At 41.5% G+C, this 69506-nt stretch overlaps 6 protein-coding genes and 1 long non-coding RNA gene across 9 annotated transcripts in view; 3 read left to right on the top strand and 4 right to left on the bottom strand.

The window, feature by feature from the left end:
• The window catches only part of LOC144992486 (uncharacterized), a 10360-nt gene extending 1395 nt beyond the window's left edge, over positions 1–8965 (bottom strand). Inside the window, exons 1-5 of one of the 2 annotated variants that reach the window (XM_078948960.1) lie at positions 8855–8965; positions 3849–3935; positions 2410–2482; positions 772–867; positions 1–63 (exon numbers count right to left, since the gene is read on the bottom strand). The exon at positions 1–63 is cut by the window's left edge and continues 1395 nt beyond it. In XM_078948960.1, coding sequence (XP_078805086.1) covers positions 1–63; positions 772–867; positions 2410–2482; positions 3849–3887 — 271 coding nt within the window. In that variant the 5' untranslated portion in view covers positions 3888–3935; positions 8855–8965. Of the gene's footprint in view, positions 64–771; positions 868–2409; positions 2483–3848; positions 3936–5543; positions 5749–8854 lie in introns of those variants that run through there. The other variant, XM_078948959.1, reaches the window with a different exon arrangement.
• Positions 8966–10348: 1383 nt separating this feature from the next.
• On the bottom strand, positions 10349–25033 carry LOC105354260 (uncharacterized). Of its 2 annotated transcripts, none has more exons than XM_023956003.2 (7): positions 24909–25033; positions 22421–22633; positions 21422–21513; positions 14805–14972; positions 11825–11866; positions 10791–10913; positions 10349–10666 (listed from the first exon to the last, which is right to left on the bottom strand). In XM_023956003.2, the coding sequence occupies exons 2-7, from the start codon at positions 22611–22613 to the stop codon at positions 10487–10489; spliced, it is 798 nt and encodes a 265-aa protein (XP_023811771.2). In that variant the 5' UTR covers positions 22614–22633; positions 24909–25033; the 3' UTR covers positions 10349–10486. The 2 variants fall into 2 exon arrangements, with proteins under 2 accessions (XP_023811771.2, XP_023811772.2); XM_023956004.2 differs by lacking the exon at positions 24909–25033 and adding an exon at positions 22767–22903.
• A 7894-nt stretch (positions 25034–32927) lies between these two features.
• On the top strand, positions 32928–40820 carry LOC101169695 (Iroquois homeobox protein 5a-like). Its single transcript, XM_011476392.4, has 3 exons — positions 32928–34355; positions 34789–35194; positions 37527–40820. Exons 1-3 carry the CDS (start codon positions 34128–34130, stop codon positions 38057–38059), a joined length of 1167 nt encoding a protein of 388 aa, XP_011474694.1. The 5' UTR covers positions 32928–34127; the 3' UTR covers positions 38060–40820.
• On the bottom strand, positions 38076–40958 carry LOC144992487 (uncharacterized). The gene is made up of 3 exons (XR_013656465.1): positions 40822–40958; positions 40511–40600; positions 38076–38213 (listed from the first exon to the last, which is right to left on the bottom strand). It is a non-coding gene; the product is annotated as an uncharacterized LOC144992487 (long non-coding RNA).
• A 7027-nt stretch (positions 40959–47985) lies between these two features.
• On the top strand, positions 47986–52703 carry LOC105354259 (uncharacterized). Its single transcript, XM_011476390.4, has 3 exons — positions 47986–51083; positions 51221–51338; positions 51427–52703. Exons 1-3 carry the CDS (start codon positions 50320–50322, stop codon positions 51871–51873), a joined length of 1329 nt encoding a protein of 442 aa, XP_011474692.1. The 5' UTR covers positions 47986–50319; the 3' UTR covers positions 51874–52703.
• A 1795-nt stretch (positions 52704–54498) lies between these two features.
• Positions 54499–63100, top strand: si:ch211-216l23.2 (nuclear receptor coactivator 5). The gene is made up of 9 exons (XM_023956002.2): positions 54499–54744; positions 54896–54982; positions 55943–56022; positions 56212–56335; positions 58895–59094; positions 60260–60538; positions 60612–60770; positions 62053–62286; positions 62384–63100. Exons 1-9 carry the CDS (start codon positions 54683–54685, stop codon positions 62413–62415), a joined length of 1257 nt encoding a protein of 418 aa, XP_023811770.1. The 5' UTR covers positions 54499–54682; the 3' UTR covers positions 62416–63100.
• A 3639-nt stretch (positions 63101–66739) lies between these two features.
• Positions 66740–68663, bottom strand: il17c (interleukin 17c). The gene is given in 4 exon segments (NM_001204794.1): positions 66740–67067; positions 68198–68424; positions 68521–68535; positions 68537–68663. Coding segments are annotated over 3 exon segments (498 nt in total). The 5' UTR covers positions 68537–68663; the 3' UTR covers positions 66740–66811.
• Positions 68664–69506: the final 843 nt, after the last annotated feature.

Genomic DNA, 69506 nt, shown 5'->3' with positions numbered 1-69506 from the left:
GCGACAGCCGAAAAGAGGGAAGAGCAAATCGCTGTAAGCGGCGAGCCTGGAAGAAACTCCCATCTGCAAGGAGAAATGCATCAAAACTATGCATCAACATCAGCAACAGAAGATGAAACTCTCTACACGTTTACATAAAAAAAAGCAAACATCCTGAGACTTAAAGTGACATGAAACTGTACTTAAATTCAGCTTGTGAAGTTGAAGAACTTCACGTTCGGACTGTTACTCTATCTAACTGCTTTCATTTACACTCTAAAAAGAGTATTTAGGCTGCAAAGATAAACCGTTTAACATTGATTTAACTTAATTATTTTCTTTGGTGAAGATAAATCACGTTTTTGGATTCAATCAAACAAAAAAATAAGCAGACTTCTGCTGCTATTGGGAGTTTCAATCAAGGACATTCATCAACTAGTGATGAGTTATAATCGTAATAGTAAGTAAGTAAGTAAATTGTATTCATATAACACCTTTCACAGATAGAAGTCACAAGGTGCTATATATAAATATATGTTTTAGAAGGTTTGAAAGTATTTGAACTTATCTACAAGCAACTTTTTACACTTGTGGTTACATATTTTCATTAAATAACATTATTTCAACAGAAGTTAGAATAAAAAAGAGACATCAGAATGGAAAAGGTGACTTTTAAGAGTTTTAGGAGTTAAAATAAAACGTTTACTACAATTTTTAGTTTTACTGCAGACAAATCTGTTATTAACAAGATCCTTAACTTTGAGGCGGGACTTTTAGAATAACAGCACTGACCTGGCTGAAGGTTGGGCTGGTTAAAGACGTCACTGGAACCCTTCCAGTAGTGAACGGCCATCTTGCCATGGTAATCTCGAATGTTAGTCTTAGCATCTAAAGCAGGGATAAATGATCTCATCAGGAGGACACTCACGTTTCACACTGATCATCACTTGAGTCTTTCCTGCGGAAAAAACTCCAAATTTTAGTTCAGGAAGTTCAGTGGGACTCATGCGGCTCACGCTGGCGTCCCAGCAGAGCAGGCAGGAGGCTAAGTGGAGGAGCTAATTGTTACAGCAAGTAACCAACCCGCATTACGGGTTGATTACCACCCCCCCCACCTACCCACCTGCCTCAAACCCGGTTTAAGCCGCCCGCTAGAGAAACCCAAACTGAGCTCCATGGCAGTGAGGAGACCTGCTGGCAGCCAAATCACCACTCAGGAAACCAAATCCTTCGCCTCCAGCTGCCAGCAGATCAGGAGGCGTTTGAGTTGGAGGAACTCCGCAGAGCAAAGCTAAGCTTCTCCTCCTGCATTTTTGTCACCCTTCAAACAGAACAGAGGATTTAGGACCGTTTCAAAGCCCACAAAGTCTCATTTGATATCGGGACGATGCTTTATGAAGCTCAGCAGGATCTGACTGCAAAAATTCAGTTTTTCTGACAACAGAGATGAATGTTGATGCATCCAGAAGTTAGATGAAACAAATAAAGTTTTGACTTGATTTGCATTTCAGTGATATTTTATTATAAATGTTTATGTTCGTTCATAATGGAAGAATTGGCAGCTGAGATGATGGGTCACCCAGCAGAAACATTTCAGATCAATCATTTTCCACGGGACAATTCAAAATGTAACACTCAAGAGAGCTCATCTTTATCTCCAGCATCCGTCTGTAGTGACCATTTTCTTCAGATCCGCAATCTGGATTTTTGGAGACTGAACTTGGCTGGTAGTCCAGAATGTTTTCAGAATCTCCTGCACAGATTTATGACATTTATCAAAATAATATTTAAATAAATCTGATTAGGGATTAACTCAAAACATTTTTGAGCTATGAAAAATAAATGATAACGTTAACAGTAATTTTATTTGTGATGCACTTTCCATTAACAACCAATCCCCTTCAAACACCAAATCTTAATAAAGCAAATAGACTTGTTTTTAATAAAAAGAATGTCTTACGAGAAAAAAGTACCAATTAAGCAAGTTTTTTTTGGCAAAAATAATCTTAGTTTTAGAAAAAAAAAGTCTTGATGACTAGAATTGTTTTCTTAAATAAGAATTCTGCATGATAAGACCATTTTTCTTATCCCCTTTGGCCGATTTGCTTACTTAAAGAAAATGATTCACATTTTAGTACATTTGACTAGTTTATAGGGGGGGCTGTTTTATGTCAAAATGCTGTCAAATGCATTTATTAAAGCAATATATAGCTGGCTGAAAATGAGTTTTCTTAGGCATAGGTATGTGTGTGATGTAGGACCTTCAGGTGGACTGGTATCGTTTCACAGGCAGGGCGTGACGAGTTTCATGGTGGGAATTTAAAGGCGGTCAAACAATCCCAGCTGCTGCTGAATTTGACCCATGTTTGCTGACTTCCCTTCCTTTGTGTCAAACATCTCAACAGTTAGACGTTTAGTGGCTCCACTCACTATAGCTGCTGATCAGGGTTCGAACCATGTCTTCGTGTCCATGAATGGAGGCCAAATGAAGAGCCGTGTAACCCTGAAATCACCAAAGACAGACGTATCTGCTCACTCAGCAGCATTCACTGACAGAGCGGGAGGGGCATCACAGCAAATACAGAGTTCAAAAAGTGGAAACAGACAGGTTAAAGTCTGATCTGGTGGCTTTGGGGACAAGACTGGAGGAGAGAACAACATTAGAGGAGAAAAGCTGGGAAAAGGAAGCAAAAAAACAGTTGTTTTAAGGATGACCTGTGCCCAAAACCGCTACTACTGCGCGCCCCCCCTGGCCTCGCATCGCCCCACTATTTGGGAAGCACTGGCCTAATCCATGGTATTCTCTAATGGCCAATCTATTGAGCAATCTTTGGACACTGGCTTTTCACAGAGACTTCTGGGTAATTTTCAGGACACTACATTTGGGAATTGTTGATTCAGACACCCCGACAAAATGGTGAACACTTTTGCTAGTGCACAAAGTAGTGAGGGAATTCAGAGACAGCCTTAGTCTAAACTAAGGTTTCTGATATCCTTATGCTGTGCAGAGTAGAAGAACATCCAACAGGTCTCACCCCCTTCAGTGAGGCATCGTGGGATTGAGGAGAAGAAAAAAGCAGGATGTGATTAGCAGTGGTGGAGGTCGAACTGAAGCTGAGATCACAGAAACAGCTCGGAAGGTGACTTACATGCTGCCATTGAGAAGTTAGGTGAGGAGGATGGAGAGGAGAAAAGAGGGAGAGGTCAGGGTTCACCGACCAGAACGAGGTGTTTTGCTCACGACGTTCTTGAACATTTTGGTCCGTGCTTTTGTTTCTGCCATATAGTTAAATGGTTTTACATTGCAGTGAGTTGGGGACTGAATTGGTGGTATCATAACCCCTCTAGTGCGGGGCTGCCAAACACCAGGCCTTGAGGCCCGCGCCTCATGCTAGTTTTCCGGAATCGCTGCCTTATCTGCTGTTGATTGCATGGAAGTTACTTGAAGTGCATTTCCACCAGGGTTATTTTTATTTATATTTATTAGGTGATGTATTGTGTTGTGATTCCAAATGAGATGAGTCAAGGTGGATTTCTGGATCCTGACTAGCGCACCGATTGCCTCAAAAAACAGCAGGAAATAGCTATGAATATTTGTTTAGCTTCTATTCAAATATTTTGAAAAAACAAATCCAAGCAGAATAATTATGTCAATATATACTTAATCAATAATTGAGTAAATCATTAACAGAAATTCAGCATAAGTAGACTGGACCTGGTTTATATTGTTTCAAACCAAGCTTCAATCCGGAAGTCAAAGGTAATACTTTGACTTCTGTTTTTGATTTTCTTACCAACAAAAGCTGAGATATTTTAAAAACTTTGTATTTTTGCGGAACATAGGTGTACACACACACACGCTCACCCACCGATCTGACGTTAACATCGGCGCCGGAGTGAAGCATCATGTCCACGGCGTCTTTGCGGCCCTGCTTGACTGCCCAGTGAAGTGCCGTCTGAAAAAATATCAATTCTTGGGTTTACAACAAACATTTGGCAAGGTAAGAATCAGAGAGCTGACACTTTAAATCGGACCACTTCTAATTAAGTCCCCCTATTCTATGTGAGAAAAAAATGAAATATTTCATATTAAATTACTTTTTATTAAATGTAACACAAATACATGAATAAAGAGGAAATGTGTCATATTTGTATTGGTTAAATGCCCATTTAAAAATATCACAAGTTCTCACAAAAAAACTTTAAAAAAGAGAATTGAAAAACAAAATAGGCAGATATGTTTTTTTTTTAATTCAACGTTCCCTGTTTTTGTCCACAGTTGTGCTAAAGTATTGTTTTGGAGGGAGAGGGCATCTCATTTGAATAAAGTCTTGCTTTGAAGCGAAGTCACACTCATTAGCTCGAGCCGATTTGCCTGCGAGCTACAGACAGACACACAAACTGAGTGTGAGCTTTAACTCAGCCCAGTGGGATTTCATGCCGAAGAGCCCCACTCAGGGATAACCCCTCTCAGGGCCTCCCAGTCGATGGAGAACAGATTGTTAATCGCGTTTGTTCATGTGCTGAAATGAGGGCGTGAGGTATTCAGTGTCCACAGAGCTGCAGGAAAACAGACATGTTTTTTTGTCAGGAAGCTGCTAAGTGACACAATATCTGAGGATGACCACAGAAGAGTTCTAGAGGAACACATTTCTCCTAATCCAGGTAATTGGAGCACCTTCGGCACTCTCTAATGTTCACAGAGGAAGACCTATTATAGCATGGAAGGACTGCGTCTTCTCCAGAGTCTGGTGTCTACATGAAGTCTTTCTGATGGACAGAGTTTGTAAAGTGGAACTCAGCTAAGGCTCAACTTAGAGTGGAACAGTCTCATAAAGATTGATAGGTTCCTGTCCATCAAACTGTCCATGAGCAAAATTATTGACATCTGCATCTCATTGTTGTTATGGTAATGTGGGATATTAAACCCCTTGACGGCTATTGGTGCAAATATGCACTTGGGCTCCAAAATTACCTCAATTTAGCTTCTACTTAAAAGCATAAACACAAGTGCTTTTTTTAATACCTGGAAATAAATGCAAGTGTCAAGGAGTTAAGTTCAATGGATAAACATAGAACTCTCACAGGAAAACCATGAAGAGCTGAGAATCAGACAAGACAGGATCCAGATCTTTGTTCACATTATTATATACATATGTGATACATCTTTTCTTCTTGAGTCTGGTAACGTTTTCCAGAATTTACAGACATCACTTTAATTGACATAATTTGTTGACAATCTGGATCCAGGAATTCAATGAAGGTTCCTCCTTCTTGTCTAGTTTGTTTTCTTTTTGCAGAGACGTCTGGGAATTTTCCAGAGCACAGGATTTTGGAATTTCAGGTTCGGACACTACAAGAAAATGTGGAACGCCCTATATAGTGCACTAACAGGGGAGTTCTTAGGGAATTTGACACAGTATGAATGTCTTCCTGTCAGCTGGAATGTGCAGTGCATTGTGGGATTGAAGCCTGCTCTAAACTGAATGGACCAGCACACCTTTACAGAACTACACAGAACCACAGCAGATTCTACAACACAGCGAGCGCACCACAGGACTTACAAACTAGATCCATCCAAAGAGGGCAAGATGAGGAGGAAACGCAACGTTAGAATTTATGAAAGCAAATCAAAACCAACACAGAGCGAAGTTTAAACTTTCTTTTTCCTGGCTTAAGTCAACCTATATAGGTTTTGAACTGAACTGAAGTGAAAGTGAAAAAAGTGAAAAAAAAAAGTAAATTTTCACCACCCTCCTATAGGTCAACCGCACCACTGGTGGTTGTTGTAACCGAGGCAACCACCGATCCGGTTCAAGATGTTCTGTTTGTGATTTTCATAATTAGTTTGGTTTTGTGTTGGATGCCATTCATGACACGACCCCCTCCATTTATCCGGACTTGAGACAAGCAAACAAAAGCACTAGATTATGCCCCTTTTTGGCCTTATTCAATAAAACCCAGTGACTTCTAAAAAAATATATAATAGTATTAATAATAAAGGTACATATCTAGTTATTGCTTTTGTTAAAAAACAAACAAGCATATAAATAAATATTGCTGTTGTTAAAGATAAATTCCAAATTTTCCCTGACATCACCTTGATGTTTTAGTTTAGTTTTTTTTTTCTTTCATCAGGAACCCATAAAACAGATGCTGCAAGCAGTAAAAACTCTGTTCCCAACTCAGAAGGATGTCATAATAGTAGTTAGACATATAAATGCTCGTTTCAGGTTGAGGGATGCACACATGTTTCTCTGAAGACAAATGCAAACTCTGTAAATTCATAAAACTCTGTGTCCTCTGAGGCAGAACTTGAACAACAACGACAGTGAGCGATCTCCCTTTTCTCCATCACCCCCACCTCCTCTGTTGTTTAGACCCCCCCCTACCCTCATGCTGGTGAAATAAAGTGGATCAAACAAGGTGAATATTGTTTTCTGCCCTCCTAATTCCCTCCAATGTTCCTCAAAAAGTAGCAAAAAGGTGGCATGTGGGGAGTCTGCCATCGCACATGGATGCTTAATGAGAGTTTATTCTGTCACTTCCACACTGACACGCACTGACGGCTGCAGGGGGGGCGCTGTTTTCATTAGAAGGTGCTAAGTGAAGATTGTCCTGCTGAGGTCCACCTGAGTCCACCAACACACAGACAGGCAAACACAAACAATTTAAACAGATGAAGAAAACAAATGTATCACACAGAAAACACACACCTTCACAAACACAATTACAGAAATCCACATGAAAAAACCATGGACTGTATCTGAGAACTGGACTGAGCGACTCTCTCCCAGGTGTTCCAAATAGGAAGAATCAGCTGGTTCCAAGAACCCAAAACCCTAAAGACTTCTACAGATAATCCTTTTTTTTTTTTTCTGTAGCGCAAGGTATTCAAGTTATGAACTGGCCAATCAGATGCCTCAAAGAAAGTAGGTGGTCCAACAGAGTCTCAAGAGCCTGCTTTCAAGTGGTAGGGGTGTGGACTTCCAACAAGGTGCATCCTGATTGGTGAGAGTGGTTACCATAAAAATGATGACTAGAAGCAATCACTGCTTACTGACAATTTTCAGCTCGTTTTGCCAAAAAATGCAAAACGAGCAATTGACTTTTGTTGGAGCAGGAAGTAAACCATTGTCCATTACATCAGTGTTTTTTCAACCTTTTTTGAGTCACGGCACACTTTAGTCTTGTCAAAAATCCCGCAGCACACCAACATCCAAAAAAAATCCTCCTGTGCTCTCATAGTCTGTATTGATCTACAGCCCAACCCCCCCCCCCTGCAATTTCACATGCATTTTTGTGATGATTGAGGCAGAAAAAGCTGGAAGCTGCAGCTGTTTTTTCTAAAAGATGTAATAAAAGTTAAGTTAGAAGATTTAAAAACTGTTTGATGTGTGTTCGTTGTGGTTTCAAGATGTCAAAGGAAGACTCATTGTGCGCTGAGACGCTGTCACTTTAACCCAATGCATCATGGGAGATGTAGCCGAACGCAAACAGACAGCCGCCGAACGCAAACAGACTAGCGCCTCTGAGCTTCATTATTTTGTTCATTTTTTCCACGGTCTGACACCGGATTCTGTGGAAAGCTACACCGTTGAATAAGAGCTTTAGCTGGTATTTTTGTTGGAACTGAGAGACTTTATGAGCAGAATCAGAAAAAGGAAGTGAGGACTTTAACCACTTCTGATTTGTCAGACTGATGACATGTGATTAAGCTTTCAAGAATGATTGGTGGAGACAGTTAAAGGGGCGGGACTTTTCCGAATACAGCCAACGCTATGGCTAAATCGCAGTCCCGTTATTCTTATCAAAATGTCTTTGATTTAATCAAATAAACACAAAGAAAAAAGTATTTTACGATCTTTCATATTCCTAACTACTCAGTGTTTTATCAGGGCCTGTTTGGATGAACAAAGAGCTGATATCCTGGAGATGGTAAATGTTTCTAGATCAGTTGATGAGGGCAATTTTTCACGGCACACTAGTGTGCCACGGCACACTGGTTGAAAAACACAGCATTACATCACACTCACTCGGTCCAGTTATCTGATACAGTCAATGGAAAAACACAAATTAGAACATTTTACATCAGAGTGAATGGAGACTGACTTGATTATAACAAACCACTTGGAGAATATTTGTGGTGATCTGATCCGACTTTAATTTGTCATTTCAACGTGATTCAAACAGGAAGTCCTGCGTTGCCCTTTTGGTGTAACAGAAATGAGAGTGGAGCTTCTTTGCGTTCCTCATGGTCGGAGAACATCCATAAAATCAGTTTAGAGAACAAAAAAACTATCATTGCTTGGCCTTCCCCAGGCTCAGCATGCTCTGCAAAATTAATTGCCATGTAATTACAATATCATTACTCGTCCCCGCTGTCTGAGCCCTGCAGGCCCCCCCAGCCGTCACATAACATGCATGCTTTATAATGTCCGGCAAATCAGAGACAAGGTGCAGAGGGGGGGGGTATCTTCATACACAAACACACATTTCTACACATGCACTTCCCTTCCAGTAAAACTCAGTTTTGGGACTTTTTTTTGTTCATTTGTGGTGTTACCCCCTCCCAGTATGTACACACTGTTAACAGTAACCTGAGATTCATAATGACAAGATGTTGTGTGTTTATAAGGGAAGGGGGGGGGCAGCATTGTATGGGGGCTGTCAGTGTGTTTGGAGTGAGGATGATTTACACAACAGTGTCGACTCCCCAGCAGCAGCAGCCGCCTACAGGAGTGTGTTGATGATGGAAGCCCGGGGGGGGGGGGGGGGGGGGGGGGGGAATCATAGCTCAGAACAGGGAGCTAAAAGCTTGCTGTTGAGTCCAGTTGTGTGACTCTGTTACGGCAATAACAGCAGAAAAACTTACCCCCTATGGTCGTCAGACGGTTTCCATGGCGACACATTCAGCAGCAGGCAAAAACAGAGGACGACTTAGCTGTCAGACAAGAATCAGCGCCTCCGTGTTACCTTCTCTTTGTGGGCGGAGAAATGGGTGGGACCAGATCTGTTTGTCCACCTTGGTTTACAAAGATATTTTTTTCCATATAAAAACCCACTACAATGAAAATTGTGTTTTTATCAGGCCCTTGTGGAATTTTTGAAGAAAATTTTGAAGAAATATGAAGAACATTAAGCTTGAAATTGGATTTCGGAGTATTTCTTTATTCAAATCATTGAGAGTCAGGAGCAGACGGAAAAAGATTTTAAAAAATCGTTTTTTTTTCCGCAGAAACTATGCTGGACGGACCACGCTCCCTGCTCTGCTTCATTCTGATGCATTCACTTGCAGACAAATAGATCCGTGTACGTCGTTCGTTTTCCTCGTCCGAGCTTGGATCTGACTCAAAGCTGTATGGCTGGATTGCTCCAGTATTGCTCGTACTTTTTAATGTGGCTAAAAACTGCATGATCATAATTAAAAGACCACTGTAACGTTTTAAAATGCATGTCAGTGGAACTTTAAATGGATTCTGGCATAACAGAGGTCCAACCAACAGATTTACAAACATGTTCAGGAAAAACTGAAATAATGTAAAAAACTGTTGAATTGCTCTTGATAATTTAAAACGCTGCCAGTAAGCTGTAACCAAAGTGGGGATCAAACCCTTGAACTGCCCAGCATAGTGCTCACTTCTCCACAGCCTTCAGGGCTGTATTGTAACTCTATGACCATTGTTTGGTGACATTATCACAATTTTGTTATCATTGCTGTAGAATATTGTCAAATCAAAGACTTTTAACCCTGGTGAACCCACAGGGTCAAATTTGGCCACAGGTTTTATTTTTTATTTTTTGGTCACTGATAATTGTTGCTACTAAATTGGAAGAAACAAACAAAAAAAAGCCCAGAAGATAATTCTCCTTGGGTTTTCCAGGGTAAAAAGTTTCTCATATACAGAGTGAGAGGTGAAGGCAGGATTAGATCAAAGAATGAGACCAAGCCCACCAAAGGGGGTGAAAACAGATTACTCATCGTTCTTTCTCTGTCACAAAGATCTGGATCTTCCTGCTGGACCGCAGATTCTTTTGAAAAAGAAATCGCAGAAGCATCTTCCTCACTGCAGCTCTAAATTCTAAAGCAGGGGTGTCAGAATCCAGGCCTGTAGGCCCAGTGTCCTACATGTTTTCCAACCAAGCTGCCGTTGAAGCTCCTTGTGGGCTAAACATGCCTGATCCAGGTAATCAGCAGAAGATAAGGCAAGATTTCTGGAAACCAGCAGGAGGCCGGCCCACGAAGCCTGGAGTTTGACATCCCTGAAGAAGATTGACGAAATGTTTTCTCTTTTGTGAATGTTTTGCTGTCACAGTTCAGCTGTTCTTCTAAAACACAGGAGGACCAGAAGGACAGCAGAGAAGTGTTTGGATGCTGCAGAGGTGAGCATCAGATTGATCATTCAGAGCGATAAACATCTGAAGTAGCAGTGAGATCTGACAGATGGACATGATGTGAGCCTCTGATCTGTGACCTTGAATCAGCTGCTGACCCTCTGACCTCTGATCAAACATCAGTGTGAATGGTAAGTGTTGTATACTTGAATAGAGATTTTCTACATTCCCCGAAGGCCCGAAGCGCTTTACAGTCACAGACCCGTTCACACACTGATGCCAAACACTGGCGCCAGCCTATAAGCACCAGAGTGAAGGTCGAACAAGCTGTGTTACTCACAGAGATGAAGTCCTGCAGCAAGAACACAACAACAAACTTAAATCACAAGCAGCCCAGCATTTAAAATCCAAAACTTTACCAGAGCCCAGAAAGTCTCAACCAGGTTCTGGTTCTGGTCAAGTGAGTTCACACGGACCTTTTTTAGAATGAGGCTGGGCTCCTGAGTGAGCAGGAGGCGCTGAGCAGCAGTGTTCCCCAGAGCTGAGCTCCTCAGCCAGTCCTTCTCCAGAGGGTCCAGCTGCACCCTGTGGAACAGAGACTGAGGGAGGGGGGACAGCCTGTCTGTTTCTGCAGACTCTTTTTACTCTGCTCTTCCTGTCCTCCAGAGAGATGGGGTCATGATTACATTAGTTGTGTTTACTGGCCAGCAGGGTTCTGTAGCCCCCCCCCCCTCAGGTCTATAATCAGAAGCCTGCAGGGCCGTTCTGCCTGTTTACCTGATACCTGCCTGTTAATTACACCGGCTGAACAAGCACAGAAGGGGGGCGTCCTTCAGCCTGACAGCACAGCGAGGCTTCCCGGGAACACAAAGACAAAATGTGCACACGACACACAAACAAGACGCACAATCTGTGAACACTGCATCAGTTTGTTTCTACGGCTGTAAAAAAAAAAAAAAAAAGACCACAAAAAGGCTTGATGTATTTTTTACGGTGCAGCTGAAGAAGTACCGTACATAACCTTCTGTTAGGATGAAGTCTCTGCAACAGTCTTCCTCACTTATCTGACTTACAAACCTGACCAGACCTGACCAAAGGAAACGTGATGAAGATAGAAGTGTAGTGAGGTTCAAAAAAGTACTTCCTTTAGACACTAGCATTCTAAAGTGGGGGTGTAACAATTATAGATTATTTGATAAATTTATGTTTGTTCCTAAAATCCAACCAGATTGAACTGTCTGAGGAAAGTTCTTAATCAAATTGACATAAACTATTAAGAAAAATTATTTCAAAATGAATATTATTGGAAGATACCATTTAGATTGAGGTACAGTAGGTTAATTTTACTATAACATAAAAACAAACATCACAGCAAAACACTAACATACAAAAAGAACACTTCCCTAAAAGTTGCACCAGTATAAATTAAAAATCCTCCTGGTTAAAGTGGGTTTTAGTCCACTTTGTTGTATAAGTTTCTGCTTGTGTTTCTGTGTGTGCTTGAACTCACCATGACAGATGAGGCCGCCACGCTGCTTGTGTCGTCTTCACTCTGCAGAAGAGCACAGCTCAGTTTTAGTCCTTTTTTTTTCTTTTTACTAAATGCAAATTTGTCATCTAATAAAAGAGATATTCTCAATGTGATTTACTGCAATTTTACTTTTGATGATCCTGATGATCCTGTTTATTTTCATATGCTGAAAAAATGAAGATTGCACAAGTTTAAACCTCACAATTGACAAGAAATTTATTACACATTTGGTGACAAACTTTAAAAATCAGGATTATTCTTATTTAAGATGTTGTTGAATTTTGAGCATCTTTATTTGTTTATTTGATTGTTGGTATTTCATGATTTGTGTTTCTGCTCTGAGCTACAGCTCTTCATGTCTCCAGATGTGATGGATGACATTTCCATGACGGTTCTTTTATCAAAGTTTGACAAAAACTGAGCCATTTTGGTGAGCATCATTCACCATCTCACCTATAATAAACCAAGGAATGCTTGATCATTGAACTCCAAATGGTTGCACATGTGCACAGATCCTCTGTGGGTCCAATCTTTAAAAAATCCCTATGAAGTAAGTTTCAATTTGAGCTCAGAACTTGGTTTATTAGTTTTTTATTTTGATTGTAACACTTTTTATGTTTCTTCTTTCCTTGTTAGTGTTTCTGTTTCACTTCTTGTTAGTTCTTGCCTGTTAATGAACACACATCAAGAGGAAAGTAAAGGAAGGATTGTGGGTAACGAGTGGCAGCTCATTCTAAAAGAAAAAAAACTGCGTCCATGTCCTTCATCTTCCTCAATTAGATTCAACATGGATTCAACAAGGTGACTGAGTGAGATCCAGAATCTGTGGGTTCCTGAGCACTCATTTTAAGGGGGAAAAAAGGGGTTCTCGACGCGTTCTCCCGTCCCCCCACGGTAGACCTCTGAGCTCCAGCTGGAGAAAGCTGTTATCGGGGCTGCAGCTCTTCTTCTCATTAACATATTAATTGATCTTTGCGACGACCCGGTTCTCATCAGCGGAAGCATTCAGAACCTCTTACACACAGATCTGCCTTTAATGACCTTCTTTGCGTTCAGGACAAGACAGCGGGCTGTCGGCGGCGAGCTCGGCCTCGTGTAATCTGCCACCTCATTTATTGCCGCCCCCGCCTCATTGTTCCATGTGAAAAAATAACATTTTGGAGCAGGCGGCGCCTTCTGTTCTGCAGCGTGGCCCTCGATAGTTGAGGCCCTCAGGGGTCAGCAGAGGTTGAGGGAAATATGATCACAGCATAGCCTCATTTAATAGCACCGTGTCCCCCCCCCCCCCCCCAACACACCACCACCACCACCTCTCCCTCCATACAGGGGGCATTTCTGTGTGATGATGGAGGTGAAGCATTGAGCTTAATCTGAACAAAGTGTAGCTCTTTTGTTCTGAAGTCTCAGCTTCACCCAGCCGGGCCAGGATTAATGAATCCCATAACAAAGTTGGTGAATGTCTGCATCCTCTGAGGTGATGAATTTCATCAGAACAGTGACCCGTTTGGACCAGCGTAAGCAGCCCAGCCATTTAAATTTTAGCTCATGTTCTGATAAAATCAGGAGCAGTCAGGAGCCACTTGGATCTTTTGTGTCCAAATGCTCTGAGAGTTCCAAAGAAGCTCTTTTTTCTACCTTTTAAAAATCTTCCCATCACTTTATTTCTTTCTCTATCACAAAAACTGTTAAATGAAAGACGGACAGAATTCACAGTTTTTTTTCAACACCCGAACGCCTCATGCCCAGATTCACTCTGATCTTTCTAAATTTTAGATGTCAATTTTAGATGCACGCTTGTCATTAACATTCAATGTGTCATTTTTTGTTCATAAGACTTATCTTTCAGATTTTTTTTGCCTCTTTATGTAAAATAAATTAAATAAAGCAGTCTAATAGAACATAAAAATGTAAAGAAAAAATCCTAAAAAAAAGAATCTTAAAAATCCCATAGTGGCATTTTTCATTATTACATAAACAAACAAGCAAATTTAAAATGAATTTAAAAATAATAAAACTTAATGGGAAAAAAACACATTTTTTGAAAAAGCATGTGTTGCCATTTTATTGTACAAACAACATTGAACCTGTACGCCTTTAAAGACAGCAGTTACTGCATTAGTGATGAAGAGTTGGTGACTCTTCATCACTAAATTCTCTGAAGGCCCACTCTGATGTGGCAATTTTTGGTGTTTTTTACATGTTCTTTAGACATTTTTCTGACGTTGGAGGACATATATTAAGGAAATTGAGTTCTTTCTTTAAATTGTTGTGAATCATTAGCAAACAAAAAATGCAGTTTGCAATGCCATTCAGTTCTGATGCATTCACTTGTAAACAATTAAATCGATATACCTCTTTGTTTTTGTCTGAGCTGGCATCTGGATCAGAACTTTTAGCTCCAACATAGTTCACTGTTTTTGTTTCACTGCTAACGTTAGGTGGGGGTGTGAGGGGCTGTAAGCCAGCAGGAGTGAGTGTAAACAGATGAATGATGGGAAATGGGGGCCGGCTTACTCCAAGCCAACAGTCTTGCTCACAACTCAGAGGCGGATTTCTTAATAAATTACTGCCGCTCTGCAGAAACTATGTCCTAGAAAATGACAGATTTTTACAATTTTGGCTAAAAATGGCGTAATCATCATAAAAAGACCACTGGGTTCGCTTTGAAAATAGATTAAAAGATGATTGGAGTGGGACTTTAAAGATCTCAACTCAGAAACTTTATAAAACGTAATTTTAGAAGCAGGTTTTGACCAAAGGCTGTGAGTTTTCTCTTCCCTGCAGGAACGTTCTCATCTGAGCAACTGGAAAAGAACCTGGCAGATTAAACATCATCTTTTGTTTGCAAGCTGGGAAGTGTGAGAGGAGGTGGAGTTCAAGCCTGAGGAGAGTTCACTTAGTCTGCACACTGTGATGTGGACAGGAGCACCAGCAGACGAGCCACTTTTCCTCTGCTCACCCTCCTGGAGTCGCTGGTCACAGAGAAGGAGTCGCTCCTGGGAGACAGCAGGTCAAAGCAGTTCATGTCGGCTCCATCACAGCCAAAGCTGGTGGAGCTGATGACCAGGTCTGCAGGTCTGTGAGTTTTCCGAGAAGCTGCTGCAGCAGCAGGCGCAGCTCCAAGGGACTGAAACACAAAGCAGGTGTTGACGTTTAAAGCTTCACGGGATTCTCCAAGAGACACAGGAAGTAGGGATGTAAAAGATGTGGATACGTATAAAAAATTGATTTAGTTATGAGAGGAACACAAGTATTAAATGAAAAACCCCAGATATGAACAGTCAGTTTGTCTTTTTGTTGCATCTCTACTGTCTTTGTCTTTTTATGTACATATGATGCAAACAAAAAGAGGTCCAATCACACGCTTGCTTCTAACAAGGCGGGTCAGTTCCAATTGGGTGAAGGTGAACCACAGTGAGGGATGCGTGTTGTGTGCACTACATTTATATTAAAACCTTTTTGTCACAACTCTGCAAACAATACCTGAATAAATTGAATCACCACACCCTCTTTTACCACAAAGAACAAACCAGTCTAAAAGGCCCAAAATGCCAGTTTTTTTATGTTTGAAGCAGGGATATCAAAGAGTTTTTGTTTTGTTGCTTAAAATAAAAGGTACGTTTAAGAAGAAAATGAGTTTCTGTGTTAAAAGGCATTTTCATTTATAGTTTTAAAAAATTGACAATAAATATCTAGATTGAATACATTTAGGTTAAAGAATTGGACTGTATTGTAAGGCCACAACGTTTTAAAAATCTTTCATGTATCGATCTGTGGACCATGTATGGAGATGTGTGTCAAATCATGGGACGGGAAAAGACACACAACCTTAACAGGAAGTAATATCGGGTGCAGCTGTGATGCAAACTGACTTTTAACAAAGTGCTTGTCTTTTTCTGAGGTGCACCTGAGATTGTGGATGACTTAATGTACATGAGCAGTTTTGTCCTCTTCAAGGGGTTTCAAGAACGCGGATCTGTTACCAAGGATCTACTCGTGGCCTCAAACTTTTATTTTAGAATTCAGCGCTGTTGATTTTTTAATACAAAAGACTGAAATTTAGCATTGATATTTTAGGAAGAGCATTATTCTGGTTTCAGTTTGTTTGTTCATGAAAATGATGGGAGTTCCTCACACAGTGGAGTCAGCCGTGGTGACCCTCAGGGCTCTGTGCTTGGTCCAATCTTGTTAAGTATTTTCATGCCTTCATTAGGACAAATTATTATTCACAATTATTGTTATTAGTAGTAGTAGTTGTATTATTACTATCGGGGGGAAAAAAATCCTTTTTTTTTTTTTTTTGCTGGGCGGGCCACAAGCTCCTTGCTCTAAGCTTTCAGCAACATTGAAAAGAGGCGGGGTTGCTCCACGCCAACAGTTCTGCCCACAACTCGGGCAAATTTCTAATGAACTACTGCCGCTCCTAGAAAACTGCTAAAACTGCATCATCATAATTAAAAGACCACTGGAACACTTTTTAACTAGAGCAAAAGAGGATCAGAGTGGCTACTAAATAACGATAGTGTTACTTGATAAAGAAAAACGTTTGCAATAATTTCATTTAAATTAAATGTTGATAAAACAAATGATGTTGGTTGTTTCTTGTTCTTGCGTTTCATCAGTTAAGCTGGATTCATTTCAAATATTGCATCTAAGAGGAAGTTCAGAGACAACATGGACCTGCAGAGGTGTCTGAGAACAACATCATTGGAAGAATAAGAATTTGAATGTTTCCATTTTTTGAGCACAGAGTTATCATTTAATTTGCAAATAAAAGCAGGTGAAGGGAAGAAAACTCATCTGAAACTGATCTGGTCTGATGTCTAGGACCTTCCCATGAATGTGGTGGAGCTGATGTGCAGAGGTGGCCTGTCTGCTGCACCACGCCATGGCGGGAAAAGCTGGACACAACAACAGGGATCATTCCCGATTTTCAGACGCGTTTCTCAGACAGGATCCAGATTAGCACATTAGAGAGTTCCAGCTTAACTAAATGTCTAAGCGAGGTTTTGTGGAGCCGTAAATGAAAGGAGGCGGGTGAAAAGTTTCTCCTTCAAACGGGCCTGTTTGGAACAATTACTGATTTCAGCTGACGACAGACAGCAGCAGACTCCTCACAGAGCTGTGACGGTCCTTTAAGTGCAGTCCCAGGAGGGCTTATTATCCCTCTGCAACACTGATAAAACACGTCACAGCTATCATTGTCATCTCGGCTAATTATTTCCAGAATTGCGTGACGGTCGCTGTAAACAGCCTTGACAGCAGTTTGTTCTTCAATCGCAAGTTTCAGTCCAGGCTGAATCACAGAGAGGCCTTGCTTTGAGGTGTTTTTGTGGTGAACGGTTCCTCAGTTTCTTCAAGGAGACATGAGACTGAGGTTGGGATGATGGTGGGGGTCGGTCCTGTGGATCACTGGTGAGCAGCCTCCGGTGCATGAAATGAAACCCAGTGACACCAAGCGGTTCGGGGTTCTTAGCAAAATGTATAAACCCGTCAGAAGATGAAGGTGAAGACAGAGTTGAGCCTCCTTGTGTTTGCAGACGTCAAAGTGAATGACTCCTCTGTGGATAAAAGGGAGCTGGGTGGGCCGCAATGACAGCAGCAAGGAGGCTCTGAGCTGCTGACAGCAGGTGAAGATACACCTTGATTTGATGGTTGATACCGTCGTGTTAAGAGTTGGTCTGTCAGTGGAGAGAAGCTGCTGTCAGGAGGCCTCAGATCCCACGTCAATAAAACAAACAACTGACAGAACAAAGATCCCCTCTCTGAGACAAGAAGCACGAGAACACATATTTAACTCTCTTATGAAGAAGGAGGGACCTTTAAACTAGACTGAAGACTGGGGCAACACACTCGTTAGGTCAGGCTTCGTATCCTCATACAGTCTTAGAGTTGTTATTAGATTTAACCAAAAGTCTTCCTGGAGCTGAACCAGGAAACTCAAACATAGCAGTCCCAAATAATAAAAAGGGAATGACCACAATTGTGCTTTGTGTTGCAAATATATTGGTGTCCTATAATCTGTTTCCTGAGAAGCCCTGGACTTGACATTCAAGACGTTTGTTTTGTTCCCTAAAATGGTATGTGGTAACAAATTAGCATTTTGTGACCATAAATTTGCATTTTAGTATCATCAGTTCCAACTGCCAGTATGTGTCCACAGAGTACCAATTTGTGCTATCAAAATACTAATTTGTGCCCATAAAGATAAGATAAGATAAGACAAGATAAGATAAGATAAGATAAGATAAGATAAGATAAGATAAGATAAGATAAGATAAGATAAGACAAAGCTTTATTGTCATTGTACAGTCACACTTGGTACAACAGTACAAAGAAATTGCCAATATGCCAATAAAATCCCAATATGTGCCCAAAAAGTACTACTTTGTGACCACAAAATATTGGCACAAAATACAAATTTGTGTGGGGGACGGACTGAGACGGTTGCTGTTATGGAGGTGAAAGGATGTTGATTGGGTGATGTTGCTGATGTGGGAGTTAAAAGATAGAAAACTGTCTTGGATGACACCTAACTTCTTCACTCTAGGCTCAGAGGTGACTGATATAAGTCGTTATAAAAATAAACTGGAGTATATAAATGGGACTTGAACCCACGACCATCCCGACTGATGAAGCCACTTGGATGAGAGGTGAAACGTTACAGGAAAAAACGGAAATCCAACTTCAAGACAACTTCACCTGAATAAATGAGAACTTTAACCGACCTTCTATTGTTAGGTTTAGAAAGCCTCACAACGGCATGAATTTTCAAAGAGTAAAATCACAACAGACTATAACACTTGACCTACATTTCCAAAGAGTAGAAGGTATCTGTGCTGCCATCTAGTGTTCCGTAGCTTCAATGGGGAACAATGAAGCTGTATGGATGGAGGCTGGTCTGCTGTGTCTCCACCAAGAGGACATGCAGCTTCCTTGGCAATAAAGAACATTTCAAACTATCAAAATGCTTTGTGTTGGACTTTATGAATTATAGGATAAGCTTTTGTGAAGTTTGTAAGTTAAAGGGCAACAGCTCAGACATGTGCTGTGAGAGCAGCTGCAGGACTCTGGACCAATGCTACCAAACAAACCAAACACCGCAAACAGGAAGTGGAGTCATCAACAGGGTTGGCATGACCACAACATTCTGATTTTGATGGGGCCACAGAGGCAGCCGACACATCTGTCTGTAAGTCTCTTGTTAGCATGTGATGAGGATGGTCCTGCAGGAACCCCACAAAGATCACAAACCGTGCTGCCTCCAGTCGTCCTGGCATCTTTCAGGACGGATGGTCCGTCATCTCTCATTGTTTACTTTCAGACGCATAAAAGTGCCATAAACTTGTGACGAACTCTGATTATCTGCAGGTCTCAGCTCTGCAAAGCTGGCAGCAGCAGAACAGTAAAGGCTTGCTCCAACTGAAGACGGAGGGTTAACCCTGATGAGGGGCCCCCGCAGCACCCCTCCCTAACTCATTCCCCACTCAGCACACATGAACAGAGGAGCCTAATCCTATTTGCATTCATATTAGTTCCCGTATCACCATCTGAGGACGGCTTGATTTGAATTCTTCTGAGGGCAAAACAGCTTCATGCATGATATCAGTATCTTCAAAACTCACAGTGCTGAAGAGGTGCAGAGGACGTTCATTTGGAGCTGCTTCAGCCCAGCGAGCAAGCACGCCCATCACAGACTCACACCTGCAAGTGCCCCACCTCCTCCTTCCCCTGAAGTGCATTCAGCAGCAACTACTGCAGGAGGGTTTTCACCGCGTCCTACAGCATCAAATCTACTGACCCTTTCAGTAGATTTGATGCTGTAGGACGCGGTGAAATCCACTGACCCTTTCAGAAACAGACCTGCACAACAGAGATCAGCCGAGTCTTTCATTCTAAAGTCACTTCTTTTTGACATACAAATACTATGGAAGGAAACCAATGATGAACAGAGATATGGTTACGCTAGACAAAAAAACTGAGAAAAGAACCAGTTCATGACCAGAAAAGGAGGTCAGTTACAGTGAGAAGATAAGAAAGTAGCTATAGAGGGACTTTAAAAGCCTTCAAAACTGATGATGAGAAGCTCTTTCACTGGTCTAACTCCAACCTAAAGCTAAAATACAGCGCGGTGAACAGCCACAGGGGCGGAGTCTCAAACATGTGCTCACAAAATCCAGAGCAGAAACTTAAATCCCTTTCATCTGTTGCTCTAAGGCCGCTCATTAGTTGATCACAAACTAATGCTAAAGACCCACTCCAATAAAAAATTGTGTTTTTAACATGTTCTAGTTGCATCTTTCTGATGATGGAGGAAATGTATAGAGAAAAGAAACTCAAAGGGTCTATATCATGCAAAATCAAGCATTTGAGCTTTTAGGTTAATTATAATGCACATTCCTCACGAAAGGAAACCCTCATGCATTTCTGAGTATTCCACTGAAAACCTGCACTCTGAGTACCAGCACCTCTCAACCCACAAATACGTGCGGGGTCTCAAATTGTGATGTAGACCAGTGAGAACAGCCTCTTCCAGGAAGAGCCTGTGCTGCCAGCAGCTCCCCCAGGCTAACATACACACTCTTTCTCAGCGCAGCTAGTGGTGACCGGCTTTCCTTTTTTATGCACAATTTGCACATACATCTTTGCAAAATTATGTTTGTTTTCGTGGACGAGACGCAGACACACTGCTGGGACTGACTCTAGGTTGACGTAATACAAAAAGGCTTATGAATAGCATCGTATAAGTCTTTTAAAATTGCATTTCTGAGTATTTCTTCAATTAAATCAGTGTGAATTAGAAGCAGACGGAAAAAATCCAGTTTGAAAAAGATCAATAGACAAATATCTGGCTCCCATCTGGATGGCTGGATAGTTCCAGAATGTCTGGAAGCTAGCAGGAGAGCGTGTAAATGAATAGCTCTCAGTCATGGGTGATGTGAAGGGGGGGTGGGTTCATTCCAACAGTCCCACCCACAACTCAGAGGCGAAATTATAATGAAATACTACTCTGCAGAAACTATGTCCCTGAAAATGACACAGGGTTTTGAAAACATTGCAAAATAATAATTAAAAGACATTTGGGAACACTTTGAAAATAGATCAAAGGACGATCGGAGTGGCTCTTTAAAAAGGCGTAAAAGTGGGGCCGTTACCCTTTTAATCAGAATCAGAATCAGAAATACTTTATTGATCCCACACGTGGGAAATTTGTTTGTCACCATAGCAAATGACAGCAGAGGGAAAAAAAAGACTTAGAATGTTATGAAAAAGACAAGAACAAAGAAAATGTAGCATAAATGCAAACATCAAGGTAGGATAATTTAAAAAGCTATTTAACTGGGAACAGCTGCTGAGGAAGTGAGCTGATTATTCTGAGAGTTGCTCAGAGCAGATCAGTTTCTTATTTCTGTCCTAAAGACAGACTAGTTTGCTCTCCAGGCCTCTAGTGGATATTTAGTGAACTGTCCTGGCTCTAGTTTCTTTGATTTTAAAACCAGCTTCAAACAGGAAGTCAAAATGATGTCCCTTTTTTTGGCATTAACTTCCCATCATGCCTGTCGTGGCTGGACTCACCTCCTCTGGCTCAGTGACGACCAGTGCCGGGAACCCACCTCCCGACTCCTCAGCTTCTCTCTGATTGGTTGCACAAGAGTTCAGGTTGGACCCTGAGAGAGGAGGTGTGTAAAGTTCAAGGGAGGTGAATAAAAAAAACATTTTTCTGTCAAAATAGCAAAGGAAGAGGAAGGCGAGCTGTGAAAAATGCAGGGGGAGCCACTGAGCCCGCAGTGAAACGTGGTGCTGATTTTAAAGTGAGCATTTTAAAGTCTGCAAATGTTAATTACCGTTGGTCAGTAAGGAAAAGCTCTTCTTAAATGTGTTTTTTTTTCAGGCTATCCTGATCAAACCACCAACGACTGTGATAACCTCTGAATCCACAGCTCCATGCTCCACCTCTGCTGCTCCTCATTTCTGTAGTCCTGATGGCGTCGCTGCATGAGCATGAGGCCTTTAGAAGTGATCTCACTTGAACCAACACTTCCTGTCCGAAAGTGTGTCTTTTTCTAACAGATCTGAACTGTTTTGACCAGATTTAGAGAGATCCTTATTTCTTCTGTGAAGGTGAATTTAACTCAAGTTATGTGCTTCTGTTAGTATCCACTAAACTGAAAGCATTGATCATTTGTGGTGTTTAAATTCTGAAACTGTATTTAAATGAAGACTGTTTATAGGTGGTAAATGGAGTGTGCTTTTATAGTGCTTTTCCACCTTTTCAGAAGGAACAACGCTTTACAGTCACAGTTTCATTTAGCCACGCACACATTTACACACTGATGTTGAATACTGGCTATAACCACCAGGATCCATGTGGGGTTCAGTGTGTTGCCCAAGGACACTTTGGCACATGGGTGGGAACTCAACCTGCTGTCTTCTAATCAGAGGTTGACCGCTATACCTCTGCACCCAGAAATCACATCTCAAACCTAAAGTGTTGAAAACCCCCAGGAGGTTGTCAGGGTTGGTTTTATGAAGCATAAATGAACTAAAAATTGGTTCAGAAGAACATCCACTCACCTCTGTCCACAGAGTCCTGGATCTGCTCCTCTTGATCCAGATCTTGGACCAGACATTGAGATGACATCTGTCCTCTTCGCCCATTATGATCCTCTGGATTTGGATCTTTCAGATGGACCTGCACGTCTAGACTCTGGTTTGACGGGGCCTGGAGCTGCTTGTTCACTAAGGTCTGCTGAGGAGAACCGTCCATCCTCGATCAGCAAATAAATACTGTATGTGAAAAGAAAAGAATAACAAAAGAAACTTCAGGTAAAAATAGAAACCGAGTACTTGATAATGAACAGCAAAAGGGTTTCAAACATTAACAGAAGATCAATAAAGTACTATTCATATGTGCAGATACCTGAACCTTTGTTTGAGTCCAAAAACAATCAGATATACAGTTTCTGTGACATGACAGCAGCCACTCCATGCTGCATTCATTGCACCTCTGGAAAAAAAACTGCAGGGTTAATGTCCAGCCATGTCACTCTGATCTGGACCGCAGCAGCTCAGATGTGGATCAGCTGAAGGACAGCTGAGGGGCTGTGTCTGCTCTAACTCCATCTTGGATCTTCTGCTGCTGGAGGGGGATTAGGTACGTTCTGGACTTGTTGCATCTTCTCCTAGGTTTTTTTCTTGCATCCTCTGCAGATGAGAGAAGGTACAGAGATCCAAACAGCAGCAGCTTCATCTGAAGCTGTCTCTTCCTTCTCAGAGGGGTCCCAAGGGGGGTAATTATGTCTGAGCGCCGGGAACAAAGAGATCATTTCATGTCTGAATAATAACCATTAAGAAAAATGTGTTTTCCAATTAATTAAACACACTGTTGTTAAGTAACCTCTGCACATTTGCCCTGCAGGCAGGAGAGGGTGAGGTGGGGGTGTAAATGAGTGCTCCTTTCATGTCCCACAGAGAGTGTGGGGGCTGCAGCAGGGATGCACATTTCTTTGAATGTTCAGCCCTGTCTGTGTAAATTGCAAACAGAACTTTTTGATTTCATAAACGTGGACCTCAGAGTCCTTTCTGCCCTCTGCACCCAGAGAGGATGAAAGAGTCCAGAAAATGAGAATAAAAGAGCTGCGTTCACCTCTGCAAAGTGTTTATGAAGGCTGCAGAGAAGAACAAGAAGAGGCCTTTATTATTCTGCAGCACTCTTTCCTCCTTTTAGCTCAAGAGCAGCCTTCATGACTCGTGTTTCACTGGACCATGCATTGTATTTGAAACTGCAGTCACGTAGTGAGGATCCAACGCGGACTTTGGGGTTCATAGCCCATTTTCTTAAACTGGCTGTCCATCTTAAATTTGACATAAAACTTTGGGTTTGATAGCAAATTTGTCACAAGATTCAAAAAACTTCATCTTCTGGAAAAAGTCTTTTTATTTTTATTTTCTTATGTTCTCAAAATTTCGACTCATTTAGTCAGATTATTATAATGTACTTTACATCTGTACAAACAGTACACTACGAAATATTCATTTTTCTTATTCAAAAGTAGTCCCTTAACTTATGACTGTCTCAGAATTTACAATTAATTTACTGTCTTTGTAGTTTTCTTAGAAACAAAACATAAATTAAAAGTAAGCATATTTGGAGGAGCCATAACTAACTTTAGTCAATTTAGTCCATAAAAAAAAAAATTACTACATTAAATAAAAAGACAAAATAGAGTCAAAAACTGAGAACTTCATGCATCCTAATCAAAGCGGGTTAAAATGAACAAACACAGTCCATAACAAAAAACGAAGCACACTTATTAGGAACACAAACATGCAATAAAAATGTTTTGGTCAATGAAGGCTAACAGGAAACTTAGCAAATAAGTTTAAAATATATATATATATATATATATATATATATATATATATATATATTTTTTTTTTTTTCAAGGCTAGATGACTGATGGAGCAGAAAAAAGTTTTTTGGGTGGCTTTTAAAAAAATTGTTAATGGATTTGTTACGGAGACACTGAAGGGCAAATCACAAACAAATTTCTCGAAGTGAAAACATAAAGATATTAACGACAATTAGAAAAGCAAAACCAATAATAAAAAAACAACATTCCATTTTAGAAATCAAAAGAAAAACAAAAAAAATGAAACAAAATAAAAAGGAACAAAAGTTATTTCCATGAAACAAAAATGAAATGTTAACAAATGAAGCTTAATTACAAACTGGAAAAGGTACTATGGGACATTGATGATTGGATAATTGGCCAAATAGCCACTTTTTTTTATAATCAATTGATTCATATGTTAATATGTGTTATTGCATTAACATATAATAAACGTTTTATGATTTGTACAGAGCATATTCAGTATCACTTCCTGCCAAATAACTTTGGGTTGAAATGATGGACAAACGTCATCATCTAATTAGTGATTTCTCAAATTATGTCCGTTTTTTTTCTTTTTTTGATGGGGTTTCATAGTTTTAACATTTTATTTTGATTTTTTTTTTATGTTTCAATTTTATGTAGTTTAATTTGATCTGTTGCTTTCTTACCTGCAGAGATGGAAGTCCAGGAACCCCACGTCTTCAAATGCACCAAAAGGAGGCCCACCTGTTGGCTTCACCCTGAACACCTCACAGCCTCAGGAAGCTCGTTGACAGAAAAAAGGAGCTCCTTCCTGCTGGGAGGAAAAGCTCCTGCTCTGCTAATTATAGGAAGTACAAATCAGATTAAGAGCAAGAGCTTTGCTCCCTGGTCTGATCATCTCACTGCAGGTAACTTTACTTTGAAAGTTCTGCAGGTAGGTTTCTGCTGCATCATCAGACGGCAACATTCATGTCTTCAGAATAGATTTTTAGCTCATCATAAAAAGTCACAAAGATTTTAAAAAGCAGCTAAACCATAAAAAAAAGCACCTTACGAGTAAGGACAAACTGAAATGCATTAATATTATTTGCTCATTTTGGGTTATACGTTTCCAATCACCTGTTTCTCCTGTTAGTCATTTCGCTTTGCCTCGTCAAAATTATAGAAACAGATTCGGTCTGGTACCATCTCAACTTCTGTTGCCATCAGGACATCTGTGTCGGGCCACTCGTAAAGACCTAAGCTCATGAAAATTGTTTTTTTTGTGTTTTTAACACGTTCTTGTGGCAAATATAAAGAAAATCAAGCTTGAAATTGGAATTCTGAGTATTTCTTAGTATTCAAGCTATTGTGAATTGGAAGCACATGAACAAAAATGTTTGAAAAATGTTGTAGAAAATATGCTGGGCTGGTCACACGCCCCCTGCTCCGAACTCTCAGCAATGGGGAGGGAAAGGGGGGGCAGGTTGCTCCATGTCAACAGTCCCAAACACAATTCAGAAGTGAATTTCTAATGAACTCCTGCTGCTCCTGCTGTCGTAAACAACATTATTGTAGTGTTCCTTTCCCACACTGAGGCACTGAGACTTAAACTCTTTAAGTTACTTTTTTTTTTTTTTTTTGGGTGGGGTGGGGCAAATTCTTCAAGCCGCAGCGTCCGCTAAGAGAGAAATCTGACATTTGGAGCTACGGCACACCCAACCTCCTACAACCTACAGCATATATATATATATATATAGATAGATAGATAGATAGATAGATAGATAGATAGATAGATAGATAGATAGATAGATAGATAGATAGATAGATAGATAGATAGATAGATAGATAGATAGATAGATAGATAGATAGATAGATAGATAGATAGATAGATAGATAGATAGATAGATAGATAGATAGATAGATAGATAGATAGATAGATAGATAGATAGATAGATAGATAGATAGATAGATAGATAGATAGATAGATAGATAGATATAAAAAAAAATAACGCCCCTCTCACCCTCCGCGGGTGGTTTCTCCTCCAAGCTCGGGTCCTCTACCAGAGGCCTGGGAGCTTGAGGGTCCTGCGCAGTATCTTAGCTGTTCCTAGCACTGCGCTTTTCTGGACTGAGAGGTTTGAGGTCTTTCCAGGTGTCTGTTGTAGCCACTCCTCCAGCTTGGGGGTTACTGCCCCGAGTGCTCCAATTACCACAGGCACCACTGTCACCTTCACTTTCCAGGCTTTCTCCAGTTCTTCTCTGAGTCCCTGGTATTTCTCCAGTTTCTCACGTTCCTTCTTCCTGATGTTTCCATCGCTTGGCACTGCCACATCCACCACAACGGCTTTCCTCTGTTCTTTATCCACCACTACAATGTCTGGTTGGTCTGCTATTACCATCCTATCAGTCTGGATCTGGAAGTCCAACAGGATCTTTGCCCTCTCATTCTCTACCACCTTCGGAGGTGTTTCCCATTTTGACCTTGGGGTTTCCAGTCCATATTCTGCACACATGTTCCTGTATATTATTCCAGCCACTTGATTGTGGCGCTCCATGTATGCTTTACCTGCCAGCATCTTACACCCTGCAGTTATGTGCTGGATTGTTTCAGGCGCTTCTTTGCACAGCCTACACCTTGGGTCTTGTCTGGTGTGGTAGATCTGCTCAGGGCTTGTTCCTGAGCTGCCAGGATGAGCGCTTCAGTACTGTCCTGTAGGCCAGCCCTTTCTAGCCATTGGTAGGACTTCTTGATATCAGCCACTTCAGTTATGGTCCGGTGGTACATCCCATGCAGGGGTTTGTCCTCCCATGAGGATCTGTTTATATAAAAAAAAAAAAAAAAAAACTTGCCCCTTTCACCCTTTCGTGGGTGGTTTCTCACTCAAGCTCGGGTCCTCTACCAGAGGCCTGGGAACTTGAGGGTTCTGCGCAGTATCTTAGCTGTTCCTAGCACTGCGCTTTTCTGGATTGAGATGTCTGAGATCTTTCCAGGTATCTGTTGTAGCCACTCCTCCAGCTTGGGGGTTACTGCCCCGAGTGCTCCAATTACCACAGGCACCACTGTCACCTTCATTTTCCAGGCTTTCTCCAGTTCTTCTCTGAGTCCCTGGTATTTCTCCAGTTTCTCATGTTCCTTCTTCCTGATGTTCCCATCGCTTGGCACTGCCACATCCACCACAACGGCTTTCCTCTGTTCTTTATCCACCACTACAATGTCTGGTTGGTTCGCCATTACCATCCTATCAGTCTGGATCTGGAAGTCCCATAGGATTTTTGCCCTTTCATTCTCTACCACCTTCGGGGGTGTTTCCCATTTTGACCTTGGGGTTTCCAGTCCATATTCTGCACACATGTTCCTGTATATTATTCCAGCCACTTGATTGTGGCGCTCCATGTATGCTTTACCTGCCAGCATCTTACACCCTGCAGTTATGTGCTGGATTGTTTCAGGTGCCTCTTTGCACAGCCTACACCTTGGGTCTTGTCTGGTGTGGTAGATCTGAGCCTCTATTGCTCTGGTGCTCAGGGCTTGTTCCTGAGCTGCCAGGATGAGTGCCTCAGTGCTGTCCTGTAGGCCAGCCCTCTCTAGCCATTGGTAGGACTTCTTGATATCAGCCACTTCAGTTATGGTCCGGTGGTACATCCCATGCAGGGGTTTGTCCTCCCATGAGGATCTGTCCTCCAGCACTGTATCCTCTGCTCTCCATTGCCTGAGACATTCACTGAGCACACTGTCAGTTGGGGCCTTGAGCTTGATGTACTCATGCATCTTGGATGTTTCATCCTGGATAGTGGCTTCTACGCTCACTAGTCCTCGGCCTCCTTCCTTGCGGCTAGCATACAGTCTCAGGGTGCTGGATTTGGGATGGAACCCTCCATGCATGGTGAGGAGCTTTCGTGTCTTAACATCCGTGGTCTGTACCTCTTCCTTTGGCCATCTTATTATTCCTGCAGGGTATCTGATAACTGGCAGTGCGTAGCTGTTTATTGCCCGGGTCTTATTTTTGCCATTGAGCTGGCTTCTCAGGACTTGCCTTACCCGTTGGAGGTATTTAGCTGTTGCAGCTTTCCTTGTTGCCTGCTCCAGGTTACCATTTGCCTGTGGAATTCCGAGGTACTTGTAACTGTCCTCGATGTCTGCTATTGTTCCTTCTGGGAGTGAGACCCCTCCTGTGTGGACTACCTTGCCTCTCTTTGTCACCATCCGGCTGCATTTCTCGAGCCCGAATGACATCCCAATGTCAGTACTGTAGATCCTGGTGGTGTGGATCAGGGAGTCAATGTCACGCTCGCTCTTAGCATATAGCTTGATGTCATCCATGTAGAGGAGGTGACTGATGTTGGCCCCATTTCTGAATCGGTATCCATAGCCAGTCTTGTTGATTATTTGGCTGAGGGGGTTCAGACCTATGCAGAACAGCAGTGGGGACAGAGCATCACCTTGGTATATCCCACATTTGATGGACACTTGTGCAAGTGGCTTCCCATTGGCTTCAAGGGTGGTTTTCCACAGCTTCATTGAGTTTCCTATGAAGGCTCTTAGAGTCCTGTTTATGTTGTACAGCTCCAAGCATTCAGTGATCCACGTGTGTGGCATTGAGTCAGGCTGTGCACAGGTTGGTGTGTCGTGACTTGCAGTCTTGAGCGACTGTTCTGTCAACCAGGAGTTGGTGTTTCGCTCCTCTGGAGTCTCTACCAATGCCTTTCTGTGTGTTACTCATGAATTGATCCATGTGCCTATTTATCTTGGTTGCAATGATGCCTGACATGAGCTTCCATGTTGTGGAGAGACAGGTTATTGGCCGGTAGTTGGATGGGACTGCACCCTTTGAGGGATCCTTCTGGATCAGGATCGTTCGGCCTTCTGTTAGTCATTCGGGATGAGTCCCATCTCTTAGCAGCTGGTTCATTTGTGCTGCCAGGCGCTCGTGGAGTGCTGTGAGCTTCTTTAGCCAGTAGGCATGTATCATGTCAGGGCCCGGTGCTGTCCAGTTCTTCATACCTGAGACTCTTTCTTGGATGTCTGCCACTGTGATGGTTACTGGATTCTGTTCAGGGAGGTTGCTATGTTCTTCTCTCAGAGAGACCAGCCACTGGGCATTGCTGTTATGTGCTGTCTCTTTCTCCCATATACTTTTCCAGTACTGTTCAGTTTCTAGCCTTGGTGGGTCTGCTCGGCTGTTTTGACCCTGCCACTGAGCGTACACTTTCGCAGGTTGAGTTGCGAACAGCCTGTTTATCCGTCTGGCTTCATTGTCTCTTGTGTACCTCTTTAGGCGGCTGCTCAAGGCTAGGAGCCTTTGTTTGGCAGTTTCCAGTGCTTCAGGTATGGGCATCTGGCTGTATCTCTTAGGTACTTGCTTTCTCATTGTACCTCTTTGAGCCTCTGTCAGCTTACTCACATCCTTCCGAGTTGCCTTGATTTTGGCCTCTAACCGTTGCTTCCATGGTGGGTATTGTTTTCTCCCATGGTTACTCTTATAGCCAAGCATCTCAAGGATCACTGCTGCTGAAGTGTAAACCAGTTCATTGGTTTCTGTGATGGTTGTGGTAGGAATTGCCCTCAATGCTTCATTCACAGTTTCCAGTAGACTTTCAGGCGGTACATCACTTAACCGTTGTAGCTGGTGTCGAGGTTGCCAAGTGTTCATTCTAGACATGATCTTGTCTTTCAGGTCAGTTGCTGCCTCGCTCAGCGTAACTGTGGTTGTTGGGGCTGTGTACCCAATCTCAGGGTGGGAGTGTAGTATAGCCTGCTCTCTGACCTGTTGTTCTGGCTCTCTCGGGGTATTGCCATTGTATTGTATCGCTTCAATCTCAAGTTGTGATAGGAGTTGCCGCTTGTGGATGTTCGAGCATTGGGCTACCAGTTGTTTGGCAGTTAGCCTTGATTGTGAGTTTCGAAGCATCCATTCATTCCACATTCTCTGCATGTAACCACGCTGGTTGGGATTACTTGAGTAGTAGCATTCTAACAGAACCTTGTTCTCGCACCTAGTCCATTTCCGTCTTGTTCCAGTAGCCCACTTTCCATCAGAGTGCTCTGGTCCCCCAGCACCTGACGCAGACCTTGTTTGGCCGGGCGACGTCTGAGCCGGCATGACATGTGGTTCATTGTCTCTCATGTTTGTGAGGTAGGCCGTAGCGTAAAGGGTCTTGCCCAAGGACCCTCACTGGGTGATGTTAATTGCTCGCTATTGTTATGGTAATTGCCCCATTTCCATTGTTATGGTAATTGCCCCCATTTACCATTGCCATTATATTGTTCATTCCGCCCCTGGGAATCGAACCGAGGTTTCCTGCATGACAGTCCTGCACCTTACCAACTGAGCTACCCAGCCGCTATATATATATATATATATATATATATATATATATATATATATATATATATATATATATATATATATTTTTTTTTTCTAAGAAATGAAACAATGATTTAAAGTTCAGATGTCCAAACTTTCATTCAGTAATAAAACCTGGGAACCTTCATCTAATCAGCCCATCAAACTAAAAAAAAAAAAAAGGGAAACCCAAATCCCCCTATGGCGTCCACTTCCTGTAATTTCTCATCAGCTCCAGAAGCAAAATGATTACAATATCAATGCAAACACAGTAAAATGGACTTTTAAGTGACAGGCGTAATGACTGTTTCTCCTTGATCAATAAAGAAATGAAAAATATTTTGAATGTTCAGGGTTCTCCACAGCAAATGTGTTCCTAAAATGTTTCGTCGAAAAATGATCAAAATAGAGTCTGATTATGAACATTCCCATATTTTCAGCTGATTTCTTTTCTGGGATGGAAAGTTTGTTTTTCATAAGTTGTCAAAGAATGATTATCAGGATAGAAAAACGTGTTTTATGGTTTTTGAAGCACAAACAAATCTGTTGACTTCCTCTTCCACGGGGATTCTTCAAAGTACTGCAAGAACCAAAACTCTTACAAGTCGTGGAGATTTTCTTCCCTGTTCAGACTTTATCTGTAGCTTCATCTACTGTATCTTGTGGTTGACCCCAGGCTTGTCTGCACTGAGGAGCTCACACAGCATCTTTGTGAGCAGCTGTTGTGAGAGCAAAGTCACAAAAACAAACTCATAAAATTGGTTTGTCTAACTTTGTTCTAGATGCCGGGAAAACTCAAACAACTTTTTGATTTCACCAAAAAATCTTCTGAATTTAAATCGTCTAATTCTTCGGTCTTCTAAAAAAAAAGCAAACATTTGTGACTTTGTCTTTTCACACCTTCAGTGTCTGATGTCATTCAGTTTTGCGTTTGTGGTTTTTCTTTCCTCTACACAATCAGCATACTCTAACCTCCTGTTTGTTTGGTCAGGTTGGTTTATGTGCATTTTTCTTTTTTCATTCTTCCAGGTTCTTCCCCTTCTCGGTTTCTGTGTGCGGTTCTATGAGGTTGCGTCTCAAAAGAAGATGCAAAACTCAAACCAGCAGTGCAGAGGTTTCACTGACAGAGAGTTGGATCAGATTGGGTCTCATCAATCCCAGTTCTGTTCTCAGCTTCACAGCAGGTGGTACTACAATTCACCTCCCACCAGTTGCGGTTTTTGATATGGGCGATGTGGGCGGTCGCCCAGGGCGGCACTGCATAGGGGGTGGCATTTGCCGTGCCCGATGCGTAATGTGGTAATGTGGTACATACTGTATTCAACGAGGTAGCTTGAAACTTTTAAGTTGAAATTGCTTCAGTAGCCGACACTTAATACTTTTATTTTGACACATCAGACTCTTAATAATGTCTTCCTCCTATTTCCTCTTCACACTTATGGTGCAAAAAAAAAAAAAAAAAAAAAAAAGAATAATTCAGAGTGAAACAACGTAAAACAGGCACATGAAAAGGATTTAGGCATAACAAACATTCGTGCTCAACCCAATTTCGACAAAAGCAGGCAATGGGGATTATTTCCCACAATTCTTTGCTCCGACACAGCAGACCCGATGCGCACGTGACCACCGCCCTCTGCTGCAAGACGCTTGCGGCCACACCTCTTTGCGGTAGTCTTTGGAACATAAGTCAAAAAACTCGAGAGGGGAGCGCAATTCTCCGGTGGCTGGCTGAATCACACTAACAGGTGTGAGGGGAGTCTTTTTCTATCTGACAATCAACTCTGAGCCGCAGCTGCGCCTCCCGTCATAGAGACGGAGCCACGTGTGTCAGAGGAAAGGGGAAGGGGGGGAGGGGGGATGAGCGCAGACCATTTTTTATGGATTGAGTTTTTTTGGAGGATTTCTACTGTTGGTGTTGCACAAATTTAGGGAAATGCCAAATATTTTTGGAGTAATCCCACTGATGAGTTCTAAGATTTAGTCTTTAATGTTTTATAAGACCTAAACATATTAATCACAATAAGTTTTATTTTTTAGATCTAATCCCTCTGATATGTTTCACAAAGACACACACAGGACGTCACACATTAAGAAATTATTGCTAAAAATTATTTGATATGTAATTTCTTATTAATATTTCCAGGCTTTCTTTGTTTTGTCCTGCAGCATGTTCATATTTGTATAATTTTGACAGAACATATTTCTATGGAGAACAAAATATTACAAGTTATTTAAGGTTTAACTTGAGTTATACTGGATTAATGTTCCTGTTTTTATCAATATTTATGTTCAAAAAGTTCAGTTTAAAAGGTTTAAAAGTTTAGCTTTAGCGTGTTCAGTAAATGTTTATCTTCTTCGGCCCAAAACCTTAAGCGTGTTTTTAACTTAGGCCCCTGTGTGACTGAGTTTGACCCCCCTGTAATATGAGTCTAGAAAATTCGTGCATTTTTTTGAGTAAAATGGCTAAATAGAAGATAGGGAACACAACAGGATGTTGTCAAATATTGTATATGTGTGTGTGTGTGGGGGGGGGGGGGGGGGGGGCGCTGGTGGGGTTACTCGCCCAGGGAGTAAGTTAGTGTAGAACCGCCACTGCCTCCCACCAGCAGACGGTTCCTCAGATGAAGTTCTGCAGGGGAACTGTTGGAAGAGCGTCCTTCATCAGTGTTCCTTAAATGTTTACAGGTTTGAAATCAAGAACATGTTCTCAGAAAGTTGTGTGTACATCCCTGCTGATCTTCTGTCTGAAGAAAGTTGTCACGCTTTGTCACGCACAAAATGTAGAAACAAAACAGCTGCAGCCAAAAGCACAAACTGTACAAAAAACGTTGTGTTCATGGTTCTGAAAGAACATTTTCAATGCAACCTTCAGTCAGCCTTTGACAAACGCAGCTGTAGGATTTTGCTCAGAGGCTCACAGACAGTGAGCGACAGTAGCAGGAATCAAACTCTCCATCCACACGGATTCCTGGAGACGTGACGTTTTGCACAGATGCCTGATGTTCTGCTGAACCTCTGGTTTATCAAAGCTTTTTGGAGAGAGAGGAGGAACAAACGTTGACCCGCTCACCTAAAATCTCGACGCTTTCACTTTTTTTGTTTGTTTTGTGTTGGATGTTGGGCGCGTGCACATCTGTACAGTTACTTAAAAAGTGGATTTTTCTTCTTCAGTGAGAACAACAGTCTTTCGGGTCTGCTTTTTACTGTAAGGAAGAAAACACTGAACTTCCGAACCTCTGCAGCACCAATCCGGATTGATTTACATTGATTAAAGCTAAATATTTAAGGTGTTTCAACCTGTAGGACTGGCCGTGCCTCAAGTCCGTGCGTCTGAGCGCGCGCCCGGCGGTGACAGGTGGAGTGGAGCTGAAGGAGGTCCGTGTTTTGGAGGAGGAGCTCCGCTCTTCTGCCTGTCCGGGTCTTCAGTGTGTCCGCGGGTTCTGGAGAGGAGACCCGCGGCAGCCACGCCGGCCGCGCGCGCGCAGACACTTGCCATGCTTTTCAACCCTCCCGGAGTCACGCGCTCCGTGTGAACTGACCTGAGCGTAAACTATAGTCCTGCTCCGCACGCCACCCGTTATGGCTTATCCTCAGGGTTTCCTGTTCCAGCCTGCCTCCTTGGCTCTGCCCGCTTGCCCGGCCCTCAGCCCGGGGCTCCTGCTCGGACGGAGGACGGAGCAGCTCAGCCGCTCCTCTTCGGGCTCCGCTTTCGCTCCGTACCCCGGCTCCGCGGCGCCTCCCGAGTTCAGCCCTCAGCTCCAATACGGAGTGGAGCAGCAGGCTGCTGCAAGTCTCAGCCCGTTTCTGGTGAGTATCTGCCCGCAGAGCTGCGGGACCTGCTGCTCTGGTTCTCTGGTTTGTGTGTAATTATCCGTCTAAGTTACTAGTGCGTAACGGGAGATAATAAATTGAATATAAGTGTGACAGACTCCTGTCAGATTCATAGAGTTGTTGTTATTATTATTATTATTATTATTATTAAAAGCATCACACTACCCTAGTTTTATCTTTTTCTGTCTTTTTTTTTATTGTTCACTGTTTTTGCAGAGAATCACCTCCACATCTGGGGGTCAGATGGAGCTTAAAGCCCGCAGCATCTGTGCTCTGAGTCTAATTAGAAGTTGTTTGTGTGATTCTTTGCTCAGATAAATAATCTGCTCTCTGCCGGCAAACAGCCAAGGAGAACATCAGCGTAAGGCAGAACACAGCTTCCACGGTGACCTGTGTTTTCCTGTTCCAGAGTCCGGCCTTTGACCCATCTGCGGGTGTCTCCGGATCATTAGACTTCCATCCATTTGGACCCCTGGGGGCCTTTCCGTACGGAGACTCTGCCTACAGGAAAAATGCCACAAGGGACGCCACGGCTACGCTGAAAGCCTGGCTGAATGAGCACCGAAAGAACCCGTACCCCACCAAGGGGGAAAAGATCATGCTGGCCATCATCACCAAGATGACGCTGACGCAGGTGTCCACCTGGTTCGCCAACGCCCGGCGCAGGCTGAAGAAGGAGAACAAGATGACCTGGACGCCCCGCAACAGGAGCGAGGACGAGGAGGATGAGGAAAACCTGGAGCTGGAGCTCCACGGTGAGGAAGAGGAGAAGATCAAGATGAGGGAAGAGGAAACTGAGCAGGGCAGGAACACAAGTGAGTGCGTGTTTTTGTTGTTTTTTTAGGATGGTAGGGGTGCCTCATAAATGGATACATTTTTTCGGCAGCTATAAGAGACATGAAGAGTTGTGTTGTGGTGTATTCAAGTTCTCCTGGACTGCAGGGCACTGGTTTCAAAAAGGAAGAAAGCGGAGCTACAGATGTGATCGGGCTTCAGACACCAACTCAGTGGCCTTGTGGTGGAGTGTCTGCCCTGTGACTGAAAGGTCGTGAGTTCAAATTCATTGGACTAATGACTTTGACGTCAGCAGAACCAAATGTCCAACTAGGACAAGATTTTTGGTTCTGATTCGATCCAATAAATACGCTTCAGGAAACTCAGCTCATGAGGAACCTCTTCGAGTCAGAACTCCAGAACTAGAAACACTGTGATGTGTGCAAGCTGAGGAGAAAACTGAACCAGTTCTTCGAGTCTGGATGAGGTTCTGAGTTTGTGTTTGCAGCAAGACCAAACTTCTTGATGCACAAGATCAGAATCTCTGGAAAGTCTGACAACCGGGTGAGAACCTGGCACTGTCAAGCAACTTCATGAACCTCCGCTCACCCGTTGCTTGGACCAGAACCAGCCGTCACAGCAGACTAAAAATCTTTACAACAGTCACAAACGAGCAAGTGAAAATCTAAAAGCAGGAACTCATAATGGAGACACTTGGAGCAGACAGGTGTTGCTGCTCCCAGATGTTTGAATGGAAACGGATCAGAATGGATCAGCCATTGTCATGGTTTAGGTTTTTTTTGGATTGGTTTTTCCTTTATATCTTCTGTCATGTTTGAGTTCTGTTTCCTGTTTTATTTTAAAAGGTTTCCTGTCTTGTCATGTTTTTGAGTTTTACTTCCTTTTTCCCAATCTGTCCTGATCATGTTCACCTGTGTCTTGTCTGCCCTGTCTGTATATAAGTCTTGTCTCTGCCTTCCTCTTGTGCTGGTCCATTAATGTCTTCATCCTTTCATGCCATGTTCCATGTTTCCCGCCTCGCCACATCCTGAACCCGTTTGCCTCCCGTCTCTGCGTCTGGGTCCTACTAGCTCTCGAGCCCCCCTCACCGTGACAGCCATGTTTTCAAAATGGTTCAGTCTAAGCAAACATCTGATGAGCATAGGATTTAGAGATCTTCACTTCAGAATGCACATCTGCAAATATTACTTCCTGTTATTGTTTATCAATGGATGAACTGAACAACAAATATCAATATTTTTGAAATAATCAACTCCCTAAAAAAGCTTAGGGAATGTAAATATTCAATTCAATTCAATTCATGTCAACAACAGTCACCTCGATGGGCTTGGTATCCGTAATTGAAAATGTAAAAAATAGAATCCAAATGATTATGAATACATAGAATTCAATAGGAAAATACTAAATAGAACTAACAAACTGACTAAACTAAACTGGCATCCCTGCCCTTAGACCCTCCTTCGAGGTAAGGAAAAACTCAAAAAAATATATAAACAATAATCAAAATCCATGGGTTTATCTTTTAAAAGTCACATTTTTTTGATTTTGATTTGAAATGGTTTATTTCAAGCAATCAAATAGAAATGATACACAAAAGCAATATAGTCATCAGTTATACATTCACACAGTAACTAATGAAACTTAGGATAATTAGGCATATTAATATATATTGCTTGAAAGGGAGTGGAAGGAAGCAAACTTATATAATCCCATCCCGTTATACCGTAACCATTTTATTACATGATTTATCATTATCCGGTTCCTAACTTTAATCAGACAGAATTAAGAATCCTGAAGTATCAATAAAGCACATGACAAAGATGAATTACTTAAATCATTTTGTAAAAAATAACTATTTCAGAAATCAACATTGCAAATGCAGATCAGTTATATAAAATATATGCAGATTATGTTACTTATAAAAGTCATTCATATGATTAAAATAGAATACTATATCAGTAAAATAGACAAAACATTGTTTCAGGAATTTTCATAGCAAAATTTCATGAAGTATCAAAAGTTAAAAACATGTGCAAAATTATGTCACATTAGGAAATATTTTTGAATCAATTTGAAACACATGACAAAGATGAATTACTTAAATTATTTTGTAAAAAATAACTTTTAGAAATCAACATGGCAATGAAGTCTCCAAAATATATGCAGATTATGTTACTTATAAAAGTCATTGATATGATTAGAAATGACCAGCAGCTCCGCCTCTTTTTGTTTGCTTTCATGTAAAATATGTTTTGTGTTTTTTACAGGGTAAAAAAGTTCCCACGTAATAAATGCCTATAGGCTGTTCCGCTCTGGCTGGTTCTGTACTGACCCGTTATTTCCTCTTTGCAGCCCCTCGGCACCGCTCTGCCTCCGGGTCCTGCAGGTTTATGTTGAATGGTGCCGACAGCGAGCCGGATCGAGTTTCTTGTGTTGTGGACTCTGGGGACCGGGACCTGGACCTCTCCTCTGTGTCTGAAGCCCCCCCCTCAGACTCGGAGAGCATGCTGATGTTGAACTCGCCATCTAAGGAGAAGGTGGAGTCCTGCAGTACCACCCAAGTGTCAGACTCCCCTCCCAAACCCAAACTGTGGTCCCTGGCTGAGATCGCCATGTCTCCAGACAGTAGGAGAGACTCGTTTCAAGGTGGGGGGGTGGGACGGACTCTGTTCTCCTATAGTCCTGGTTTACCTCGAAACGTTTACTACACCCACCGCTTCCTTCCCGGGTTCTCCCCCCACATGCCCAGCAGCCCCCACCTTCTGTTAACTGGACCGCAGCAGAGGATGCTGGAGAGGAGGGGGGGTGCTGTTCAGGACTGTAAACCACGCAGCCACAACCAGTTGGAGCAGAACAAACTCCAACGAGGCATGATGAATGTGTGAGTCGGCCCCACAAGTCCAAAACTGATCGGACTTACCCGGATCTGCAGGAGGTCCTGCAGAAGCTCTGATGATCTCGGCATCACTAAGGAGGTTTCTGGACCTCAGGGTCCTCAGGGCCTGTCAGCGGCCTGGCTGGTCCTCGGCAAGGCCCAACCTGTCAAGACAGATCCTCTGGAGGAGGCACTTTGACCCGGCAAAACAGAACTAACAAGAGTCCCTGTTCTGTTCTGACCCATTCCATTAGGTTCTGAGATGCTTGGTTTTCACCCAAATGCAGTATCAATTCATAAAAGGAAAGGATCAATTTTCTTGTTCTTTTTTTTTAGGGCAAAACTGTTTTTCTGTTTGTTTTAAAATAATTAAATCAATTCTAAACTTTTTTAAAGTTCAGGCTGAAATACTAAAGATCCCATCGAGTCATCATAAATTCAGAATGTTTGGAGAAACCCTCGGGATTTAACGTCCAAAGCCACGTGTCTTCATCATCGCTGAGGTCAGGGGAATGCCAAAGTCATTCTGGACGTTTGAGCTTTCAAAAACAGACAAATGAAGGTTGACATTAAAAGTTTTCATCTAAAAAGCAAACTTTGCTGATTTTGGTTTCACGGCTTTAGTTTTTTTAATCTTAGAGTGTCACTCTGATCATCTTCCGATCTATTTCAAAAGGGTTTCCAGTGGTCTCTTATTAATGATCATGCCGTTTTTAGCCAAAATCATTTTTAAAGACTGTCGTTTTCAGTGTTGGATATTTAATTACTTTACTCATTCCTCAATTTAAAAAGTAATTCACCACTTGATAGATACTCTTGTGAAATCATTAAAATAAAAACATGTAGGTGACACAAGAGCAATCAGGTTTTTTTAGCACCACCTCATTAATTTCACCACACGAACATGAGAAAGTTTACATTATATAGTAGCCTACATAGTGTATAGACAGGTTGCTCATTGGCACTAGTGCAGTGGAAAGCAGTTCATCTGCAGGACATAACTTGCATTTAACGGAAAAGTTTTTTGCTTTTGTTTTAAAAATAATCTGAATATCTCCAGTTGCGGAATGACCCTACGTATTCGTCCACGTCCATTCTCTTCATCTTACTTTGACCAATCTCCAACTCTGCATTAGTGCACATGCACGCACGCATTATGTAAACAGAGCCAACTGCTCACACAAATTTGTTTGATTAGTCACCGGAGCAACCCCGCCCCCACTTCCCCTTCCTGTTGTAGATTGGAGCAGGGCGCTTGTAGTAAGAGTAGTGCATCTTCTACAAAAAATAATTAACTTTTTTTTTTCAAACTGCATTTCCCCCCCCCCGTCTGCTCCGGATTCACGCCGATTTGAATAAAGAAATACTTAAAAATGCAATCTTAGGCTTAATTTTCTCCATGTGTGTCCTCCCTCGTCAGAAAAACGCTACAAGAACATGTTAAAAACACAGAAAACACCATTTTCAGCTGAATGAGTCTTTAAACAGTTTTGGTACCAGTTAGGTTAAGTTCCCTCAAACCCTCCTGCAGAACAACGGATGTCAGGACATCTTCCTCTGGATTTCTGTTGATCTCTTGTGAAGCCGAATTTTTGTTTCTTTTTTTGTTAAAAAATTCATATTTGTTAGGAAAACCACAGACTGGTTCAGAACAGAACCAACCGGGTCAGAACAGACCGGGTCAGGCTGTTCTGACCCCCCACAAAAGACTAACTATGTAGGTTTGATATCAAAATTTCCAACTTTACATTTTAAACGTTTAAATTAATTTAGAAATTATGTTCTAACAATTAATTTATTCATGAACATTTTTTTTCACCCTTCCATCCATCCATCCATTCACATCATATTGTGTTGAAAGCTTATTAGTAAAGATCTGAAGCTTAATGTGTTAAAGAGAAAAATGGATTAAAACAACAAAAGGTAACATTTCCATCAAAAATTGAGGTGCTGATTTTGTTTTTTCACGGCTTTATTGAATTATTATTAAACTAAACCATATGGAGGACTAACAATGACACCATAAAAATGAATAAACAAATATATCACTGAAAAGATATGTATTTAAATGTTTTCCTGAATGTATGGATGTTCATTACTCTGCACGTTAATCATGTATTTTGACATTTTTATAATAATTTGTATCAAATCAATCAATTAATTTATTATTTGTACAGCACTTATAAAAGCAGAGGCAACCAAAGTGCTTAACATAGAATTAAATGAAATCAGAAGTCTTGGTTTATTTTTATGAAGTCTTGGTTAGCTCTCCTTAAATCTGACCTCAAATATCACAGAAACATCAAACTGTGCTGAAGACGCGATTTCTGTCATAATTGAGCATTTGTGGAAACAGCAGCAACAAACAGCAATGATGGCTGCTAAAAATAAGACAAAACTATGAAGGTCTGAGAGCAGAATCCCGAGGAACCCTATCTGCATTCTAACATGTTTAACTTACGATACTAGATGGTTCTCTGGCACTTCTGCAGACTTTCTTGATGTCAAAACTGGCTCTGCTCGTCTCTGATTAGCCCGGTTCCCTCTGATGCTGCAGACATGATATCATTTCAGAATGGTGCTATCAGGTAAAAAAAAAAAAAGTTTTTTTTCATGATTGTTGTTCTTTTATTCTGAAAAGGAGCGAGTGAAAAAGTTGCTCATCAGTTTGTTTTTCACAGGAAACATTGAACGTTCACCCTTTTACTGAATAATGTCAATGTGTTTTTTTCCCTTGTACATTAAATTCAGTGAGGTTTTCTGAAAACTTACGTTCAAATCTGCAAGTTGTGTCACTGAAGTCTTAATTTTACAAAGATTTCACGTTTCAGGATCCTGAAAAACAATACAAAAAAATTATTTTTCTCCACAATAAGAGATTAAAAAAAGTACAGATAAGTAATGCGCTGTACTTGAAGTTTTTTTTTCAGAAAACCAATTGTAAGGTAAGATGGATGTAAGGAATACTAGTATTTTTGAGCCTGAATTTGTTTTTTCTTTATTGTAACCCTTGTGCTATCCTAGGCACTTTAACATTGGGAGTTGGGTCATCTAGACCCACTAGACAGTGCGCTGAACCTTTTTTCTTCAATGATTTGTGATCTTCACTGGTGTCCATGGATTACATGAAAACCTCTTCACCTTTATCCACCTTTGTGATGGTAGGAATAACACCTCAATGTAAGGGAGGGGTCATAGGATAGCACAAGGGTTAAAAGAGGACTTTCCCAAGTTTTCAGTTCTGAAACTGCGGCGCCTCACACAAAAAACCAGAAGTCTCTTCTTATGATTAACAAAGCCTGGAGATTAGTCCAAACTCATTCTGAGTATAAAACATAAAAAGATAAAAAATTTCATTCACTATGATATGAAAAACCAAATGTGCTATGCCATTTAAAACGGAAATTGTAATAATTGATAACAGTTTCAGCTTTAAATGGCGTAGCAATCAAGTTAAAATGAATGCATATTAAAATGCATATTATACCAGACAGGTAAAATTATTCCATAAAATATGAATTTAATACAAATTATTCCTGTTATTATTTTTGCTAAATTTGCAAAAAACATTAAATTTAGACTAAAAAGTCTGATGTACAAAGTTGTCTGATTGGTTGGACACAATCAGTATAAGGTCAGTGAGAAAAATTGATGCTTACTTTTAAAAATTTGACGGGTTTTTCAAATCTTAGTCAAATTTACTGGAGTTCCCTTAAATGTAATTTTATTTTCCTTTTTTGTCTTACAGAACTCCCCAGTTTCCAACATATGTTAGAGTTACAATTCAAATAGATCATTATTTAGTGGTACACATAAAATGTAAGAACTGCAGCAAATATTTCAAGTTAAAAATAAAATGAATAGAACAGAATAGAATTCCACAGATTTATCCTAAATTTGAGCACCATTGTTTCATTAATTTATAATCAGAATCATTATTTTTTTCTTTTTGTTGTTCCAAACAAAAGAAAAGCTGCTACAAATACTAAATAAAGCACATTTCAACAGCAATATTATATTTTCCTTTTTCATAAAACACGTCTTTCCTTTATTTAATGTTTATCCTATTATAGCGCTAAAAACAACAATCATAAGTGAAAACAAATATTAACGAAAGTTAGTACACTAACTAGTATAACTGAGTTTACAAGTGAAAGGAGTTACAAAAGTTTCTGATGTTCAAACCAATGTTTATTTAATAAAGATTTAAAAAATCAAGCTCGTAAAAATGGTAGTTGTAAGCCTTTATCCTTCATTATTATTATTATTATTATTATTATTATTATTATTTGTTTATTTGTTATTTAATTATATGGTGTCTTAAAATGACTGCAGTCAAACAAGACGCTGTTCATGAAAAACCAAGAAATGTTAATATATATAAATAAATATAATATACAAATATAACCAAAACAATCAATACTAAAAGGTCTAAACAATTTAGGGTTAAAAGTCTAAATATTTGTCATAAAAACATAAAAACAAAAGATAAAAGCAAAAGCAAACCAGTGTCAACAAATCTAACTGTTGCCACTGAAAGGTTTTAACGTTTTTTTGTGTTAAAACTATTAAACGTGGGGAAAACAACAATTGACCTACTTTTGCAACCAACCTCCAGTGGTCAATTGAAGAACTGCAAAGCTGCAAAGCTCCACTGGGTTTGAGTCAGATCAAAAGTACAAAGTATGCCTCTTTTTTCCAGGCTTTCTTGTCCAATTTCTGTGCAAATATTCAATAAGGCTGAGGTCAAATCCAAGATGGCGATGATGAGTCATGTGACCAATAATCCTGTTTCTCGGTATCACTGATCAAGATTGTAACAGATGAGACATAAGGGGTGTAAATATGCTGGAATGAAATAGCCGGGGAAGAAATTTTGAATTCCTGAAAAAATATGTGACTAAAGGCTTGTTTCCACTGAGCGGAATGGTTTGGTGCGGAACATCCGGTGTTTTATAAAATGGACAGTTTTTGGGCCCCCGTTAGTTGTCGTCGTTTTTCATCTTGAATTTGCAGGTACGTAGCTTTGTCTGCAACTGACATGACAAACAGAGCTAAGCAAACTGACCTTAATCTGTGATGCTGATGATGTGGAAACAGGAGAGGAAAGGCTTCATTCTCTCTTAATTATGGAACTCAAACATCATTCAGAGCTTGTGCAACGAAAATAGAACCTGACAGGAATAGAAACAGAGTCACACGATGGAACAAAACACAAAATAAATGAAGGAAGCCCAGACCAATCGCCAAGTGGAAAAAATGGAGTTGCTGGATGACCTCCATTGCTGTTGTAAGCTTCACCTCGTCCAACTTTGAGTGGAAACCACACCTGGATTGCCTGGACCCTTCTAAATTGGACCGTACCACTTTAGTTTTAGTTTGTTTTTTCTAAAAAGGTAAGGATTTTATTAATTACTGATATTTCAAAAATATTTTGCCACTAAATAGATGTGACCACATTCGGTAAGAATAGATAAAACTATCATTAATCTAATCCACAGTTGTTGTCACCCCAGATGTTGGAGCGTCTGGAAAGAGAACACAGCAAAAACTGTGAGCAGATTTGCCACATCATGAAACCAATGCACTTCTGTGATTTCAATAAATGTTGCGATACCTTCTGTGGTTTTTTAATGTACAGAAATAGAAATGACACCAAGGTTACCCCGAGTTCCTGTTCTTGAAAGGAAACTGTCTGTGCGGCTGCCATCAAAGCGACTTTACCGGAGTCTAATGTTCTCATTCAGAACAGCTCCTCGTTTCCCTGATTCCATGTTTGCTTATTGGCTGACAGTTTGCATGTTCCAGGTAGTCTGATCTGTCAAACCCCCATAGGACTGCAGCTCCCTTAGTATATGGGTGGGGGGCCTCAACATGGCTCAGGAGTGAAAGCTTTTGTCAGCTTTGATCTGACAGTTTGGTTGTTTTGGTTCTGTGGGTTCTTTGGTGCCTCCTCATATGCTTCCAGTTTTATTTTGAAAGTACTTCCTCTTTGAGTGTCAGTCTGAAACAGCTTTGAATGTTTTGCTGGGTGGATTTATCTGACAGCTTTCCAAAGAAATATTCTTGACAGGCGTGAACGTCTCTGCGGCTGTTTTCTTTCTATGTAAAGCAGGAAAACGCACCCCATTGTCATTTCACTTCAAACACATGATCATGAGCCAGAAAAGTGCAGTAGAACTTCTCAACACTGTGAAATATTGACTGATGGAAAGAAAAACACTAACTGATAAATAATCTGTGAGTTCCACAGCAGAGTGTTTTGGAAGACACCACAAGTATTGATCAGTTTAAGTCCGGCTGAGGTGTGAAGGCCAAAAGGAGCTCTGAAGCGGCGGGCTGCTGATGTCCAGCTGTGTAAACGCTGGCGAAGACAGGCTTCAGAAATACGCTAGAACATAAGAGCCCACTGCCGATCAATGACAATCAATTCAGACCTTCTGAAGGATTCACACCATTGCTGAGACCAGGTGATCGGGATGCTTCTCTGAACAAAATTTCCATTTACCTGAAAATGTTGTTTTTTCTTTCTTATGGCACCTTGGAGCAGAAATTTGACCTCTGTCACTTACTCAAAAACTCACAAAACTTTGTACGCACATGGTTCCTTTCAAAAAGGATTTTTGACCCCCAAATAAAAGAAATAATAAAAAAAGATGACATCACAGTGGGCAAAACTGTCAAAAATGAATGGAGCCAAAATCTCTTATGGGGCCCAAAGCAAGAATCCACTAATAAAACCAAGACAAACTTTGATATCCAAAGGAAGTTTTTTTAAAATATTATGGGATGGCCACAGGACCTGAAACCCTTTTTGTGGTAAGGTGTGAAATTTGACAATTTTCACATTTTTTCACAACATAAAGAAAAAAACTTGTTTGAGCGATTCTCACAAGCTATTTTAAGTCTACAACCAGTTTCGCTGACCTTTGACCTCGGGAAAAGGTTGCCATCTTAAATTAAAACAAAACACCTTTAGGAGTATCACCACAGTTAGGGTGTATTCAGACTGGACATATTTGGTTCGCTTAAAGTGAACCAGAGTTTGTTTGTCCCGATAAACCGGAACAGATTTGAAAACACCCAAGCCAACCCTGGACCAGGAACCGGTCTCTGACCCATTTCTCAAGCTGGTCTCTGTTCGTCCCCAATCGGACTGATCTTCGGTTCGCGCTAAGATTCCGCAGTTTGAAAATAATCCGTCCTCGGAGCGGAACAAGTGGACCAAAATGGCCACCGTAGCCGGTTGTCATGTGATGTACACAGAGTAGGAATGAAGGAATCGATGAGCCGCGGGCAAATGTAAAGCAACGATTGTCATGTTATCAAACAGAATAAACGAGTCCAACTGTTTAATTGTTAGAAAGTTTATTTTACAACAGTTGAAAACGCTTCTTACATGCTTTTCTGTGTCTCGTTGTGCGGAACGCGCCCGGCGCTCCTGTGACATCATCCTTAGGACTACCTTAGCTCCTTAACAGAATTCTCTTAAACCAAAACCACAACAATGAGACTCAACAACTCATTGAAATGTGCTCAGATACACATAATGCAGTTTTCCCGACAATCTATGTGTCATAAACACTTATTAGTGTACCTTCTTAGCTTTTTTTTTTGGCACTACCCCAGACCTAAGGAAGAAGTAACAGTGCTTTGGCTGACGATACAGATGTTCTAAATCGGTCAGCGAAACATAAAGTTTGAATCAGGGACTATCCTGACAAGCATTACAAAGTGCAGGATTTCCCAAATTTCTGTCTTTAGTTGCTTTGCCTTATAATTCTGGACCAATGACTGAAGAGATCTTTAGTCACGTGGTTTTGTTTAGCCCGGAACAGGAAAGTACATTTGATAGCAGTTTGAATACAGACCAAATGCAAGGTTCAGGACTCGATGCGGACCAAATTAAGTGGACTTGGTCCAGACCAAATGGTTTTCCCAGTCTGAAAACACACTTAACTCCTCCCAGAGATTTTTATCTATCGCTTTATAACTCTTTGAGCATCATAGGAAAGCTACTTGGGAAAAATTTTGATGTTGTAGATTTTGAACAGCGTTAGTGTGGCGACCTCGCCAAAGTTGCCTTCCTTTATTGCTCGCATATTTTTTACCAAAATATTTTTAAAGTTTAATACATGAATGGTTGGCTCAAGCTGCACGGAACAATATGACATACTATATGAATATTTTAGAAATGTGGGTGTGGTTAACAAAAAGTCAAAAACTTTACTTTTGCAGATTGTTGTAAAAATTAGACATGCTCGGACATGAAGGGATTAAAATGTGACTGGAGTGATGGGAAGGAGCTGTGGCTGACTGGAATGAAACCAGAAAAAAAGCGATGCCGAGGGCTTCTGAAGAAAAAAACACAGAAAAAGCTCCAGGCCTCAAGTCTGACTGACTAAAAGTGTTTAAATGCTGAGTATTTGGATTGAAGTCTAACCTTTTACACAAACATTTCATTATAGCTGTCAGCCCCCAGTCTGTTCAAACTTTGTCTAACGTCCCCTGAGAGGATCCTTGCTGCAGCCCCCCCCTCCTCCTCCTGCTTCCAGCTGCGTGTTTACATGAAGCTAAATGCTGTCGGATGACAGCGAGCATGTTGGTGAGGCGGCGAGGGGGCCTCGCCGTGAGCCATCTAACCCCGGCATGTCACATGGTGATGCCACTCAACCCTCCTGCCACGCTGCTCCTCCGGCCTCACCCGCCGACAGCCTCGACAGCTGGGCACGCAAGCAGACCAGCAGGCGGCTTCCTGCAACACGCTGGCCCTTAAAGTACACGGGGGTCCCCTGCGAATGCATCCTCAAAGCAGTCGGCTCTGCCTCCCCTCCCCATTGTTTGACCCTCTGCGGCGCGGTCACAGTCCATAGCGTCTGAATGTCACATCTGCTCTCTATAAATATGGAAATGAAGGTCAGGACTCTTGTTTTGTGATTGAGCAGCAAGGCCTTTGCAATGTGGGACTTCCTGAATGATTGTGCATTTCAGCAAACCTGTTAGAGGTCAAACCTAGAACTGCCTTGGAGGATGAACAGTTTACATTTTTACCCATCAGCTTTTATAGACATACATACACAAGACTGAGCTACGTTCAGGTACTGCTGCGGTATTTGTTTCAACTGCATTGTTTCTAAAAGATGCATTGGATTGCTGTGTTTTAGAGCCTGCAGGTTTTCTTTTTTAGGAAAACACCAGTGTCCAGCTGAAACTTCCACAATGATGAACCTAACCCCTCAAACCATTTGTATCATAATTGGTCTAATCATTTCTCCCCTATCTCATTAGTGTGATCTTAGCTTAAAAACTAGGGATGTCCCGATCATAATTTCTTGTCTTCAATCAGATTCATAGTCATTTTGATTCTAATGCAGAGTCCCGATCTGATGCTTTTGTTAACCATTAAAAAAAAAAGTTATAAACTGATCCAGGTTGTCTCCTTTTTTTTTATTTCATTCAGCCTTCTTTTGTCATTTAATATTTAAACAGAGCGCATCTGTAAAGTAGCTTGAACTATTAGCTAAAAGTGGTACAATTATTAACCAGAAAATATTACAACCTCAGATCGTGTCTGTACATTAACTTAACATTGAAACTCAACGCCCCAGGCGCATGCATCGTGTTTAGTGTGTTTACAGCTTTAAAAACCCATTATTTATAACTTGGTCCATGTTTTCTGCCTTGTAGTTCATCATCATACCAGTAGAGGCAGTAGAAGGGCCTTTCCAGTACAAAATGGTTCCTTCCGTGAAATCTCAAAAAGTCTTTCGGCGGGAAATGTTTTGCTAATTTTCTAAACTTTATAGTGAAAATAACTCATCTATTGTTTTGTTTTTTTAAATAACTTGCTGTACTGAAAGAATGCTAAATTTGTCGATAATTAATTCTTCATAATTCAGTTAAACCATCTGAAAAACGTTTGTCAAATTTGAGAGAGTGGAAAAATATGGGGTATTTATATTGTTGTGTGCAAAAACAACAAAAACAAAAACAACAAATCCCCCAACGTATCATAGTTGATCTTTATCTCAACTATAACTGCAACCTTTCTTTGTGGATTTCGTCAAAACCTTTAAAAAACATCTTGATTCCATAAAATATAATTTTCTGTCAATTTTTTCATGGAATTACAGGGTTAGTTGACGTATAAATTATTTACCCAACTCAGGTAAACAAGACCACAACAAACAAACAGTTTCTGTCAGTCATCTGGAAAATTATTGGTCAGACAAGACAGTCTAACATGTGCATGAAGAAAAACCTGATAAGAAGCGGTGAAAGGACCAAAGACCTCAGAGAATAAATGATCCGGACATTTCTCTGTTTGGTGACGAGTCACTTTACTGACACATTTATTTATACTGAATGTTTCAGGTAAAGCTATCCAACAATTACTTAAGGAAGAATAAAAAAGTCACAAATAAAATAATGTCACAATCTCTGAGCAGCGGTTTAAATATGTTTGATCGATAACCTACAGTTTATAGAATGTGTCATGGTTATGACTTTTCCCTAACAAAGAGAAGAACCACCCAAGAGATGAGAACTTTTGTTAGACTTCTGCAGAAGGAGAAGCCGTCTGTCACAGTGCAAAGCTGTCACAGAGGAGTTCTGCCTTCCCGGTGTATCCAGTCTGGTTTTTTGGGTGGCCGGGGTTGATTACATGAAAGTGGGTCATTCCATCAAGCAGTACAAGAACATCATAACTTGTATAGTCAGCACTTTTCACGTCAGTGTTTTAACTGAGACGATCACATTATGGTGATACAAAAATTATGAACAAATTCTGGTGTTTCAAATGTTTTAATTTCCCCGAAATTGGGAATAAAATGTAAAAGTCAAAAAAAGTAAGGAAACTTGGAAAATAAAAATTTCTCCGTTTTAAAAAAAACAAGCATAATACAGGTACACCACCTTAAGTAATGTATACTTCTGACACTAAATTTTGAGTTTTAGGGGATCTGTCTGTCAGTTCAATTTATGCTTTGATCTGATCTTCATCATGAAGACATGACAATGCCAAAAGTCTCCACCCTGAGACTGAGAGACTGTGGGGTTGGGCCATAAAGAATTTGGGATATTATGAGGTTGGGTCATACTAAATCCAGGACCAAATGCTTGTTTGACACTTTGGGTTAAAGGGTTGCGGCTCTACGCTCCTCCTAGGGGTCAAACGTGGAGAATAAGGGTCACCACAGTCAGATGTGCTTTAATTTTACTTTTTAGGATAAGGGACATAAGTCAGACAAAGGATGCAGAAAAGAATCCAAACCTGCAGGTCAAAGAGTCTGCTCTCGTGACTTTCCTCTGAGGTTTTTTGTTATGGTTTGAGCGCCCTCTGCTGGTAAAAGAATTGGTTGCAGGATTGTATATTCAGTTTTACAGAACCTGTTGGTTAAATATACCTTTAGGATCCTCGCTAATTAAAAATTGTATTTCTGTTGTTGTGACCTGATAGAGGAAGTATATGAGGAATATTGAAGATGAAAGTTGCATTTCTGAGTATTTCTTAATTCATATCGTTGTGAATTAGGAGCAGATGAAAAAATGCAGTCTGAAAATAGAGCTTATTTGAGATGTAGAAAATACGATGGGAAGACCACAAGCTTCGATTCTGGTGCAGCCACTTACAGACAAATAGATTCATGTACGTCTTTGTTTTCCTCGACTAAGCTGGCATCTGGCTCAAAATTGTACGGCTGGATAGTTCCAATATTTCTCGCCATTTTTGTTTCACAGGTAATGCATGGTTCGGAATTTCAGGGGCTGTAAGCTACCGGGAGAGAATGGAAACTGACAGCTCTCAGCAACTGGGAGAAGGGGTGGTGCGGTTACTCCTGCCCACAAGTCAAAGGTGATTTTCTAATGACTTAGTGCTGCTCTCTAAAAAGCGAGCATTTGTTTTATGTTGGCGAATAACAGCATAATCATAATTGAAAGACCAATAAGAACAATTTTAAAATAGATCAAAGGATGATTGGAGTAGGTCTTAAAATTACAGGGATTATCAGATCTCATCATGTTGGATTTTATGGCACTAAGGTTTCTAGCGTACAAAAAGCCGACCAATTCTGTAAAAACAACCTAATCGATTTATTGATTGAGGTTTTATTGGGGGGGGGGGGGGGGGTCAGTTCAGCATGGCAGCAGTAAAGGGCCTCAAAGAACTTCGGGGGGCCACCCCGGGGGGCCCATCGCTCTCTCGGTGGAAACGCACCTGGTCGCGCGCTGCGTCATCATTGTGCGCCGAGGTTTGTTTTGGATCTGAAGATGGAGGAGGCGGCTCGGTCCGCAGTCCTCCTCTGCTCCGTGTTCATGTCTGGCTCTGCCCCGCTGCTTGGGGGTCAGCTGTCCGAGATGTGCCGGCTCCAGGCGGCCGTGCTGAGGCGGAGCCGGACGCAGGAGGCGCTGGACCGGGACCGGCGGCGGCGGCAATACCTGCGACGGAGGAGAGCCTTCCTGCTGTCCTCCATCGCCGGCATCCTCAGCGTCATCCCCACCACCCGCAGACCCATCTGGGCCCGCCGGCGGATACGGGGCGAGAGCTTCTGGGCCACGGCCGAGTCGTACGACGAGGACGCGTGGAAGGCGCAGTTTCGCGTGTCCCGATCGACGTTCGACTACCTGGTGAAGCTGATCGGACCGAGCATCCAGCGGCGCCGGACCAACTACCGGACGCCCATCGAGCCGCGCCGCCGCCTGGCCATCACGCTGTGGTGGTTCGCCCGGTCCGGGGAGTACCGCTCCATCGCGGACACGTTCGGGGTGGGCATCGCCACCGTGTGCATCATCGTGCGGCAGGTCACGTCGGCCATCGTGGAGCTGCTGTGCCGCCGCTTCGTGTCGCTTCCGACCGGACAACAGCTGGACGAAACCATCCGAGGCTTTGCGGACCGCTGCTACCCGATGTGCGCAGGCGCGATAGGCTCCACACACATCCCCATCGCCCCTCCGCGGGACAACCCGGACCACTACGTGAACGCCAGGGGCTGGCACTCCGTCATTCTGCAGGGCGTGGTGGACCACCGGCTCCGGTACCGTCCCAGAACACCCGAGGCTCCACTGATGACTGATCAAACCAACACCTGTTGACTTTCCTCTGGATCAGTGGAGCTTCTGATGGTTCCAGTTGACCTAACGTTTGATTAAATCAGGTGAAATCATTTGTCAGGTTCACAGACGTGTATGCGGGTTGGCCTGGCAGCAACAGCAGCGCCTCCGTGCTGTCCAGTTCGGACCTGTACCTGAAAGCTGAGGACCGCCCAGATGGCTACCTGTTCCCCAGAGAGGTGAGCCCATCCAGCAAATCAGACTCTGAGGAGAACAGAGTCTTGAAGATCTGACCTGGGTGAGCTGAGAGTTGCTGATTTCTTTCAGAAGTCCGTGCTGTCTGGTGGCGTGGAGATTCCCGTCCATTTGATCAGCGACGTGTCGTTCCCTCTGAGGCCTTGGCTGATGAAAGGCTACAGCGATGAGCATCAGTTGTCCCCAGAGCAACGCCGCTTCACCTTCACGCTGGCGTCTGCACGCTCCGTGGTAGACGCCGCCTTCATGAGGCTGAAAGGACGCTGGAGGTGCCTGCTGAAGAAGAGTGACATCGATGTGTCCATGATGCCGAAGGTGGTGGCCGCCTGCTGCGTCCTGCATAACATCTGCGAGCTGCAAGGAGATGCCTTCCTGCCAGAGTGGAACGTGCAGACGGCGCCGTCCGGAACATGTCTCATCCAGCCAGACGTTGTGCCGTGCCAAGAAGAAACACACGGCATGGCAGAAGTGGTCCGGCGCACCATCGCCTACAACCTACTGTCCATCCTGCAGCACTGAACTGCCTGCAGCTACATCAGCTGACTGCCTGCCTGCTGATTCTGATGTGAAAATGAAAACATTTCTGCATTTCTGTCAGAAGACTTTTGCAGACTTTAAATACTCTCTCAGAATTTTCTCCTGAAGCTGCAGACACAAGAGGTCCAAAGGAGTCCAACGAGATCAGACCTTTTTGGCTCCTTCTCCTACGACTGCCAAACTGAAGCATCAGAAAAATATCCACTGCATTGGCAACAAGGTCGAGGGGGGAGTTCTGGGGGGGTTAGTAAATGGGATTTGGTGAAAATCAGAGCAAAGATTCTTCTGAGACCTTATACTTGCTTTCCTTTGAGTCTGTTTAGTTTGACATTTCTGTGGTTTTCCAGAAAAATTTTAGCCCAAAAACACAACTATCCGCATACAGCGAGGCCAAAAGGATTTAGTCCTGCAAGTTGTTCCAATTAAGAAGATTAGATGTCTTTAACATTCATCATGGGTACACTAAAACTGTAAGAGACAGAATGAAAAAATAATAATACAGGAAAATCACATTCTAAAGTTCTCCAGAGACCATCTGGATGATCCAGAGGAGGAATGGGAGAAGGTCGTGTGGTTAGATGAAGCCAAAATGAAACTCTTTGGTATAAACATCAGTTGATGTGGTTTGGAGGAGGATGAATACTGAGTTGCATCCCAAGAATGCCATACCCACTGTGAAGCATGGAAGTGGAAGCATCGTGCTTTGGGACGACTGATCTGTATGGATGAATGGAGCCAAGTATGGTGAGATTTTGGTCAAAAATCTTCTTTTGTCAGTGAGAGTTCTGAGAATAAAACATGGCTGAATGTTCCAGCATGACTATGATTCCAAACACATAGCCCGGGAAAAAGGAGTGGCGACAAAAAGCATTTTCTGGAGCGGTCTAGACCGTGAGGAGGTAATTAAAAGTCTGTGTTGCCTAGCAACAGCCCCAATACAACAGACAAAGCTCTAGAGAAAATCCACATGGAGGAATGGACCAAAATTACAGTTACAGTGAAAACCTACTAAAGACCTACAGGAATCCTTTGGCTTTTGTTGTTAACAACCAGGGTTGCATTACAAACTATTGAGGTGATTTTTTTTTATTTATTTTTTACCAATTACTGCACCATTATACAAAAAATGTAAAAGTCAAACAATGAGATTCCCTGTATTCGCATTCTGTCTCTCAGAGTGAAGGTATAAGGAAATTCACAGAAGTGGGGCAATTTATTTTTATTTTTTAGCTCAACTGTACAACTCAGAAACATGTTCCCTACAAATGTGACGCTATTTGAAAGCACCTTTAAAAAGCATTCCATTGGTAGGATTTGTCATCAAGAATAGTATTTTACAACAAAAGATTAATAAAATAAAATATGACCAAATTACCAAACCTGTGCAACATTTATACATTTATCACATAATCATGTTTAGTTGTTTTTTTTTTTTTACCCATATGAAAAAAGATAAATCATGACACAGATATCTACTGCTGTTAGGTAAAAACACAGATTTTATTTGGGCTTTATTTTGGACAAATATTTCAGTCAAATATTTCTTCTGACGGGTTTATATGACAGGTAAATATAGTCGAAAACACAGAAGACAATTGAGTTTAACTTGCTCTCCGTAAGGCTAAAGGTGTTCTATTTTTTGCACAGAAAGATACCTAAAAGGTCTTTGCTGAAACCATTTTAGTTCATAGTCTGGTCACTTCTCATCTCGACTATTGTAATGCTCTTCTCTTTGGTCTTCCCAACAAAACTCTCAAAACGCTTCAATTGGTGCAGAATTCAGCTGCCTGCATCATCACCAGAACTCCCTCCTTCCATCACATAATTCCCGTTCTCCAGCAGTTGCACTGGCTTCCAGTAGCCTTTAGGATTCAGTTCAAGATCCTTCTCTACACTTTCAAAGCCCTCCATAGCCGGGCTCCCTCCTATCTCTCTAATCTCCTCCATATTAACCCTCCCTCTCGCTCTCTTCGGTCTTCTTCCTCCCTTCAGCTCTCTGTCCCTCCGGCCTGTATGGTCACCATGGGGAGCCGTGCCTTCAGTCGCTCTGCTCCCATACTCTGGAACTCTCTCCTCCCAGACCTCCATAACACTGACTCCTTTTTGATCTTTAAATCCAGTCTCAAAACCTATCTGTTAAAGCTCAACACAATTTCTCATCTTCTGTCAGCTGATGAATCCAATTTATCTATTGTTTTTAACATGTTGTGATTTTATTGTGTTTTACCTCTAACTTTGTTCGGTGACCTTGGGTGTTTTGAAAGGCGCTTTTAAATAAAATGCATTATTATTATTATTATTATTATTATTATTATTATTATTATTATTATTATTATTATTATTCAAAAATTAAAATAGGCTAGTGTGGGGTTGTATAAAATACATTATTTGACATAATAGATTTTAGGAAAAAAGTTATATAAATTAAAATCTATTTATTTACCACGCCCTTCTTATTTCTTAGCAGCCAGTTTTATTAGTTTCCAGAAGCAGCGTTTATATTCGGTAGTAATAAATGTTCGTTTATAATAAGTAATTAGTGGTTTTTACAGTTGACTCTTCAGTTTTTTCTTGCTAGATTATTTTTTTCAATTCGTTGCATGACCGGCAGGTGGCGGCAGTCGTCCATAAGATGGTTCGAACGGCCGCTTATTTCGAGAAGAAGAAGAGTTTTTTTCCCCTTCGTTTCGTGTGGACAGACTCAAGAAACATTTAAAAGGAAGATCTCGAATTTCAGTTCATTAAGCTACTTTGTTTTGTTTTGCTCAAAGGAATTTAGAGTTAAAGTAAAATGTCAGCGTGGGCGAAGTCAGCTGCGGGCGCGCTGCGGCCTTCAAGTAGCTCAAACGGGAGGTAGGACTCGCGGTCTTTAGCATAGCAGCAGCGATAGCATAAAATAGCTGTTGACCTGCTAGCACATAAAGCTTGTTTCGTCTAATTGGCTAATCTTAATGTGCTAACTTTGTTGAGGTGCCTCTCTCATGAAGTTGGTTGTGTTCTGCAGTGCTCAACAGCTGCGTTTGTTCCGGAGAGGAGCCCCGTACCCGACCAGGGAGGAGCGGAGCAGCGAGCTGAAGGATGCTCTGGACAGGTACGACCTGCGCCTTCCAGGTGTTTCAGTAACCCCCGCGTGGTCGGCACGCTTTCCCGCGCCCCTGATTCAACGCTCTAAACTCAAGTCTTCACTAAGTTGAGTAAAAGCTCTTTAAACACAAGTAGACACCTGTTGACGGCATTTGACGCAGACAGGAATGTCTTAAAACTGCTTGTCTTTTTGATGATCAATGGGTGTGTCCGAGAAAACACTTCTGAAAAACATCCACGTACTAAGTGGAAACAAATACAGAAGTATTAACACATTCATTTGTAAAGAACGTTGTGTTTTGGTAAAATATAAAGGAAAGAAAGTCAATATTTTTATTTAAAAAACTATTAGCAGGAGAAACACCAGAGCATTATTTTCTAAAGAGGTGATGAAAATTAAATCCCACAATTCTTTGCGGTCACAACAGGACGATAGAAGCAGAGAAGCGTCATGGACGCCCAGGCATTGACGTTTTGTAAACCGGTCAGAGGAACTTATCAGCAACTGTAATAAATTTTTTTTACATATTATTTAAGCAAAAATAGACTTCCTAAAATATTCTGACTTCAAATTTTAATTTTTTTTATTTCCACCTTTTTAATGCAACCCGGCGTTTTTCATTTTTGCTAAAATAGTGTTTAAAAAAAAGATGCAGCTACAAGTGGCTTTTTGTGATTTGCTGTTTGTTTGTAGTCACACATCTATTCGCTGCTTTGTTTGTGCAGCTGTTGGTAATGACTGGCAAAAAAAATAACTTAATCATAATTAATAGACGACTGGGAAACACTTTAAAAATTGATCAAAAGATGATTAGAGTAGGATTTAAAAATAAAAAATCTAACTATTTAGAACAAACTTTTACCTTACATATATATCTGAATCAATAGTTTAGGTTTAATTTATTGTCCTCGTTAGATAACACTAGTGGGCATCTTGTAAATGTTTTTTTTGTTGTTTTTCTGACAGTTATGAGGAGTTAGAACAAATGCAGAACTTCAGTGGCACCGCAAAGAAGTTTGAGGGATATAAGCAGCAGCAGTCGGCTGGTGAGTCTTTGCATTTCTATAATTTGAAAGCAAAATCTTTTTAGTCTTTTAACTTTCTTGTCGAATACCTCAAACTTAGTTTACTTTTCTGTGATAACTAACATGAATTATGAAACGAAGACATTATTACATCTTATCAAAACAGCTCCTACCTGTAGTGAATCCCTGTTGTTTTCTGCTAACCTGCAGCCAAGTCGGAGGTGTGCTCTCCGTCAGACAGACGCAAAGCTCTGTACCAGAAGTTCTACAAGCAGGTGCAGGAGGAGAAGAAGCCGGCCGACTGCGTCGTCCTCTCCATCACCAATGAGTGTCCGTGAGTACCTTTCTTTACCTCCTGCAGAGATTTGAAACTACAACAGCTGAGGCAGCATTCATGTCATTTCTCTGCTGAAATGTAAACATTTTAGTGGGTTTGAAAGGGTCTCAAATTGAATTGAATCATTTAGGTGTTTTCAGAAACTTTGCCTTTTGATACCACTTAAAACCTTTTAACTTCTGTTTTAAAGGCAGAGATTGTGCTTTACAGTAATCAAAAACTGAGCGATGACATGTATTAAATGAAGGGGATATGTAGTTACTTTAATTAAATGTTTACTCAAACCTATTTAGAGCAAGCAGAATGCAGATATTCAGGTGTGTTTTTTTCCCCGGCAACATTCTCATGATCTCATTACTGACACCTGGTGGTCAAAACCGATACTGCATTTAAGAGGATTTTTTTTTTTTTGTTTCATCATCACAGCACAGGACGTTATTAGTCTCTTGCTCTGTAGCATTAATAATATAATAAATAACCAAAAAATAAAATATCATCATCACAATTCCACAGAAACAATCCTGAGTGTTCCTTCCATCGGTTCTTTTGCAGGAATCAAATCTTTTCAAGCGAGGCCTCCTTCATCTGCACATTTTTCATAATTTCCGTCAACATTGTTGGGTTTATAAATGTTTTTTCCAGGACATGAATCACATAAACTTTACAATTTAAACAGTTTCACCCCAAAGACACATCAGTCTTTTCAAAGGGTCATTCTTACATTCATCTTCTCTGTCTTGGTCTGGGCCCTCACATGTTGCGTGATGGCGTCAGCAGAACATGACATCCCAGGAGTTTTTGGTGAATGAGGGCTTTTAAGGATGTTGCTCTTAAAAAAAAGAAACAAAAAAGTAAAACATGAGTTCTTTAAAAAAAAAAAAAATCCTAAAATCACCTATTTGACTTAAACTTTCTGTCATTTTAGATGGATTTACATCACCGTAGAGATGCATCCTCCTCATAATCTATAGCTCCGCCTCTCCTCCCTCTGATAGTTTACATCTCTTCTGTTAACATTTTTGAACTTCGTCTATTTCCCTTTTGCTCTGAACAAAATCCAATGTGTTTATTCAGCTTCTGCCTTGTGCCTTTTTCATTTCAAACAGTCTGTGTTTTTCAGCTTTGCAAACATTTAAAACAGATTTTCATGTGATATTTCACCCTCCAGGTTCATTTTCTGACGGGTTCAGTTCCCAGATTTAAGGATGCATCCAGACTTTAGGGCACAAACTCATCTGTCTTAATGAGCGTTTAAGAACCAAAGGGAACCAGAACAGCTGACACGCTTCTTCCTGAACTCCCATCCCTACCTCCATGTTCCAAACTTCAGAGTCAAAATGGTTCTTTAAAGCTGTGAATCAAACGGCAGAACACTCTTCAACACATATTGATATAAAATCTGTCACCGGTTCTGCTCTTACAGCAGAACAACGTGTTCAGGATCTAAACACAAACATTCAGTCTCAGCTTTGCACTTTAACACACCCCATTTTAATAGAAGCTCTGCAAAATATAAAAAAAAAGAATTCATGTATGCACAGACACCAACATTCAGCCAAAAGCCTGAAGAAAAAAAGAAAAAAAACTATAACGGTGCTGTTTTGTATTTATTTTTAAAAGTTTACCTGAATCTTCTAAATTCACTGCCTCCCACAGACACATTTAACTGATAACAGTTCTGGTATAAATCCACTGTCAGTCACAACCCCTTTAAGCTTTCTATCACACCATGGTCATCCGATTTCCAGACAGCCACTAACTAAATATGTGAAAGAAAAAAGCTGAATCATTACAATGATCCTGTTTGGACCAGAATCTGAAATTTTTCCTTTTCTACTGATCATTTCTTCTCCCTCAAAAAACACACAACCTCACAGGATCAGAGAAACTTCAGGACAGAAAACCTCATCAGAACCTTAAAAACAATTAAAAATAGTTCAAGAGATCACATCACAGAGCAATAATAAACAATGCCAAGTATGCAGCCCGGTGGAAGGCTTTAATATGTGGGATTCTTCTGCAGTCCGTTTCTTCAAATGAAGCAGGGCAAGAACCATACTTACCAATGTGCAACATGTTTAAAGTTCTTCTATATCTCAACTTTATTGTTTCCCAAATAGAAAAGTAATCCTGTAATTTGCAGCAATCATTCTGATAGACGTCCTGCTCTTTAACAACTGATTTATCTTTGGGGAATTGACAGGTTTCTGAACATAATTCCTACATGTTTTTGTTTCCTCGTGTCCACTTTTAATCTGTCTGGAAAATTATCACCTCATAATTTATTTAAAGTGTTAACATTGCCCTCTTTTTTTTTTTCTCAACTCAAACATCACTTGCTCTTGCTGAATGTGAGTCACTAAAACAATCGTTTCTGAAAGGCTTTAGTGCCGCACAAACACACGTGTGTCTATGACTCTTCATGTTTTTGTTGCACATTTTCTTCAGCAGACTGTGCTCCCCGCAGACATGAACCTCAGGGTTCCTCTTTGTGCCAGTCCAGTCTCCTTCGGGCAGAAATGTCAAGTTAACAAAGTGTTTTTCTTCCTCTCAAAGGGAATACCCCAAATCGCTAAGCCAGTGCTTGCAGGAGCGCGGCCTGTCAGTGGAAATGCTCTACCTCCAAGCGGAATCAGGCCTGACCCGGGCCTTGCAGGATGTCCGAGCAGATGGCTCGCCGTTATGTATACTGGTGGAGCAGAAAAACATAGCTCTGTCCTCCTGCACTGTTATCATTTTCTCAGAGTCCCTCAAAAGTAAGTCCGTACCCCTGGTACTCCTTCTGACTTGCCAAAACTGCCTCACCCCTTTCACCATATAGCTTCTCCAAACCTCACCTCAAACCTCAGAAAAAAAAAAAAAGCTTTCAGAAAACCATTGACTGTATGTGAGACCTGGACCGAGTCAGTATGACATCACCCATAGAAAATGACTGACTTCCAGCTCCAACCAAATGAAGGCACTTCAGTCGCCTTTATTTATTTATTTATTTATTTTTTAAATTTTAATGTTGGAGCTAGTTGTCATCAGGATGCAGTGATCAGTCAACGTTTCTATTGCAACCACTCTCGCCAGTCAGGAGTGACCCTTGGTGGAACTCCACACCCCCACCACTTAAAGGCAGGCTCGGGAGAATCTGTCAATCAAATGTTTGAACATTGGATGTGGGGCCAGCAGGCACCACCTTCTTTAATTGAGGCATCTGATTGGTCAGTTTATAACTTTAATAACTTGCACTTCAAAATAAAATATTGTGAACAATATTTAGATGATCAAAAACATGTTTAAAAAAGGTTGGAGACAAAATGGTTATTCTGACAAATATGGTAACTGTTTATGGGATTTAGGCTTCTTAGGATCAGCAGGTACTTCCTGTTTGGAACGCCGGTGGGGGTCACTCAGTCCAGTTCTCATTTATAGTCTATGTATAACACGTTCAAAGCTAAAACTTTTACTGAAAAACTGTCAATATGTCTTAAATGCTGCAAAAACACTCACCCTTGAACCCAAATGTGCATTTCAGTTCTCCATAATGAGGCTCTGCAGCGTTGCACCTCACTGATTTCTGTCATTCAAATATTGCATGTGAACACGGTCCTCCCACACAGTGAGACCTTTCCAACACTGATCAAACCCAACGAACCCTAAACACGTTTTTAATCTGCGCTCAGGAATCACATCACTTTAGAGTACACATTCTAAAGTTTAGGTCACATACTTCCCGTCCCCCCCAAAATATCTTTACCCCCTCAAACTAAACGTTTTCATCCCCTTTCAGAGTCTGACCCCTCAAAGCAAACTTTCATAAAAAACACAGTTCAGCCTGAAAAAGGGAAAAACACACAGATGCTTCGGTTCGTTTTGTCAACATTTTTTTTTCCCGCCTAACAATTCCCCATTTATCCTCCTGCCCTCCCCCAGTCCATCGCAACATGCCCAAGGAGCAGGCCATGGAGCTGGTCCAGGCGGAGTACAGCCGCGGGCTGGTCAAAGACCGCTCTCCACGGGACCCCGCAGACACCGCGGCGCAGGCGTCTCAGCTGCTTGACGACTATCTGGATAGAGAGAAAATTGAGCGCCACGTCGTTCCCACCGAAGTCCGGCAGCTCCTGCGGCTGTTGGCGGAGGGGGTGCACGTGTACCCCGAGGAACTAGAGATCATCTCAGAGTACGTCACCTCACGGCAGAACTACGTTCAAGGTGAGACTGAGGGGAAGTCTCTCGATTTCCGGTCGTCCTCCTGTCTGTCGTCAACAACGTTCTGTCTCTTCAGTCTCAAATGCAGAGGCGGACGGGGGAAATGCTTCTCCTTCAGGTCTGGGAAAACCGCCTCCTCTGCTTCCCACCCCGCCTCGCCCTTTACAGCCGCAGCCTGCGGGTTTAATGGGGGAGCACTCCCCCTCTCTACCCCTGCCGCTCCTACCTTCACCAGGTAAAAAGACGTCTCCAGTTCAGCTGTTCTTTTATTCAACAGCTCTGCACTCACACAAACTCTCTCTTTGTGTAGTTTTGTAGCTGCGTTTACGTGGCCAAAAGTAATCGGAAAGAATGCCTGATCGGAAGAAAAATGCATTGTGTAAACACGCCGTTCGGATTATTCTGCCCCGATCAGACTCGTTCTGATCAAAATGTCTTTCCGATCGAGATAGGTGGGGTGGAATGTGGAATGTGTGGCGCTCCAGATCAAGCTTTGAAACTCAAACAGGACCGACCCGCTGCTCTGCGGAGGCCCAGAGCGGCGCTCTCGCCCCGCTGGCTCTTCGCCTCTCCCCTCTCTTATATCCCTCACGAGGGGGGTGCCGGAGAGGAGCGCTTCGTGACGTCTGGACCCTGCGCGGTCCTGGTTTGGGTGCAGGTGGACCGAGCGAACTGTGTCTCTGAGCAGAGCAGCTGGATTAATAACTGTGTTTGAGGGGAGGGAGGATGCTTTGTTACATCTGCGTTTTGTTATGTGTGTGAGAATTCGGACTGCGATTCATCCCGCTGCTCTGGGTTAGCGGCTGCCGCTCTCGGAGAACCGTGTGTCCGACCGTCAGCTCACACAGCGGATGTCGCTCAGTTCTTAGAAACTCTTCAAGCAAACGCATGGATTTGTGTTTCCAGTCGTGTCCCGACAAAATAAAGGCGGATGTTATTCCATATATTTACGTGCAGCCAAGATGCAGATTGCGGCGTTTCCCGCATGGATTTTATGTCCATCAAAGGCTAAATGTTGTTAGCCCGTGTTAGCCTCTCTTAGTCCTGGCTTCTTCCAGCTCCGTTCTTCAACAGAAAAAGCACTGACCAAACGGATTAAACATAAAATGATGAGCGAACAGGCCCTTCATAATATTCATGACAGTAATAAAAGCACGTTTGGAAGATCGTCTCGTATATTACCGAGCTGCTGCATAAACGTAGATGACAGCAAGATTTGTTTACAGTGGAACTCCTTTCCTTTTCTGGTATTTTCAACACTACTGCGCATGCCCATATGATTTATTCTGACTGAAAGTGAGACCATGTGAACGTTTGTTCTAATCGGAAAAAGGTTTTCTGTGCCCATGTGCACGGTTGAATTTCAATACGACCATCGATTCGATCAAGATATTTTTTTAAAGTTTTCAGTTCTTCAACAAAGACTTTCTGAAGACAATCAGGATCAGGTTCCATCAATTTGCCTCACAGATCATCATTTTCACGTCTTTGTGTTTCTGTCATATTTTCTCCTGCAGGTTCTCACCTCAAAACCAAGCCTCCCCCCCTGCTCTCTCTGCACGGACTGTCGGGGGCCCCCATCTCTCGCGGCCCCCTGCTCTCACACAATCCTTACGCCGGTCCTGGTATGTCCCGCGGACCCCTGCTGTCTCACGTCCCTCCATTCCACATGGGCCTCAGAGGCCCCCATGGTCCAAGAATGGCCCCTCCCTCTTTAAAGAGCTCCCGTCCTCCCCTTTTGGCCACTCCAGGTTGGTCGTTGTGATGTCTTGGAGCACTATGAAGAAAATAAATGTCAGTTTAAACGGTTTCTCGCTGGAAGCATGCCACTGAAATTGTTTTCCGCAGGTGTTCCCCGCCTGGCAGGCCCGAGGCACTGAAACCTGACTGGCCTGTCGGCACGCAGACCGCAGTGCTTTTGAGCATTTCAACTTGAGCAGGAAGTCCAACAACAACGAGAAGAGTCCTTCGCCGCCTCCTTTTTCCAAGCTGTCAGCCACATCTATAATTACGTCACAAAGAAACAGTCAGCAAAGCAGCAGCGTGTCCCAACACTTCCTGCTCTCAGGATTTTGTGGTTTAGGTCGCACAGTGGCGCCTCCTGCTGTTTTTTCTTTCTTTTCAAGATGGTGCTTAACCTGCGTGACAGAGCAGCAACTGAGTTTGTTGTAGAAAAACGTAGATTTGAACTCAGTTTGTACAGTTTATGTGCATGTTATGACCTTTTGTGTTTTTGACTATTAGTTTCTGAACGCATCTGTCAGCACTTTTTATTTCTATTTTTTTTTAGTTTAACCTAATCGTGAGGCTTTCCCTCATTGGACCACTTCAGAAACCATCTAGGTTTTTATTTTTTTGGTCAAGAAGAAATCCATGGTTGAAGCTGCTTTGTACATTTGACAGTGAACTGTTCATATTTAGCCACTTCAGAGGAGACTTCTTGACACACAGCAGGACTAAATCCTAACTTTCTCAAAAATGTCTTAAGATAATTTAACATGTTATAATTTTAGACTTTTCATGTGATCTATTTTTGTTTTAAGAGAATAAACATGAAAAATCAAAGTCTCTCTTTTGCCAAATAATTTACTTTTCTGCAGAAACAATTAGAGAGGTTGGCTTAACACCTTCTAACTTTCAAGTTATTTTTATATGACATGTTTTGGTTTAAAACAAAGATGGAGCGTGAATCGCAAAAAAAAAAGAAAAACTCCCAAAAATCTAAAAAACTACACAACCTTTAGCCATGAGGGTTTAGATCAGCATAACCCTTGTTCTATCCTAGGCACTTAAACATTGGGAATTGGGTCATCTAGACCCACTAGACAGTGCTCTGAACCTTTTTTCTTCAATGATTTGTGATCTTCACTGGTGTCCATGGATTACATGAAATCTTTCCACCTTTATCCACCTTTGTCATGGTAGGAATAACACGTCAATGCAAGGGTGGGGTCATCTAAGATAGCACAAGGGTTAAGAAGAAAATCAAAAGGATATTGAAAAATACCTTATTAAAAGCACAAGACCTCTGAAAACAATGAAAGTGGAATTTATCAGACCAGAAGTTGACAGAAAAAAACAATTCTCATGCAAAGTCTTTTAACCCTTATAATCCATAGCTCCGCCTCTCCTCCCTCTGATAGTTTACATCTCTTTCTGTTAACATTTTTGAACTTCGTCTATTTCCCTTTTGCTCTGAACAAAATCCAATGTGTTTATTCAGCTTCTGCCTTGTGCCTTTTTCATTTCAAACAGTCTGTGTTTTTCAGCTTTGCAAACATTTAAAACAGATTTTCATGTGATATTTCACCCTCCAGGTTCATTTTCTGACGGGTTCAGTTCCCAGATTTAAGGATGCATCCAGACTTTAGGGCACAAACTCATCTGTCTTAATGAGCGTTTAAGAACCAAAGGGAACCAGAACAGCTGACACGCTTCTTCCTGAACTCCCATCCCTACCTCCATGTTCCAAACTTCAGAGTCAAAATGGTTCTTTAAAGCTGTGAATCAAACGGCAGAACACTCTTCAACACATATTGATATAAAATCTGTCACCGGTTCTGCTCTTACAGCAGAACGTGTTCAGGATCTAAACACAAACATTCAGTCTCAGCTTTGCACTTTAACACACCCCATTTTAATAGAAGCTCTGCAAAATATAAAAAAAAAGAATTCATGTATGCACAGACTCAGACACCAACATTCAGCCAAAAGCCTGAAGAAAAAAAGAAAAAAAACTATAACGGTGCTGTTTTGTATTTATTTTTAGAAGTTTACCTGAATCTTCTAAATTCACTGCCTCCGACAGACACATTTAACTGATAACAGTTCTGGTATAAATCCACTGTCAGTATAGATCTAAGATAGCACAAGGGTTAAGAAGAAAATCAAAAGGATATTGAAAAATACCTTATTAAAAGCACAAGACCTCTGAAAACAATGAAAGTGGAATTTATCAGACCAGAAGTTGACAGAAAAAAACAATTCTCATGCAAAGTCTTTTAACCCTTGTGCTATCTTAGATGACCCCACCCTTACATTGACGTGTTCTCCCTACCATGACAAAGGTGGATAAAGGTGGAAAGATTTCATGTAATCCATGGACACCAGTGAAGATCACAAATCATTGAAGAAAAAAGGTTCAGAGCACTGTCTAGTGGGTCTAGATGACCCCACTCCCAATGTTAAAGTGGCTAGGATAGCACAACGGTTACAGAAATCACTGAAATGTTTCAGCTCGAACGACTTCCAGCTTTGGTGCTTCAGAAAACCACAGCGAGTTTTTTATCCACGTGGAGAAAGGAGCGACTGAAATGACTCCAAAAGCACAACCAGGACTCGCGTCGAGGTGGAACTCTGCGAGGAGTCTCAGTCAAGAGTCAGAGTTTAAGTTTGAACCAAAAGAAAGACACTTCTCCCTCTGCTGATCAAAACATCGGGATTATCCCCCAAACTTGTGAAGAAACAGGAAGAGATGAAAGAGGAACTCTCTGAAAGGTGTGTTCCATTTATTACAACAATTGCCAGCATTTCAGAAATCCATCAGAGGAGCAGCCAGCATGGAGGTGGTGGTGTGATGGTGTGGAACTGCGATGCTATAATTGACTAAACTCAATTCTGTCCAACAAAAATCCAAAAGAAACACTTATTATTGGTTCAAGAACTCCTGATACCAATCAGTTATTTTTTTCCCATGAACCCGGCTTGTTGGAACAGCAGAGTTCCCCTAATTAATGACTTTTTTTTTCTTCTTCTACTGTGACGGATTTACCAGGGAAGTTAAAAAGAAAAAAGTTATGTATTTTTTAACACAAGCAGAACTTTTATCAGCATAAAAACAATTTCTGGAAACAAAATTCTTTTTCTAAACTTGTTGAATCCCCCTTTGGGGTCACGGGAGCCAACCCAGCTGCTGTTGGGTGATCACACACTAACACTCAAAGGGAAAAGTTAGAGTGACCGATTAACCAAGAGCCTGTTTTTGCTCTGTGGGAGGAAGCCGGAGTGCCCAGAGAAAACCCACACGTGCAAACAGACAGAGTAGAGAGTGCCAACCACTACACCAAAGACCAAAAAGACAAAAAAAAAGGAAATCTTACACAAGTGTTTCGACACTTCCTGTGAAACAGAAAAGGGAAAGATTCATCGCAGAGGTTTAGATGAAGACCATGACATCAATGTCATGTGACAGAAATGATGGGTTACTCCTGATCATTTTTCTGCTCTTGTGGTCATTTCAGCTTCCGTCTTTTGGAGAAGAAGAAGAAGAACATCCTCCTTCAGGGAGGACCACTGATCCAAACACAGCGGCAACAGTTCAGATAAAAATCAAAGGATGCTTCTACAGACATTGCAATAATGTGAGAAAAGTGTAACCCTTGTACTATCCTAGGCACTTTAACGTTTGGAGTTGGGTCATCTAGACCCACTAGACAGTGCGTTGAAGCTTTTCTCTTCAATGATTTGTGATCTTCACTGGTGTCCATGGATTACATGAAATCTTTCCACCTTTATCCACCTTTGTCATGGTAGGGACAACATGTAAATGTAAGGGTGGGGTCATAGGATAGCACAAGGGTTAAAACGCTTTCACAGAAATGTGTTTAGACAAGACTGATAAAAAAATAGGCAACAAACTCACTAAACCATAAAAAAACACAAAGAGGAAAAAGACAATGATTTTGCTTTCAATTCATTTTTATTTGGAAATATAAAAAATAAATAAAACATTACATTGTTCTTTTTTTAAATATATTAAACGTTAAAAATCCATTCCTTTTGGATTTACCACAAACATCTATGTCTGCATCTTTCTTCATGGTGCAATAAAGAAATAAATGGGATCGTTTGCTTCGAAGAAGCTTCACTTGACATAAACTTTCAACAGAAAGAAATCGGCTTACAGTTAGTCTAAATGCTCATAACATTCATCAAGAAATAAAGAATATCAATAATTAGTCCACGTTAATGTGTTGCTGCGCAGAAAAACAACAAAAACTATACAATAGCTAGTTGTTGATGACATAGCATCAATAAGTAAAATAAAGAGGCAGTAAAACACCAACTTCAGCTGCATTATGCAGAAAATTACTTGGTGTTCAGGGACCGAGACGGCCTACAAATACAGCTCAAATAAATAAAAAATAAATAGATTTATTATAAAATCAGGTTTTTGAAGACTTGTTAAGTTTTAAGTGCTTCTTTCCTGGGGGTGAAACCGGTGCCCCAGGGCATCGTGCTCGTTAGACCATCACCACACACTCCCCAGCGCCCCCCCTAGCTTCGGGTCCTGACACAGATGCACCCCACTGCTACATCCAGTTGAACCCTCTCCAGTTTGTACGTCTTGGCCGTGCCGTTGTTCCCGCCCTCACAGAGGACTCGTCTCAGAAACATCCGGGACACCACCAGGGGCTTGGAGTTGAAGTTGTGGCTCTCAATGACATTGTTGCCCTCTTTTAGTATGCATCCTTTACACAGACACTGGGCCTCCATGTAGGAGGGGGGGAAGTAACCCTCCCTTGTGACTTCCCTGGAAAAAACAAAGGGATCATGAAGCTTAAAAAAGAAAATACAAATTTAAGATCTGCTGCTCGGCATGGAGACTCTGCTTAGCGTGATGAGTGGTCTCTGGATGACGCCACATCTGAGGCTGATTTACATGGATGCTTCATCAGAACGTTGATACATCAGCTGTGGGAGTCATACTGCCACCTATCGTTTAGTGGTGGTACTGCAAAACCACACTAACAAATTGGGCAGCAACATTTCATTTATTTGCTTACTGATCGAATGTTTGTTGTTTAGTGAGACAACTATTGTTTTAATATTGGGCAATATAAATAAAATTGAATCGACTTTGTTGTAAAGGCTGCAGGTAGAATTTCGGACTGATGTTAAATTTAAGCTAATCTTTTTAACCTTTATTTTGTGGGAATTAAACTATGTTTGTTTTAGTAAAGAGACTTCAACAAAAAGTAGAAAGACTCTTCATCCCTTCTGATTCTCCACTCTGGAGCTGCGGTGATGCAAAGCAAGCTGGGGTTTTCCCTTCACGCTTCCAGGCAGGAGCTCCTCCTGTCAGCAGCAGCTTGGGCTTAATGAATGTTATTTCCAGGGTTTCTGCAGACTCAGATGGGTTTGATATCTGTACGTCAGGTTTTTATCCAGTTTTTATTTTTTACTTAACATTTAACACAAGGTTCTTTTTTGAAAGAATAGTGAGAGGGTGGCATTTCCAAAACTAAAAATAGCATTAAGTAAATATAAATAAGATAATGGCTAAAAAAAAAACCTACTCAAGTAATTTAATTTATTATGTAAAGTTGTAAAATCAGGCAGAAACTAAACAAATTTAGCTGTTTTTAAATGAAGTTTTGGATTCATCTGAATACATTTTTGTGTTTTATATTAGCAGGAATGTAAAGACTAAAACAAAAAAGGAAGAAACATGTTTGACATCTCAAAGCGACTCAAGTAAAAAAAAAAAACTGTTTAAACCGAAAAAGGAGCAGAAAGATGAATCCAACTGATTCCATCTGGGTTCAGGTTTTGTGGAGTCTCAACTCCTTCCAGATCTTCTCCAAAGTCTTAAAAGATGGGCTCCAAAGATTTTCCTAGACTCTCAGATGATGATGAGGATGAAGAGGAGGAGTAACTCACGTGTATTTCCAGGGGGAGACGGATCTCTTTTCATCTTTGGAGTCCCAGTTCTGGTAAAGGTCAACCGGACAGCCGGTTGCGTCTGAGCTGGGAGAGGAGATGCTGTGCTGCCAGATGCCGATGCCGTGTTTTCTCATCGCCTTCTCCTCTATTTTCTTCAGGTCATCTACGCTGACACACTTTTTGCACGCGCACAGAGCCACGAGGCAAACAGTCCCGATGAGAATCTGGAGGCAGAGAGACAGACAGACCGCAGATGAGGAGCTGGAGTGAAGATGCGATTATGAAGAAGATGTGCGCTCGAGCTGGAGACACTGACTCACCTGGTTCAGCCGCATCTCTGATCCGGTCCTGTCGCCGCGTCACACCCGAGAGTGAGTCCACTGCTCTGGCGCGTCCCTTTTAAGAGAATCTACAACTTCCTCCTGTGGGAGTGAACAGGTATAGGAAAAAGGAAGCAGGCGCGTTTTTTTTTTTAACAAACACAGCAGCTGGGATTCCACTGCCCTCGCTGTCCTGACCCGACCGGACCGCAACCGAAGCGTTTCATTAATCCCAGCCGGTGACAAACACGTGACACTTTCACAAAATCACAGCACTTTTTATACAGGACCCCCCTTTCTGAGAGATGCTCTCATGTAAAGATCATTCCAGAAACACTGCCAATCATGCCCCTTTCCCTCAAATAAACATGTTTTTATTCACATTTACAATAAATTTTGCAAATATACTTTTTTTACTCTCCAAACCTGGGTAAGAGTCTAGCTTCTCCTCCTGCTTATGTGGTTCTTATGTTTGCATTGATGAGTTTGGTTTTTGTATTTTTTTTGTCAATTTGGGGAATGAAGGCTTAATGACGATAATTAGGCACTTTATTTCTGCATATTTACAAAAATTGGGAATTATGTATCATGTTTAAAAGAAACAACAAAACAATCAACCATATTTTAAAACTTAAGCTGAATTAATATTTCATCTTTTCATCAACAAAATCAGAGGATTGGATTGAAAACAGCTTTATTCTAAATCTGAAGAAATTTTAAATAAAACTGCAAGTTTTTATCCAGAGACATGAATTTCTAAATATTTCCCTCAAAATTGAGATTTTTACTCTAAATGAAAAAACAACTTATTCTTACACTCACCTGTCACTTTAAGGTACACCTTGCTATTACCGGGTTTGACCCCGCCTTCATGGTATGGATTCAATAAGGTACTGGAAACCTTCCTCAGAGAGTTTGGTCCATATTGACATGATAGAATCATGTCAATTATTAACAGATTTGTCTGCTGCATATCCCATGATGCC

The sequence above is a fragment of the Oryzias latipes genome, chromosome 6, assembly GCF_053564925.1.
Source record: "Oryzias latipes strain Hd-rR chromosome 6, Olatipes_Hd-rR_3.1".
Taxonomy (NCBI): domain Eukaryota; kingdom Metazoa; phylum Chordata; class Actinopteri; order Beloniformes; family Adrianichthyidae; genus Oryzias; species Oryzias latipes.
This window is presented reverse-complemented; position numbering and strand designations above follow the sequence as displayed.

What these genes read in the sequence shown, in the direction of transcription:
- LOC101169695 (XM_011476392.4), top strand. Translation starts at nt 34,128, where the DNA reads ATGGCTTATCCTCAGGGTTTCCTGTTCCAGCCTGCCTCCTTGGCTCTG. An exon ending in CAAGTCTCAGCCCGTTTCTG is followed by an intron (nt 34,356 to 34,788) that starts GTGAGTATCTGC and finishes TTCCTGTTCCAG; the next exon opens with AGTCCGGCCTTTGACCCATC. An exon ending in TGAGCAGGGCAGGAACACAA is followed by an intron (nt 35,195 to 37,526) that starts GTGAGTGCGTGT and finishes TCCTCTTTGCAG; the next exon opens with CCCCTCGGCACCGCTCTGCC.
- LOC105354260 (XM_023956003.2), bottom strand. Translation starts at nt 22,613, where the DNA reads ATGGACGGTTCTCCTCAGCAGACCTTAGTGAACAAGCAGCTCCAGGCC. An exon ending in CCAGGACTCTGTGGACAGAG is followed by an intron (nt 21,514 to 22,420) that starts GTGAGTGGATGT and finishes CTCCTCTCTCAG; the next exon opens with GGTCCAACCTGAACTCTTGT. An exon ending in CCAGCCTCATTCTAAAAAAG is followed by an intron (nt 10,667 to 10,790) that starts GTCCGTGTGAAC and finishes TTCTTGCTGCAG; the next exon opens with GACTTCATCTCTGTGAGTAA.
- LOC105354259 (XM_011476390.4), top strand. Translation starts at nt 50,320, where the DNA reads ATGGAGGAGGCGGCTCGGTCCGCAGTCCTCCTCTGCTCCGTGTTCATG. An exon ending in GTGGTGGACCACCGGCTCCG is followed by an intron (nt 51,084 to 51,220) that starts GTACCGTCCCAG and finishes ATCATTTGTCAG; the next exon opens with GTTCACAGACGTGTATGCGG. An exon ending in GCTACCTGTTCCCCAGAGAG is followed by an intron (nt 51,339 to 51,426) that starts GTGAGCCCATCC and finishes GATTTCTTTCAG; the next exon opens with AAGTCCGTGCTGTCTGGTGG.
- si:ch211-216l23.2 (XM_023956002.2), top strand. Translation starts at nt 54,683, where the DNA reads ATGTCAGCGTGGGCGAAGTCAGCTGCGGGCGCGCTGCGGCCTTCAAGT. An exon ending in TCAAGTAGCTCAAACGGGAG is followed by an intron (nt 54,745 to 54,895) that starts GTAGGACTCGCG and finishes TGTGTTCTGCAG; the next exon opens with TGCTCAACAGCTGCGTTTGT. An exon ending in CTGAAGGATGCTCTGGACAG is followed by an intron (nt 54,983 to 55,942) that starts GTACGACCTGCG and finishes TTTTTCTGACAG; the next exon opens with TTATGAGGAGTTAGAACAAA.